Source organism: Lissotriton vulgaris, chromosome 11 (genome assembly GCF_964263255.1).
Source record: "Lissotriton vulgaris chromosome 11, aLisVul1.2, whole genome shotgun sequence".
NCBI lineage: Eukaryota > Metazoa > Chordata > Amphibia > Caudata > Salamandridae > Lissotriton > Lissotriton vulgaris.
The window spans coordinates 204,785,320-204,857,408 of NC_141699.1; positions in this window are offsets into that span (position 1 = coordinate 204,785,320).

Sequence of the window (72,089 nt, forward strand, 5' to 3'; positions counted from 1 at the left end):
ACTATTACAAAATAGAGGAACCTCCGGGAGAATACACTCCTTTCAAGGAGATCGAAATCCCACTAAATTACCAAGAGCACCTGCTCTGGTTTAATGGCGCCCTAAAACATAATAATCACATCACCAGGCTCGGTCTACTAGGTAGACCAGAAGCAACGGGGCCGGTCCTATGCAACTATGCAACACACCTAGACTACGAAACAAGGTCAAGCGAAGAACTCCTAGTTAAACTAAAAGAATTAACAAAGGCATATAGAGAATTAGTTCAATTGGCAAGGGATGATATAAAGAACCTCCAAAAATTGAAGGAAACAGATATAGCAGACCAACCATTTGAACTCGCCAGAGTCATAGAAAAATCCTATGAAGAGCTAGGAAGAGATAGTTTGGGTGGGAAACCGGTAAAACCCCAACTAACTGAAAAGCCTGAAAAAATATTTATTAAAAATAATTTAAGAACTCCAAAAAAGAGTTGGGATGGTAATAAACAATCCACTCCCAGGGAAAAACATTTCCAGTCCAGAGGAAGGTCTCCTCAGCGTAGAGAGATCTCCAGGCCGAGAAGACAAGTCTCCCCAAAGGGAGACCTCTGAAAAAAGATGCAACCTTTGAGATAGGGATAAAATAAGAAAACCAGACAGATATCAAGATGTTGATACACGTCCCTCTCGATCCTTCTCACTTAATCTTTCTCGATCTTCCTCATAGAAATCGGAAAGAAGAGGACGGTCAGAACACAGAGAAGAGCACGTCAAGTCCAAAGACAAGGAACCTGCTCATCAAAGTAAAAAATTTAAATTTCCTAGAAAGAAGGTAGCAAGTATTAAAATTAAACATGCAGAGAATTCTGAGGACACAACTGAAAAACGGAGAGTGGGCACAGACAATGCTAGACAGCGCAGCAGAAGTGACCATAGCTCGCAAGATCCTGATGAATCTTCTGGAGACAGTGGACGCGAATGAGCACATTCAGGAAACTGCAGACACACGAGTTAGGGTGCACCATAAATTATATGAAATAACATTACGTATAGAGGGAGATAGAACTAGGAAAAGAAAAGGTCTTTTTTGGGTAAAACTTTCTAAAGGCTATGACATCCTGTTAGCTGGGAAAGACTGGCCACCAGAGTTTGTCAGGGAGTGCCCTCATGGCGAAGAGATGATTATGCCTGCCTTCTCAAATCAAATTCTGATTCATAAAAAATACACATTGGCAAGAAAATGGGCAGTGGCCCAAGCTCCTGCCTTATATAAAAATCATGTAGGATGGGATGAGGATTGCACCTCTCAAATGAACAATCCTTTGTTTCCTGTCTCCAAGCCAGATGATTTATATTGTCTAGTTTTGGACTACAGACATTTAAACTCCTGTTGTAAAACATTTGCAGTACAAAACTCACATAGTGCAGCACTAATGAATAACATTGTGCGCAAAAAATATAAAACAACATTAGATATCTCTAATGGATTCTTCTGTCAAAACATTGCAACTGAAAGCAGGTATTTGACCGCTTTCTCAATAATGGGATCGCAAAAACAATTTTGCCGACTCCAAAGGGGATTCAAGAATAGCCCAGGATTATTCTCAGCAAGGGTAACAGAGTTACTACAAATATATGATGATGAAGCATTATCATATGTCGATGACATCTATCTCACAGATGATGACCTGGAGACTCACTTAAAAAGGGTGAACACCATAATACTTGGGTTCGCGTCAGAGGGTTACAAATTCAACTTTAAAAAGTCATGAATTGCAAATCTAACTGTCCTATTTTTAGGATATGAGTTATTAAGTGAAGGCAAAAACCTGGCAGACAATTTCTTAGAGAAATGTGCTGTACTCCAAGCACCAAAAACGCTGAAGAATTTACAATCAATACTAGGTTTCCTGAATTTCGTAAGAACATACATTCTAAATTATGCAGAGAGGGTTAAACCTCTCTATGAATTAATAAGACCAGATTTCAAACAAATCAATTGGACTCAGAAACACACAGATATTTTGAGATCATTGCAAACAGACATGTTAGCTAAAACAAAATTACAAACTCGCGAAAACATACCAGGAAGATGCGGATTCACATACCTGACCTCTAATGAGGGAAAAACGGTACCTATAGCTTACAAATCTCATTTGTACACTCAAGCTGAAATGAAATTTAGGGCCCGATGTAGGTGGCAAATACCGGTCGGAAACGGCCGAATTCGGCCGTTTCCGACTGGTATTTGGCATCTTGAAATGTAGGGGGCCAGATTTTACAGATTCTGTAAATTTACCGAATCGGTAAATTTACAGAATCTGTAAAATACCGAATCGGTATTTTTACCGATTTGGTAATTCCCAGATGTAGATGGGACTCTTCTGAGTCCCAAAGGCCCTACAAATTCGGTATTTTACCACCCAATCCAATTGGATGTTAAAATACCGAATTCAGGTGTGCATGCACATGTGTGCATGCACACCTAGCCATGTGACAGACAGACATGCCCTTAGGGCATGTCTGTGTGCCACATGGCGCACATGCCTATTTTTGGGGTGCCAGAGGGTGTCAAAGTGACACCCCCTGCACCCTTGTGAAATTCGGTATTTACCAATTCGGTAAATACCGAATCGGTAATGACCATTCATTTCTATGGGCTTCAAAGCCCATAGGAATGAATGGGCATTACTGATTCGGTATTTACCGAATCGGTAAATACCGAATTCTTCCGAATCGGTATTCCAGCACATCTGGAATACCTACATACCCACCCCTGAGATTTACCGATTTTTAATTTCCGAATCGGTAAAATTCGGTAATTAAAAATCGGTAAATCTATTCTACCTACATATAGCCCTTAGTTCTAAAGAAAAAATTCTGACAGCGGTTAAAACTGCTGTAGGAAAAAGAAAGAGCCCTAGCCCAAGGCAGAAGAATAGCTGTTTTTTCAGCAGAATTAACCCCTTGAGGCATTAACAAGTCCACGTAATCTGATTAAAGTGGCCTTAGATTAAAAATGGATAGAATGGGAAAATTCTTTGGCTACAGAAGACGTGAAATACTATTTTGACCCAAAACTGAAAAAACTAGATGATCTAGAATATGAACGAGAATATCCTCTGCTAGCTGAAATTCTGCCTCTAGAACAATACACCTGCGTAATCTATATGGACAGATTCGCACAACACTACGATGTAGAGAAGAAATCCTACAATGCAGCGTGCACGATTGTTAAAGGTCGCTGGCGCTCTGGTAAATTCAAACCAATGATTACCAAAACTGAATCACTCAGGAACTGTTCAGCTCAGCGAGCTGAAATAAGATCATTAAAGATGGCGTTTGAAAATGCTGATCGCGAATTCCCCACACTAATAGTGTGTGATTCGTATTTCTGCGTCAAGTCATACAACAGTGATATGCAGACATGGAGTACAAACGGTTACAAAGATGACACAGGTGCCACAATCAAGCATAAAACACTTTGGGAACAAGTAGTTCTTTTAAAGAAAGAACTACGAAAGACTCACGTGATACATGCACAGAGTCATCGACGTGATGGTGGTCACGTTGCAGGGAATTCATTGGCTAACACAGCAACAGCGGAAGCGGTTCAACCGGCTTCCGTAGCCACTGAAAAGCGTTCAGAAAAACAAATAGGTGGAGAAACCATGCTTGCAGTAAAAGCTTCATTAAAAGGCGATTATGCAGCATTACCTCTCAACTATCCACTCAGTAATATATACATAATTTGAGGAAATATAAATATTGGTCAAGTTGTGTTCCCTAGCGTGTACCCCACCGTCTCCATGTACGAGTTAAAGTGCATGTAACTTCCCTCCTGTACCAGCTATGAAGACGCAAATACATTTGCGTCCAACGTCAACATGTCTTCTTTCAGACCCACCCTGAATGGGTTGGATAGCCCGAGTGGAAACTGTCCTGTGCGGTTGCTCCCCTCGCCCTCTGCCTCCCCCAGACGCTGAACTCACTGCTGGCTGCATTTGCTCCTGCCTACCTGCCTGCCTGCTGATCAAGCGCACTCAGCGCTCGGTATCGTTTCTTTGCGCAGAATTATTTAATTAATTGTATTTTCCAGTGTTGTGCTCGGCGCTCAGTAGTTTTTGCCTATTTGTACTTTGTAGAGGTCCTGCTGCGCACTACTGCTGGCTTCAGCGTGGAGACGATTGTGCATTTGCAGTATTTACCGACATTGAAGCAGTGTTTACCCTCGGCAGCTCCTCGTGGCTCCTCCCAGATCCCGCCTCCCAGCTGCCCCTCCCACGCTCCACCCCCTCCACCATCCACCTTTTATGACCTATGCCCCCACGCGCAGCGTCCACGCGCTACGGCCTCGCCGAAGGTGCGCCAAAGGTAAGCCCGTCTACGCCCGTCCGCGCCTGGACCGCGCCCAGCGCCACACCCCCTGGCCCTCGCGCTGCCCAGCCCCCCCGCATTACCTACGATGCTTCCACCCTCCTAGCCCTTAACCCCGGTCGCGACCCCGACTGCATCCAAGCCGCTCCTGGACACACCCATGGACCTTTCTCCTGCTACTCTTGCAAATTCACCGGTACCGTCACCAACTCCGCCACGATTACACCTCAGATTCCCGACCCCAATCACCTACAATGCATCCTTCTCAACACCCGCTCGATCCACAGGCACGCCATTGACCTTTGGAACCTACTAGACACCATCTCTCCAGACGTCGCCTTCCTAACAGAAACATGGATGAACGCCTCTTCCGCCCCAGACATCACCATCGCCATCCCTGAAGACTATAAGATCACACGCAAGGACCGTACCGGCCACACAGGAGGAGGAATCGCTATCGTCCATAAAAAATCCATCCGCATCTCAACCAGCTCTGACGCCAACCTCGCTAACTCCGAACACCTTCACTTCCAGATCCACATCGACCCCAAGACCACACTCAGAGGCACCCTCCTCTACAGACCACCAGGACCCCGCGCAAAATTCAGTGAAGACATCACGGACTTCATCACTCCACACGCGCTCCCCTCCAAAGACTACATCCTTCTGGGAGACCTCAACTTTCACCTTGAAAAGATCAACGACCGCAACACCACCACCCTCTTGGACAACCTCGCCAACCTCGGACTTAAACAACTGGTCACTTCCCCCACCCACATCGCAGGTCACACACTCGACCCCATCTTCACCTCCAGCAATCATGTCTCCTTCAGCCACACTACGGATCTCCTCTGGACCGACCACAGCTGCGTTCACTTCACCTACAACAAGCCAATACCCATCAACCACCTCCAACCAACTCTGCAAAGAAACTGGAACAAAATCACCACCGACCAGATCTCCGCATCGCTCCTTCTAAACACCCCAGCCCACTCTTCCAACCCAGACCAAGCCGCCGCCAACTTCACCCTATTGTTATCCAACACCGCCGACACCTTAGCACCACTGAAAAAACGTCAAAACAAACCTGGCAGCAAGAAGGCCTCATGGTTCAACGATGATCTCAAGAAGTCCAAGAAACTCTGCCGCTCCCTTGAAAAGGCCTGGAAAAAAGACCCAACCACCAGCACCAAGGACGCCTTCAAAAGCGCAACCCGCACTCACCACCAACTGATCCGAAAAGCCAAGAAAACAGCATTCAAGGATCGACTTGACAACAACGCCCACAACAGCAAGGAACTTTTCAACATCGTCAAGGAATTTTCCAATCCCTCGGCCAACTCCAACGACATCACCCCCTCTCAAACCCTCTGCGACTCCCTAGCCTCTTTTTTCCACAACAAGATTGCAGACATCCACAACAGCTTTGACAACCAACCCGGAAACCAACCCACCCTACCATCTGCTGACCATCTTCCCCCCGTGAACACCCTTAACGCCTGGAACCCAATCTCCACTGAGGACACCATCCGCCTGATGAATTCCATCCACTCAGGATCCCCCACAGACCCATGCCCTCACCACATCTTCAACAAAGCAGACTCCGTCATAGCACCGCACCTCCGAGACGTCATCAACTGCTCCTTCAACTACGCCACCTTCCCAGAAGACTGGAAACACGCCGAACTCACCGCCCTTCTGAAAAAACCAACAGCGGACCCCACCGAACTCAAAAATTACCGCCCCATCTCGCTTCTTCCATTCCCGGCCAAAGTCATCGAGAAAGCCGTAAACAACCAGCTCGCCGCCTTCCTCGAAGCCAACAAATCCCTCGACCCCTCACAATCTGGCTTCCGAGCAAAACACAGCACTGAGACCGCCCTCATCGCAGCAACAGACGACATTCGAACTCTACTGGACAATGGAGACACAGTCGCCCTCATCCTCCTCGACCTCTCTGCAGCATTCGATACAGTCTGCCACAACACCCTTCTACAACGCCTCAATAACATCGGAATCCAAGCAAAAGCACTTGAATGGATCACCTCGTTCCTCACCGGAAGAACCCAGAGTGTCCGCCTTCCTCCATTCAAGTCCGAGGCCTCTGAAGTCATCTGCGGCGTACCTCAAGGATCCTCACTCAGTCCCACCCTCTTCAACGTATACATGAGCCCCCTCGCGACCATCGCACGCCAACACAACCTCAACATCATCTCTTACGCGGACGACACTCAACTGATCCTTTCTCTCACCAATGACCCCAGCACCGCCAAAACTAACCTACACAGAGGAATGAAAGAAGTTGCCGAATGGATGAAACAAAGCCGTCTGAAACTGAACTCAGACAAAACAGAAGTCCTCATCTTAGGTACATCCCCCTCTACATGGGACGACTCCTGGTGGCCGGAAGCCCTCGGAAAAGCACCCATCCCGACAGATCACGCACGGAACCTTGGCGTCATCCTGGATTCTTCACTCTCAATGAACAGACAAGTCAGCGCCGTATCCTCTTCCTGCTTCAACATTCTTCGCATGCTCAGAAAAACATTTCGCTGGATCCCCTCCGAAACAAGGAAAACAGTCACCCACGCTCTGGTCACGAGCCGACTGGACTACGGAAACACCCTCTACGCGGGTACTACCGCAAAACTCCAGAAGAAACTCCAACGAATCCAAAACGCCTCAGCCAGGCTTATATTAGACATCCCACGCAACGAACACATCTCTGGTCACCTTAAAGACCTCCACTGGCTACCCGTCAATAAGAGGATCACCTTCCGACTGCTTACCCACGCACACAAATCACTCTACGACATCGGACCAGATTGCCTCAACTCACGATTGTCCTTCTACACCCCCTCCCGCCAACTACGTTCTTCCAGCCAAGCCCTCGCCACTGTACCTCGCATCAACAAGACCACCATGGGAGGCAGATCCTTTTCATACCTGGCTGCTAAAACATGGAACTCACTCCCCGCTTACCTTCGCCTCACCCAGAACCACCTAGCGTTCAGAAAGCAGCTTAAAACGTGGATATTTGACAAGTAATCCTCCTCCCCTTCCTAAGCGCCTTGAAACCCTCTGGGTATGTAGTGCGCTATACAAATTTTATGACTTGACTTGACTTGTTCCTAAGTATACTATGCCAACGTCTTTTTGTAGTGTATTCTACATGTTTTTAGCTCTGGCAAAGTAGGCCCAGAATATCTGCCATCGAGCCTTTTTCTCCCTCCTGACTCCGGGAGCCTCAGACCAGGCTGCCCAGGCTGCCCCCGTACACGTGAACTCTGCCTTACTTCTAGCGCGGCCCAGCGCGTTCAGCTCAGCCTGCTGCCTGCCAAGATTGACTATAACCTTCGAGTTATCTGTTCCGCCCCTCGAAAATACATTCCTGCCTGCTAGCTTCAGTAAACATCCCCCTCAGCTACAGGGCCAAAGGGCCGACCTGTCTCCGTGCAAGTAATTCATAGCTTCTGTTGTCATGCTCCCATGGAAGGCCCATGCCCCCACATATTCTCATGCAGACACTCAGGCGCTTATACACGCACTCACAGTCAGTATAGAATAGCTTCTGCCCCAGAGACCTTTCTGCCCAGATAGCTCAGTTCCTAAACACCAGATATCAGATATGATAGAAGCACAAGTTGATCTGACATGCCAGACTTCTGTCTCTTTCCGTCAGAGCAAATGTCAAGCCCCCTGCACCCTCCAGTTTCACGTCCATCACACGTCATGCAGCTGCGCGCGCATCCAAGCTTCCGATTTCTGCTGACATTGCAACATTTCTGCTTAGTGCCACCCCTTTTGTGACACCTATCTGTGACGTCTCCAGCTCACGCCTAGTCTACGCCTTCTGATTACGTACTAGTAACACGTGGCTACTGTTATCTTGTCTTCTCTCAGCTGTTACGCCTACTGTACTGTTTTCCATGACATGAATTAAGTATATAAGCTATGTACTGTCAATAAAATGTAGCGCGCGCTCTCTCTATCCCTTCTTCCACCCCTGTGGTGGGAAGAATATGATATGCTGGTCTAGACCATTCCTTTTTAAGGAATAAAACCCCTAAGAACTCTAACACCACGGACTCTGTTTTCTTTCTTTCTGATTGAGTTATTATTGATTAAGTACTTACCTGCATAGAAATTACGACGGTAAATTATATATTTACATCAAATTGATGCAAACTCCGTTCCGTTTGCTCGAACCCTTGGAGTGGGGGATAGAGTAATTCCAAACACGAACCGGAGAATCTTCTTTGCTACAAGAAGCACATATGGGGTTGGCTCTGAGGCACCAAGAGATCCTGAAATCTCTGATGGAACTACAATCAGAGTACTGGTGGCCGGAAATGAGCATAGATCAGACCCTCCAGCCTTTCGCGATTTCGCGATGGCCGTGATATTTACAATTATTGCCGCGATAATTGTAACCAAATCAAACATTACCCTTTTATAGGCTGTTTGCGCACATGTCACTACTGCCGCCGTCCAGCCGCCGAATACCTGCTGTGCCCCACTTGACAAGATCCATTCCTTTAGCCTGTGTGGCTTTGATGTGTAAATGCAGCTACTGGCACCTCGCTCCGGGAACAGGACTTTCTCTCATCATGACGCCTGAGGCCAATAACAAACTCTGAGCCTGCTAGCGAGGCCGCACCCCTTCCTACCTTCTGGCAGGCGAGTACTGCAAGGGCAAAGGTCACGGCTTACATCATTTCCCAAGCGCTAAAGTTTATCTCCCCGTCACCAAACCCTGTGTTTGAGGCTCGTGTGCAGCGTTTGTTTACCTGCTGCATCCACCTTTCCCCTAGAAAGCTCAAGGCCAGTGCTCTGGGAGGGTGGGTACAAGGAATGCGACTCTTTGCCCCCAAGTGCTCACTTTACCTGTGTAACTGAGTATTAGAACTAATAAACAGTGGAGCGGCCCGAGGCACTGCCACAGTAAGGAATTGCGACACTGAAGAAAGATGCGAGGACATTTCTTGCACCTCTGATGTGTGGAAACAATGGCCTCTGCCCTGTCCTACATTTCAGCTTGAAAGGCTTCAGAGAAACTGAATCTGTGATCTTTCGAGTACGGGGCAGTCAAAAATAAAGCAGGAACATTACCGTATTACTGCTGCTCTTGTCCACGACCAAAGTGAAAACCAAATATAAGTACTGGTGAAAAAGTTCAAATAGACTCGTCACTGCAGATGGCAGTGACTAGATGGATGACGTGGGGCCTGGTTGGATTGTTGCAGTCCACTCTCTTCCTCACTCAGGACGCAACCCCCCAAGAAAATGCTAGGATGGAAAGCCAATCATTCCCGGAGCAGGACATCGCTTAATTTGAATGGGGGGGCGAGGGGGGACCCCGAATCAAGGGGAAAACACACAGATCGGGAAGAGAGACAATTAGAAAGATGGCAACCCCCGTCACAAAAGGAGAAAGCAGGGACCTGCCAGAGTGAGATAATAGAGCAGGGAGTGTCTGGCAGTGGAGTACCAGGCAGGAGATGGATTTAAGACAGGCGCGCAACACCCATTGGGCTCACCGGGCTTCAGCCCCCCCACCCGTCGTTTGTGTCAGCCCAGGATGACACAGTTTCGCGGGCTGGCGATGTCTAATGCAGCCGCCCCCGAGTACTTAACAGGTCTTTCAATCAGGTTACAAAGGCACTAGGCTGATGTCCTTCCTTTTCTGGTACTTTGCTGCAGTTTCAAGATATTCTTAGAGTGTCTAATTGCTCAAATGGGGGTATTTCTGATATTTATTTGTTTCCCTAGACTTCATTGCTTGATTTCGTTCAGGAGAAACTGTCACTCATAATCGTTGAATGTCACTCATATTTACACTTAATTTGTAAAAATGTCACACATAGCAACCTGAAGCCTTGGCAGTTATGTACCCTCCAGCAGTGCTTCAGAACTGCTGGGGATATTTTAAGGCCCTTTTAGACCATTGGGTTTCAGATAGGAGGATAGTTTTTTTTATGGATTTCCTTGCCTTTGTCCACTCACAAAGTGTCACTTAAATTGTCACACTTAATTCAATGCATTACTTTCTAGTAAAGCGCTCTAGCAGCAAAGCAAGACTTCCTGTATGGGTCATATTTGTATTATCAATATATTTTCAATGTAAAAAAGGGTGATAGAAATGACTGTTTTTAAAAATGTACGTGTCCAGGAGGCAGCAGTACCCCAGCAGGGGTGCATACATGGGTGCTAGAACACCCCAGGGAGAAATAGGCCCCCTCTCACGAGGTGCAGATTGGAGCTGTGCTTCTGTAGAACCGCGGACACTTTAAACATGCCAGTTTCACAGTGGAATTCCCTGTTAAATCAGTTTACATTGATTTAAGGCTGAAAAGGAATACTTACGAGTAAAATAAAGTGCGCAATAATGCCGCTAAATTTCCATTTTTGTGCCGCTAAATTTCCATTTTTGTGCCGCTAAATATGCAAATCTATGCTGCAATATCCTGGGGGGTCTGATAGATATTTACAAATTTGCAAAAAATTGTGAGGACTGCAACAGATATCGCAGTTGTGAACAGGACCAGCCTGTAGCCCAGATACCACTATTAGATAGCATCAGGCTATCTATAGCGCAGAAATCCAGTCGGAGAAATGCGTCCCATAATTAATAAAGACTTAATTCACTTAAAAATGTGGCCCCCAGCACTCGGTTAAATGCCAGAACTGTTATAAAAGATTTGCGAGTCTTTATCGGCACATACGCAATTGGCATGCTACATTCTGATCAGGATCCTGCGTTTAGCTCTCGAGCTTACAAAGAGGCCATGAACAGCATGGGCATCGCATTGCGGTACTCTTCTCCCTTCCATCCTGAGGGAAATGCGGTTGTAGAAAGAAAAAAACGGGACATAAAGCAATCTATAACGGCGAGGGTATTAGGTTCGGGTGATGGGTGGGTCAAACATTTAACAAGTGTCCAACGTAGTCTTAATAATCTGCCAAGAAACTCTCTAAAAGGTCTCACTCCATACGAACTATTCTTTGTAACTAGAATGCTCATTCAGGACCTTGATTGTCACACTTCAGTGGTAGAAGAGAAATCCTTTGATATCAAAGATCGTTTCGCTGTTTTACAGGAGTTAAATGAAACAAGAAAAAACCTGAGTAACATAAAGTCGAAACAACAGCCGACAACCACTGTAGAAAAACCACCTGTCCCAGCAAGACCTGTCTGGATTCCAAAGATTGGGGATCTTGTCAGAGAAAAGATCGCGGTAAAGAAGGAATTTGGGCCTTCTTACAGAAAAGCAGTACCTGTCTTAGCTATCAGCGGAACAAGATCAGTTGTACTACCTCCCCTTGCTGGTAAAAAGGAGATCAGAGTTGTATCCATCGACCTGGTAAAAACCACATTCATGTGGCCAATAATGAGTAGTAGGCCAAGTGGACTCCCAAGAAATAGCAGAATACAGAAATTTGTTACAATCCAAGAGGCTCATACTGAGAGACTAATTGCATTTGATAAACCTGCAGTGAATAACAAAGGACTATGCAATAATGCCATGGAACTAGTGCCTCTTGAAACTCAAATTGCAACAGTTCATCAAGAAACACCAGTCTACAATGATATAGCCTCTGAATATGCTAATGAAAGAATGAAAAATGAAAAGCAAATGAAAATCCGGAAAAAATTCCAACAATTGACAGAACTGCATCTGGCTACTTCATCAATTTCGACGACTTCTCTGAAGATCCAAGCGAGCATGAAGAAAAGCCTCCAACAAAAACTTTCAAAGACAAAGTAATTGAACTTTTTCACCAACTAAAAGAAATATATCTGATTTCACCATGGATTGAATTTTGGATTGTGTTAGGTGTACTTACTCTTCTGCTTTGGCTCATCATGGTTCTCTGTTTGGAAACATTCATTGATGGAAAATATAGTACAATGGACACAGCAAGTCAGAACATCAACTTGGTCCTAAAGCCTCACACATCCTCCCACATCGAGAACAGAGAACTGTCATCTGTACACATCTCAGCCAATCTAATATACCCGGTGGGGTAGCATGGGACAGAACTGATTATGACATTTTTGGCCCGGTTGAGCTCTTGAAATATCCACATCAGTTCAAGGTTTCATTAAGTGACTTTGTGACACCAAGTACATTCTCAGATGATTGGGACTTTGAAAATATTAATAATATGATGTCAGATTTAGTTATGTCAGCAAAATTCACAGAACATGATAACTTACAGGGTTCATCGCATTATGAAGAGTTATACTGTTACAATCATTATGGTGATCACTATTTGCAAAAAACTGCTCAGCCTAGAAATGTTTTATCTTATAACCAGTGGGAACAATGTCCAACTCCACCAAAAGGCAGTTCGAAAACATTTTATGAGAAATTCCAGTACTTCTCAGGGTTTAATAACAGTAATCCAGAAACGTTTTATTTTAAAATGTTAATTAGGACAGGAATGAAAACAATGTTGACAAATACTAAACTGATTTATTCTGAAAAATGTTATGACAAAATATCTACATTTGGTTTCGAATTTTAGAAAAACACCATTGAAACAAAAACGATCTGGTGTTCCAAAGATTGGCGAGTACAAGGCCTAGAAGCATTATTTAGGGCCTGCATGATCCCAGAACAAATGATATTCTTGAATGACACAATTCAACAAACTACTTGTCTTGGCCTAGCTAAGACAAAAGACTTAAATACACCGTCTATTCCGAAACCCATAACTGATAGTGACAGTACTACAGATGTGGAGATAGACGTATCCCATATTTTACACCAAAACAGAACACATCCTGATTGGAAAAAGTGGTTGATCTGGACAACAGACATGAATAACTGGCAAGATAGATTCCTGAACAAAACACAGGGGTTCAAAATGACCAGACCAGACCCTAGATACTCCCAGAGACAACATCCAGGGACAGTTACAACATACAGTGTAGGGAAACTATGCCTTGAGTTGCTAGAGAAATCCACACTGGCTGAAATTAAGCAACACTTGACTTTACTTAAAGACAGTGCTGACTTGCGTGATTTCATATTGGGACCACGCAAACAGCGTCAAAAACGTTTCATAGCGGCCAGTATATACGTTGCATACAACGAAGCTTGGAAAGTAATACAAATTGAGACAGCAGAAAAAATACGAGAAATTGATCGTATAAATTTGAAAAAATCACTTTCTGTTGTGGACAATGGGTTAACGACTCTGTCCTCCAGAATATATTCACTGGACAGCATCGTATCATCTGCTTTTGATATCATAGAGCAGGACTTACTAATGTTACAACATGGCAGCGACGGCTCGTGGAGGGAGTTACGGTGGGGCAGGAGGGCGGGGAGGGGCAGGGTGGAGGTTGCTAAAAACCGGCATATGGATAATTGCAGGTAAGTAAACAATTTAATTAATAAAACGAATTTCGTAGTGCGCCTTGCATCGCAAAATGCAATGCAGTGCGAGCTACGAAATTCGTTTTATTAATTAAATTGTTTACGTACCTGCAATTATCCATATGCCGGTTTTTAGCAACCTCCACCCTGCCCCTCCCCCTCCCCACCCTCCTGCCCCACCGTAACTCCCTCCACGAGCCGTCGCTGCAACATGGTCAGTCTCAATTACGTTTTATTGTACAGCTTGATTGGACGGTGCAAAATCTGCGTTCAGGCTACGTACCATGGCGTTTAATCAACACAACGTCATTATTCGGTATATTTAACCTTACTGATAACAAATCAGTTTGGCACAAAAAGGAGCATTGAAAAACTTGAGAGATTACCATTGACAATGTCAGAGAGACCTGGATAATACACGGAACGATTACAATTCCGATAACAACTTTCCAGTTTAAATACTGCCAAGAGTATATACCAGCAGGCCACTATGAAAGAAAGGGTAAAGAATACATCACATCAACCTGGGATTTACCTTATACACACAGATGTTATAGTGAAGGGAAAAAGGAGGTATTTCTTAGTGGAAAAAATTGTAAAAAATCGCTAAGCGGTACACTTCTATGTCAAGGTATTAATTTGCATGGAGCCTGCGAAGGGTCTTCAAATAACCTTTCATGTCACCTGCATGGCACGCCTGCAAAACGGATAGAGCCATTTTTTAGACCACTTTCTAACGGCAGTTACGTTTTAATAAGTGACCACAGCTGTTTTGGCATGCTGCCAGGAAAAGCCTATCTGACAACTGTAACTTCCAGGGCCGTTCGCTGTATGCAAGTATTGTATCCACACAGCAATCCAGATATGGGAGCTGCGTTATGGCCTTCGTTGAAAATCTCTTCTATTCGAATTGATACTTTAAGCAGAATGAAGTCTATTCTTTTACAGGCAACTGTGCCTTTAACGTCATCAAAAGAAATGTATGATCTGCAAGTGGCAAGGACATCGGCAGAGATACATTCCCTTTTATCGACAAATTGCCCCATGCATTTTGTAGAAATACTAAGCCAAATGTAAAACATGTCTGATACCAGTGGCATCGCACATGTATTTAAGACAATTTTTTCGGGACTGTTAGCACCCTTTGAAACAGTTCTCGGCATCTTCCTGAATTTTGTCCATTCTGTCTTTGGCGGCCTATCCTTAATCTTGGGACTCATGGCAGGAATTTTATTTTTGCTCCTTCTGCACCGATATGGCAAGCCAATCCACAGACAAGACTCTAGCAATGATGGAAGAAACGATCCTAGCAATACGATACCGAAACCGTATCACTAAGAGATCTGAGTACAACCTGGTTTCTTTCATTCAGACCGATCTGGCAAGATTGCATCATACCTGTGCTTCGATGTCTGCTATGCGGAGAAGAATGCGTGTTGGACGTCTGTCTTACACTACAATCAGCAGTACCAATGGATATCGATACTTTGCTAGGTCCTGTAACGACTCATGCATCGCGTTGTCCCCAGCAGCTACCGATTCTGATGACGGCATTCGTTGAGACTTCACCACTACGAATAGGTGGCGGTGAGGTACGAGAGGAAAGCAGCACCAAACAGGTACAACCTTCTGTAAGCATTGCTGATCCAAACATCGATGATAGGAATCACACAGAGAACTGCACAGTTGCAGTATTTTCAAACTTGGTCGAACTTTCACCTGATGTTGTAGACCAATTTTTTGTGGGTCTGTCTGAAATATTGTTCTCTCCAGTCAACGAGAATAATTCTTAATAAAAACAATGAGCACACAGCGTTCCCTGAACTCTGAATTCGGCCTTCAATTTTGATAAACAAAGCTACAGAAAATATTGGGAACTATTTTTTCCCCTGAAAGCGAAATTATTTGTGTCCATTTTCCAAAATATTTACTTCTTTTGGCACATGGTACTCTGCTTAAAGTGGAACTATTCTTAGAGAACGGAGCTTCTATTTTTAGGATACTAGAGACAATAATTTACCTCAGCCTCTAGCACATATACTGCATTTTTGTATAAATATGTGATGGAATGGTCTCGACCTTCTTTTCTGTATTCAGAGCCATTTCATGTGTATTTTCGCAATTCATTCAGCTGATATACATGCATTTATCTGAATGATGACACTGCTTGAAAAGCGTACAGTACCAACACTAATTTTCGTGTTTTTACCTTATACCATTTCAAATGCGAAATATGTATTTTGGGGTGGGTCGGCAAACACACATGCATTGTTAAATGTTTACTATTGCTTCGTTTTTTAGTAATGATGGACATCAATCCGTGGAGTGGGTGTCGTTTTTATACCTAGGACCCTAATTCGATATTCCCGATTATGCCCTTTTGAGGTTATAATCAATAATATCCTGATAAAGGCATAGAATCAGATCCATATTCAGTAATAGCCCATGCAGTCCAAAGCACAGCATGGCTACTCCCATCGACTCCTAGAAAGCACAACACCTTCTTTAAACAAACCATGCCTCCAGCAGCCCGGGAAAATCTCCCCTGCTTTTGTTTTGATTTGAACAAGAACTCCTGAAGTCCAGAAAGAACTGTTAGTTCTTAGTGACGTCTTATGTCCAACCTTACATCAAACCCGGCACCTTTCAGGTATAAAATACCAACAGTTACCTTAAGCAAACACACGGTGGTTTGGAGCAAAGCGGCCATCTACTTGCCCGAGAGCCCAGCTGATGCGAGAGCCCACGGAAGCCGCCCCTCCCTTTTGACGCACTGAGGGAGACGCTGACTTTTTCTCCAGCCGAGAAAATCCAGCTCCGGTGTTTCCAGCCTACCTTTGCGGGTTGCTGGGAGATCGAGTCCTGAGGAAAGAGATACCAGACCTCCCACATTCTATTACCAAGGTACGGAGCTGACTAAACCCTTAAGAGAATTCTTGATGCAGATTCTTGGCAAAACAATCTTAAACAACTTAACTTAAACTGCTACCTACTCATCCCTTCCCAAGTATTAGGCTTAGGTCAGGTACACCGGGGTAGGCTTAGTTAGAAGCCCCAGTTGAGTATGTTAGTCAATGTATTAATGTATATATATATATATATATATATATTATATATTTTAAAGTATCATATGGCTAAGAAACCATATCAATGCTTTTACAGTATTATTTCCTAATACTACTTTTACTGTACGCACTTTACTTTACTTTAAGTATTGCAATTGTGGCAATTCATTTCTCTTGCATGAGAAAGAAGACTGCTCAATAAATAACACCTTTTATTGAAAACGCCTGTCTCTCTATTTCTCTGCACTCAGATATGCATGATTGACTGAGCGAAATAGCTGTATATTGTTTTCACACAACTCTAGAGATACACTCTTATTCTGAGGGAGCAAAGTTGTCATGTTTATGCGGTTGTCGGAAACTGAATCCCTTCTTGTCTGAGCCAGGGAAGTTCATCCCTCCCTATTCATTCAAGAAAGTTTCCAGTGACCTCTGAGCTAGCTGGCGCAAACCTAAATTAAGTTTAGCATAGTCAGTAGAGACCTAGATGACCTCAGTCCTACGTCTACACTGCTGTTTATGTTATTCCAATGCCTTTTGGGAAAATAGGAACTACACTACAGGCTAGAATGCCCGCATTCGGGCTGGATGATCATTCTCCTCAATGCTAAACAACTGTCCAAGTGCTTTCCACTCCCCCACCTCCGTCAGATGAAGTCAATTAACACCAATTGCATGACCAGCACCACAAACCTCATAAAAGCAGCACACATTCAAGGAACAGGTTTGGCCCCAGAGAGTTCCTGTTTTATTCTCTGTGCATCACTACTGGAAAATTTACCAACTGAAGAGAAAGAAAGACATCACAGATGAGGAGACCACCAGGATTGTGGAGTTCATTGGAAGGAACCACAAACGGCTACACAGTCTCCCCCCTTACTGCACCGGTAGCACACAGAAGGCAGCTCTATGGCAGCATTTAGCCACTGCTGTCACAGCATTGGGGAAGGATGTGTGCAGAGTCTGTGACATCAAGAAGAACGGACAGGACGAAAAGAGGTGGGTAAAGGAGAAGTACACCAGGATTGAGTTGGCCAGAATTCTACGTGGCCCACATTTCGGAACCCAAATCCATCTCACCACACTTGAGGAGGATGTTCTCACTACAATCCACCCCCACATGCTCCATGGGCTGCTTGTGAGTGATGTCCGCAACATGGTACCAGGTAAATGTGATGACAAAAATAAGTATATAAATTGACTGTCTGTGTTGCACCCTCATTGTGATTAAGGAAGTTGTCCAAAGTTTATATAAATTATAGTCAGTCAGAGGCTCATGTGTTTCTCTCCGTATGTTGCATGCACAAATCCCAGAATCCTTTGTATTAGAAATGGCAAATACCATACCCACTATTGAAAACATGGGCTGAGTACTGCTGCCGTATATACCTAACACTGTTAACTAGCAATTGAAAAAGTGCCACTTCGACTTACCCTGACGGGGCCGGGTCAGTCAAGAATGTCAGGGGGGGGTGCAATACAGAGGAAAATCAACTGACAACAGAACAGGGAAAATAAAAAAAAAATCCTAAAAATAACACCTTGTGCTTGCCGCATCACCAAGCACAAGGTGAGAGAATCCTTGTTCCGTTGTCTACTTCTCACTCTGCCCTGCCATTACACCGCCAATGCCCCTCTACTCCTACCTGCACCGGCAGCAGCAGTACTTCACAATACTGTCAGCAAGCAGAAGATATGAGGAAATGTCTGACAAGTTACACATGTACATTTTCGATTTGGTTACTTTTCCCTCTGCTCACCTATTGACACATTCAGCCAGAGTAGAGACAACCACGGTAGAAGGGAGTCCCTGCATCATCTGAGAGGAAACAACATCATCCAGATCAAGGCACACCACCCTCACTAAGTGGTAGGTCAAACTGGTCAGGAGAGGTTCAAAATGCATACATTGTCAGCAGACAACAGAGGGACATGTAGGGCCAGAATCTCAAAGGTAACCAGAGATGAAAATCTAACTTTACAACTATTGGAATTCTTAAAGGACATTTACCTTAAGCAAATGACATTTGTGAATAGCGAAAGACAAAAAATAAGATATCTTGGCTCATCATACCTTTGTAATTTGGGAACATTACATGTATTCCATCAACAGTTCCAGAACTGTGAACTCAATCCTGGAATCAAGTGCCAAAACAAATCAAAGTGGAGTGTCCACAATATTGTAATTGTTTTTGTAGACAAAGTCTAGAAATCCAATATTAACAAATATAACAATGATGAACAATAAGTTATATTTAATTGTCAGGAGTATTGAGAATGCGTCCAATGTCCAACTTATATTGTTTTTTCAATACATGAAATTGTCCAGTCAATTCAGCTGGTTATATTTGTTAAGATCAGATAGCATGTTTTTTGGCCATAAACAAAACACACTAGTGGACTTTACGTTAGGAATTGTTGTGGTGTCAATTTGATAGATGGACATTGATTCTAGACAGTGGGGCCATTAAAAGTTGAATGTGGGATCACTCATGATATTTATTTAGTGCTACACACTTCTGCAACAGTAGTGCCCATACTGCGTGTGCTTATCCTTTGTGCCTAAAATCGAGTGCATCACATGTGGCAGCTGAAATGTAAAGTTGCAAACACACTTATCATTGTAGGTCGAATGATGTTGGACCAGATTCCAGTACCCCCTTTGACTTCTGCTACAAGGTTGGCTGTGACATCTGGTCAGGGACCACACACTGGACAGGTGCGGGCCATGGTAAGTAAACCCAAGAAAAATTTACCTGAATGCTCATGCTCATGAAATGTGCCTTTAATCTCCACTACATGTTGTCTGTGTTCTACATCAGTGTTGTCCTGCACCACAATATGCCTACATATGGTATTCAACCACATACCAGATAACACCATGGTGGCTAGTGAAAGGATGATACAAAATGTATGCCAAGTGAGTGCAGAATGGACATAAAATAGTATAGAGTGTCATATGAAGTGAACTAGACAATGTGCAATCAAAGGTGAAGATCCATGGCTTGTGCAGACAGTATTGTCAGCTGCATTTACTGTGCTAGAAGAGGATAATGAAGAAGTTGAGGAGGCTAAATAATGTAACGATGATAAAGACTATCTGTCCATCTTATCAGAGGATGATGATTCAGATGACATGGCCAGAAAATTTCCCACATCGGCCAACTTCGGCATGGCCTCACTCCCTCCTCCCAGCAAAGTGCCACAGCCTCCAAAAAAAAAAGATTGCCTGTCCTCAGCATAGAGCTAATCAGCCACAGCTCACACGCCCCTAACACAGATATCACTCCCTCACAGCCCTGACATCCAGTACAGATGTGGTGGTTCCCCTACAAACTCCTCCTTATACAGTGTATCCAAGGCATTCTCTCCACCTTATGTGGAAAGTGTCAACCCTGTTGTGGTGCAGGTATCCCCTGGGCACAATTCTCCTGTCCACAGGCTTCCACCTGCCACCCTACCCCCAGCTGTTGGACATGGCGGTCTCATCCATGGCCGACCCCTGCAGAGAGGGTCTGCAGCTGGCCATGGTGGCCAGTTGGAGCAGGACTTCTTCCACTACCGCTACCCTGTCAGACATGTCTGAGGCCCTTCAGGGCATGCACCAAATCCCTCAGGTTGTGGACAGACTGACCCATATTTTTGACAGGATGAATAGATCTTGGCATGACATATCCAAGAATATCAGAGACATGATATCTATCCAATGGGAAGAGAGTGCAAGACACCATGCCTTGTCCATGAAGATAATGCAGGGCATGCTGAAAGTGATACAAAGTCTCTCTTCACGGTCAATGCAAGAAGGGAGCCAGCACATCTGCCTGCAGCATATCACACCTACACACCTGTACCACAAAGAGCACAGGACCACAGCAAGGGTACACACCCACCACTGCCCCCTATCCAAGCACTACCCCCACTTTCATGTCCACCACCCCTGAACAGGAAATCCCTCACATACACATCCACTACCATACCCTGAACAGGCACTCCCCCCACCTACACATCCACCACCACCCCCTGAACAGGCACTACCACCACCTGCACAAACAACCCCTGTCCATGCACAAACACCAACTGTACAGACACCATAGGCCCCTGCACAGGAACTTCCCCCTGTACAGGCACATGCTCCACATCAACCTGCACCCCGGCGACAAATCAGACATAATCCCTCACAGCGATCCTCGCCTCCCAATTTGCTAAGTCGTAAGCATGATCCTCATTGATCACATCTAAAATATTTTGTCTAGTGTGAATATGTGCAAATAAAAAGAAAATCTCATCACAAGTCAAGACTATGTTGTGTATTATGTCCTGATAGGCAAATGTTTACTTATTGTGGAGGCCTAGAGATGTGAGGATGAATGTGTGTGCGTGACACATGTACAAGTGTAACCTCCTCATTGCAACAAGCTCTAATGTGAAGAGCAAATAACTCCCAAAATATATGTCGATATTTTGTACAAGACATTCAAAATGAAGTTAAACAAGATAGAGAAAGTATCATTCAAAATAACATTTTATGCTAAAAAAAGTGTGGAAATAAAAATACAACAACAGTCCGTTTGGAATGGAGAAAGAAAAACAAAGGATGTTCTTAATACAGCAGAATGGAACTTGGAGTGGGGTGGGGGCAACATAAATATAACACGTCAGTGAGCATCAAGGGAACCAGTCTACATACAAGGGGCAAAGTAAATATTGTTAAAAAAAATTGTGTGCCAACAGGTCAAGTGTCCTTCTGGTCATCCTCAATTTGCACAATGTCCAGATCCTCTGAGTCCGGAGCAGGCTCCTGGCTGGCCGGTACACTTCTACAAAAAGTCCAAGATATATACTTGCAATGGAATTTTCATCCACTAACAGGGTTGCACTGATTAAAATGTCAGTTCTTCTGCTGTTTAATTTTCTTTTTTCTGCAATTCCCTGTGTTTTAATGGCTTCTTCTTTGTTAAATTAGAGTATACGTTTACAGCCTTTCTTTGGGGCAAGAAGATCCCTCGAATTGCACTTAGCACTTTATATGAGGAGCTGAAAAATGGTGGATTAGCTCTCCCTAACTGTAGGGATTATTATTTTGCACAATATATGTCTCGGTTTAAGCCGGAACTACAATTGGACTTTTTTCTTAATTACTTTATAAACGTAATCTGCAAAGAAAACCAGATCCACTACCCACTAACGATTGTTAAATCTCCTAAACTAGTACGGTGTAAGTGTATGCTGTGGTTTTTCCATAAATGTCAGGCTTTTGATAGAAGATACTTTATCACCCCAATTACCTCTGAAACTCTGTAATCTGGTCTCATCTCACTAACTGGGATCAGATATTGGTCTGTAATTACACAAAAATGGTCCAAGGTTGGCTTTGGGAAAATCTCAGATTTCTTAAGGAATGATAGATGGCTAAATATAGCTGAAATGTCTCTTTTAATTCCAAATGATTTCCTTCTCTTTGGGTCACACAACATTTTTAGTAAGTTCCTGAGTAAGCTTGATTTGATCCAGATCATTGAACGGAAATGTTTAATATATGATCTATTAGATGATACTGCATTTAGGAAACCCGGGGAATGGAAAAAGTGTTTAGCCTCTATTAAGGGCCTGGATCTTGAGGTGAAGGCCATAACTAAATGGGTAAAACATGAGGAGATGGAAATCTCAGCAAGTATGTGGCAGCAGTTAATAATCTTAACTTTAGCACGTTAAGGGGGGCCAATTGGCAAAGGATGTTATTTTCTAGTAAATGGCTTCTTTATAGAAATCCACTTTTTCTATCTAAAGCTTATCCCAAACAATCTGGACAGTTTTTCAATTGTCTTAACGATCCTTTAGCCAAATGCCGCATTATCCAGAGGTTCTGGAAGGATATTTTTCACTACTTGGAAGCCGAATGCTTAATTACAATAGATTTGAACATTGGCAGGATAGTGTTTGGTCCAGACCTTCTTCTTTCAGACAAGGTGATCGGATTTTATACCACCTAAAAATGATTGGGTCTTGAAAATTAAGCAGGTTAAACAAAGCAAACAAGCCTATGCACTGCAAATTGGCGGGCTTAAGAAGTTTGAGAAGGTTTAGGCAACCTATTTTTATTAAGATCTCAAAATTTAGCCCATATCTAGGGAGGTTTTTTCAGCATGTTTGATTCCTATGTATTGTAATATCAGCACTTCAATTTACTATACAACACTTTATATTTTATTGTAACATAGCTACATAAATCAATATAGAACTAAATAGTATTCTGGTCATACTTGCAGATTTCTCTGTATATGCTTAAGGTATCTAAGGTCCAATCAATTGTTCAGTTCCTGTTAGTTATTGGCAGCGGATGCTGTTCCAAAATAATAGGAGTTTCATTTTTTGAATACTGGCTTAAATGTATATATTGTCCTTTTTTATTTTAGGACTTACTGTTTTCCGGCCTATTGGTGTTATTTAATAATGTTGCATCATTTGACAGATGTAATGACTTTTATGGATGTATGTATGGATATAAACGTTTTTGTTATATGGATTTCAACAGAAAAAATATAAAAAAATCAAATAATAAAAATGAATTACCAATTAACAAATATTTTAAAATAAATTAATTATCAAAACCATTCAATAAAAAAAGTGTTACTTAATTATAATTAAATTACTCCCAACACTATTCCCTTCTAAACCCATAACACACTCCACATAAAAATAACACAATTGATATAATTATTACTTAATAATTTATTAAAAAGTAATTACCAATTAATAAATAATTAACAATGAATTACAAATAAATACCAATAAATAAAAAATAATAATAAATGTAATAATAATACATTTCATCCCACCCAATTTCCCTATAAACACACACCCCATACATTTTTTACACAATTAACATAATTCTCAATTAGAAAACTAATAATTATGTATCGATTAATTAAAAATTAATTAATTAATAATACCAATGAATAAAAAATAATCATGAATTAAATATGATATTCTCCCTATAAACCCGCAACTGGCTCCATAAAATATTTACACAATTAATATAATTTTCAATTAATCTATTCGTAATACTTAATTACCAATTAATAATTAATTAAAAATGAATTAATTATAAATAACAATACATAAATAAATGAATTATAGTACATTACTTTCCACCCTATTCCCCTATAATCCCACAACCCGCTCTGTAAAAATATTTACACTATTAATATAATTATCTATTAATCAATTAATAATAATTAATTACCAATTAACAATTAGTTAAAAATAATTATTTATCAATACCAATAAATTAATAAAAAATATGAATTACTTAAATCATAATTAAATTACTTCCCACCCTATTCCCCTAGAAAACCCACAACCCGCTACAGAACTAAAACGCTAAATTTAATTTAAAATAATTAATAATAAAAAATATATGAATTAATTTACTATAATTAAATTACTTCCCACCCTATTCCCCTATAAACCCACATCCTGCAACAATACTAAAATGCTAAATTAACTTTAAAAAAATATATAACTTCTAAACATTTAATACATATATTTAAAAAGAAATAAAAAACATACAAAATGTTAAACACATACATATAAAATACGTACAAAAATACATAACACTAATATAAATGTCAATATTATTGACATCTATATTATTGCAAACGATATTACCTACTTCGATAATAATGAAAACAATATTACTTACTTAAGGTCGATGTTCTGGTCACCGATATTCTTGCTGTTGATATTCTGTCCCTCCGATATTTAAAACTTTATATTTTGACTGACAACCCTTTCCTACCTCAGTGCACCCTCCAGTACTCCAATGTCCAGATTATTGAAGTATAGCGGGCCCTTCTGTGTTTGCATTGATGTTTCATGCCCACAAGTAATTTTTGTATTAAAGAAGGGGTTTTATATTGCTTCTAGGCCCCTTCTGTAAACAGACTGCTCCCTCATTTGCATTGGGCCTGCCCCAACAAAAGAGGGAATCATTTGACCTTGTGTATTTGCCGCATTGCTGACCATGGTGCAAAGGTAAACAGGTTCTCTGGAGGCACATTGCTATAAAATTGTACAAAGGGTGCAAAATAAGGTTTCAGTAATTTTAACTATAAATATTTGGTAGAAATAAGTTAGAATGCTTTGGGAAATATTCTGACATGGTCTGTGGGCCCTGAAAAAGAATGAATGATTCTACGTGTTGTAAACTTAAATTCTGCCTTTTGTAACATTGGTTAAACCCGATATCTGTAATTACTCTTGAGTACCTGGTTATCAGGATCCCCACGTGGAATACATCTACATACAATGAAACTACCTCGCAACAATTTATAAAGTTAGAGGTTATCGTTAATCTATGGAACATCTCCAGCCCTTGTGGACTAGTGTTGGGTATTCATGCTGAATACAAAGCATGACACTTCATCTGAGGCTACCACACACAATCCACATAAAATACTGGTTGCATCTCAACAACATGCACCCAACAAGGAGTACAATTAGTAATAATCCTGGCTATGCATCTTGTCCACTTTCCATTTGTAGTGCAGGGTGTATTAACAACATATATTGATAATTTAGCCTTAAATCACAACAAATAAAACATGTGTTTTCCAGCCTGTAATACTGGGTGTGATAAAATGTTTACCTTAACTTCAAATACCCATACATTCGATTTTTCACACCTGCTATTATGTCCCAACTTCTTAGTTGATAGTTTGGTGTATTTTAATGTGAGTGCACATTTATCAACTAAAACAAGTTAAAAGGAGACAAACTCAGCAGTCAAAATCTCCAGAAATTATAATGATAATAAATTATCAGGATTAATAGATGAGTTGGTACATAATGGCTCATGATTTGAAAAATCTATTCATGCAAATATATTTAGTGTTTCTTGAACAAAGAAACAAAAGGAAATATAGATTATTTTTAAATGCATGGCCAATCTTGTAAAACTAATAAAAAAAGGCGCCAGCATGAAGCCTTTGGCGCATACGAATATTCTTGAAGCATATACAGTGGTGTGACAAAATGTGTTTGTAGACAGTGCCATTTAACTGCAGCCTCGTATTTCTGAGTGGCACAGGTCTGAAGCAGCAAACCTTGAAATGTATTATCTTAGGGTCTCCCCAGACAGCATTTCCTATGTAGCCTTGAGGCACTGTTTTTGAATGCAAGTTATTAAATTGATTTTTTTTGTTTCCATGTTCAATGAACATTAAAATTAAAGTTCTGCTTTGTTTCCCAGTAAGGTGGGGAGGGGAAATGAAAATGTATGCGTTCTAGCCATGTGTAATGATTAGGGGGATAATGTTCCCACAACAAAACATTTTAGCTTCTCTTGCAAAACGGCAATGGCAACCCATTACTGCAGCATTTACTTAAAGACAGCTTATAGCACACAAATTAGCATTGAACTTTCACAGGTGTTTACCTTCAGTAATGCTGCTATCGGTAAGGCCCCATAGTAGTATGGTGCTTTAAATTCATTTTTAATCGTCATGCATCCTTAAATACTGATCATTGTTCCATGAGATTATCTAATTTTATTTTAATAATCGTAGAGCTTCTACAATCTGTGTTTAGATTATTGTTTCATTCAGGTAATAATGATAATATTTTCCGAGGAATTAGACTATATTACTAGTGCAATATTTCCTTTAATTTTAAGTAGATAAAATGGCAATTTTTTTTAGGCTGGCGGAAGAGTTCTGCTTGTAACCTATGCTTGCATATTCCACGCATGGTCAACTGAGAGACTTTAATTCGTTCAAGTTTTAAAACCGGTAGGATAGGGCTAAGTAAACATTCTTATTTTGTATTTACAAACTCGTTCAGTGTACACCATAAGACAACTGAGTTTGTGGTTGTGATCAGCTACGGCCTGTGGAGGGAGTTTCGGTGGGGCGGAGAGGCGGGGAGGAGCAGGGTGGGGGTGCCAAAAACTGGATAATTGAAGGTAAGTAAACAATTTAAATAATAAAACAAATTTTGTAGTGCGCCCTGCATCGCAAAATGCGATGCAGGGTGTGCTACGAAATATTTTAAGTGTAACATATATTGCAATGTGTAGACCATGCTATTTTCTACTTTGTATGATCTTTTAATTTGACTTTTGTGTATATAGTCTTTATTGGCTGCCAGTGGTGGCTCGCCGAGGGAGTGCTGCGGGGCAGTGGGGTGGGGCGGGGGAGGGGGAGTCCGGGGGGGTGGGCCCTGGCACATGGGGGGTACCTATGGTACCCCCCTGCGCTTCACTGTACGACGTGACAGGCACCGCATGGTGCCTGTCACGTTGTGCATTGAAGTGCACAATGTGCATTTTTAGCATTGCTTTCAGCACCGCCCACCGCAATGTTAAAAATGTGGAATGCACCCGCCAGTGTGGTGGGTGCATCCTAATGGCCCCCACGGGACCGCTGCCCTTATGGCAGGCGGTCCCGTTTTACATCGGGATGGCGGGCCCCTAGATGTCAAGAGAGAGCGGAGTCAACTCAGATATTGAAGTCTAGGTTAGTTGACGTTGGTCAGGAAAGTATTTGTTAAGGAGATGGAGTTTCAGGTCCTTTTTGGAACAGGAGAAGGAGGGGTTGCATCTGAGAACTCTAGGGAGAGCGTTCCACATCCTGGGAGCATTGCCAGAAAATTATCAGTATTGGGCGGTTTTCTTTTTCAGTTTCGGAGGGATAAGAAGGAGTTGGAGCTTCTCAGCGTCATGGATTGACCTGCTCTTACCAGATTGTTGTTCATGTAGTTGGGGTCCGGAGAATGAAAGATTTTGTGAGTGATGCAAGCCAGCCTGTAAATACACCTCCCTTCCATGGGAAGCCAGTTGAGGGAGTTGAGAGCTGGAGTGATGTGTTCAAATCTTTTTACTCCAGATTTGAGTAAAGTGGCCACGTTCAGAGTGGCTAGAGGGGCTAGGTGAGCTTTTGGCGTTCTCTTGGTCGATTTTAGAGAGAACTAGGGATTTAACTACTGTCTTGAGGTCATCATGGGGAAGATAAGGTTTCAATTTCTTGAGGTGATTTGGAGAGAAAATAGCACTTTCTGCAGAGTTTTTAATGTGGGCCTCCATTGATAAGTTCTTGTCAAGGGTGATGCCTAGAGACTTAACTGAGTTGGATAGGACGAGGGGGCAGTTTAGGGCAACCAGATTCTTGAGCCACTCTTGGATTCATTGATGGTTTCTTTTTGGATAGAATAGGATTAGTTCCGCTTTATCTGGGTTGAGCTTTAAGTGGTTAGTGTTGAACTAAGTTTGAATCTCGGTTAGAATGAACTGAGGTGTCGGATGTCGCTGGGAGACATGATTTTGAAATAGATTTGGGTGTCCTCAGCGTAAAGGTGGTAATTCACTCCAGCTCTTTTCGAGATGATTGTGAGGGGCTCCATAAAGAGATTGAAGAGGGACGGGGAGAGGATTGAGCCTTGCGGGACCCCAGGTGTGATTTTTATTGGCTTAGAGAGACTGTAGTTGATTTTAATTTGTTGCAAGCGTTGTTGAAGGAAGTAGGTGAACCATTTTAGTACTGTGCCATTAATGCCGGAGCGCTTTGACAATGTCTCCAGAAGAGCTGGAAGATTTACTGTGTCGAATGCCGCAGATAGGTCAATAAGGATGAGTAGGCAGGCATCACCTTCATCTAAAGCCTTGTGAATATCGTCAGAGATGTTGAGCATATCTGTTTCAGTGCTACAGCCTTTCCTGAATACTGATTGAAAGGTGTCAAGGAGGTTGAACTCCTCAATTTGTTAGTTGAGTTGGTGGAGAATGCATTTGTCCAATATTTTGCAAGGAATGGGAGGTTGGATATAGGTCTGAGGTTGTTAAAATCATTATGGTCGGCCCCTGGTTTCTTGAGAATGTGTTTGATTTGAAGGGAGTCTGGGACACAGCCTGAGGTGAGAGAGGCGTTGATGATTTTTGTCCAGAAAGGGGACATAGTGTGTTTGAGTTCTTTTGTAATTGTGGATGGGAGGGGGTCCATAGTGTGGGAGGAAGGTTTAAGGTTAGAAATTATACTGAAGACCTCGTTTTCAGACATTAGCTCAAAGACCAACCAATGCATATTGTTTTTTAGCTGGAGGCAGACCTGATTGTTCTTGGTAAGAACTCTTTCTGATTGGCCAAGGGTGGTTAAAGGGGGGCAGGTTAAGAGGGAAGGAGAGTTAGCGGTTTGGATGAAGGATTGATCAATTTTTGAGACTTTATTAGTGAAGAAGGTGGAAATTTCTTCATATCGCTCTTTGGTGGCTTTGATTTCTTGAGAGGGAGTACAGTTTGTTTGGCTTTTGACAATGTTGAAGAGCTCTTTCGGTCTGTTTTTCTCCAGATCTAGTTGGCTGCGGAAGAAAGACACCTTTTCCCTGAAATTGCGTTTTTGTATGCATGCCGAACAGATCTAAGTTGCGCTAGGTGCAAGGTCGAGGGTTTTAGTCTCCAAGACCTTTCTGTTTGTCTGATTGACGCCTTTCGTTATTCAGATCCACGTTGAACCAGGGTTTAGATTTGGTTTGCCTCATCTGTTTGAGTTTGCGTGGAGCTACTTGGTCTAAAACCTCTTAATTTTTTAGTTGAAGTGTCCTGACCCAGGTCACCCCCCACGCCGCACGGCTCGCCAGCTGTAGCCCGTCTCTGCCGCGGCGCCACAGGTTCGTCCCTGGCCTCGTTACCCCCCGCTGCTGCTCGTTTCTTTCTCTCCCCGCTGTTGCCCTCATTTTGTGAATTTCGTGAATGTGATTGTACTTATGTTGTGTCTGTGAATAGATTCTGTGCCCTTACGTTAGTACTGTAACCCTGGTGTGATCCCCCCGCTCCCCGCTTCCCGCCGCTGCTCCCTCGCGGCCCGCCCCCTTTTCTTCTGTAACCTCATTGACCGCCCGCTCCCGCCTCCCAGCTGCTCCTCCCTCCCATTTCGCCTCATATGGAGCCCGCGCGTATGCGCAGCGGTCACGCGCAGCTGTCACGCACAGAGGGTGCGCCCATTGTGCGCCGAAGGCGCGCCAAAGGCAAGCCCGTCTGCGCCAGGACTGCACCCAGCACCAGGACCCATGGTCCTCGACAATGCCAGCGCACCCGCCGAACTTACGACGCTGCCACCCTCCACGCACTCAACGCCGGCCGAAACCCCGCCTGCTACCGAGCCACCCTGAAAAGCACCCACGGACCCTTCACCTGCCAAGCCTGCAAATTCACCTGCCTCCGAACCTGCACCGCACCCGCCAAGCCAAGCACCAACAACAACCATTTCAAGTGCATCCTGCTCAACACCTGCTCCGTCCACAGGCAACCCATCGAACTCTGGAACCTCCTCGACACAACATCACCAGACGTTGCCTTCCTCACAGAAACCTGGATGAACGCCTCCTCAGCCCCCGACATCGCCATAGCCATCCCATAGGGCTACAAGATCACCCGGAGGGACCGCATAAACCAAACCGGAGGAGGCATCGCCATCATCCACAGAAACACCGTCCGCATCACGACCAACTCCGACGACACCCTCACCGCCGCCGAGCACCTTTACTTTCAGATACACACCAACCCCAAGACCACCCTCAGAGGCACTCTCATCTACAGACCCCCGGGACCACGCACACAATTCAGCGAAGCCATCGCAGACTTCGTCAGTCCGCACGCCCTCACCTCCACAGACTACATCCTTCTAGGGGACCTCAACTTCCATCTGGAGAACAACAAGGACTGCAACACCACCGCCCCGTTGGACAATCTCGCCAACCTCGGACTCAAGCAACTGGTGAACACCCCCACCCACTACGCCGGGCACACGATTGACCCCGTCTTCTCCTCCAGCAAACACATCTCCTTCAGACACTCCACCGGACTACACTGGACAGACCACAGCTGCGTCCACTTCAACTTTAGGAGAACCACGACCTACCACCACCCGCAACAAGTTCCCCGCAGAAGCTGGAGCAAGATCACTGCCGACCAGCTCACCACCACCCTCAGCCAGAACCCACCCACCAACACGACGGACCCCAACGAAGCAGCCCGCAACCTCACAAATTGTCTCACGGACTGCGCCGACAAACTCTCACCACTGAAGAATCCTCCCAGCAGACCCAACAGCAGGAAAGCCTTGTGGTTTACCAACAACCTTAAAAACTCCAAGTACCCTCGAGAAAGCCTGGCACCACGACCAGACAGCAGAACACATGACAGCTCTCAAGAACGCCACCCGCAAACAGCACCAGCTGATCCGCACCACCAAGAAGACAGTATTCAAAGAACGACTGGACAACAACACCCACAACAGCAAGGAACTATTCAGCATCGTTAAAGAGCTCTCCAACCCCAGCACCAGCGCCAGCAACAACAACATCACACCCTCGCAAGACCTCTGCGACTCCCTCGCCTCGTTCTTCCACCTGCAAAATCGCCGACATACACAACAGCTTCGGCGCACTGTCCACGCACCCAACCACCGAACCAGCACCCCCACCACCACCCTCTGCACCTGGACCCCTGTCAGCACCGAAGACACCACCCGCCTGATGAACACCACCCACTCGGGCTCCCCTACCGACCCCTGCCCACACCACATCTTCAACAAAGCCAACTCCATCATCGCACCCCAACTCCGGAACATCATCAACAGCTCCTTCGCATCTGCCACCTTCCCGGAGAGCTGGAAACATGCCGAGCTGAGCACCCTCCTGAAGAAACCCACCTCAAACCCCACAGACCTTAAGAACTTCTGCCCCATCTCGCTCCTTCCCTTTCCAGCCAAAGTCATCGAGAAGACCGTCAACAGACAACTCTCCACCTTCCTCGAGACCAACGGCTCCCTCGACCCCTCACAGTCTGGCTTCCGAGCAAACCACAGCATCGAGACCGCTCTCATCGCAGCTACCGACGACATCAGGTCCCTGCTCAACAACGGGGAAACTGCGGCCCTCATCCTCCTAGATCTCTCAGCAGCCTTCGACACCATCTTCCACCGCACCCTAACACAGCGCCTCAGCAAAACCGGATTCCATGGAGCGGCACTGGAGTGGATCATCTTGTTCCTTGCCGGATGAACCCAGAGAGTCCGGCTCCCCCGTTCCGATCCGCGGCCACCGAAGTCATTTGTGGCATTCCTCAAGGATCCAGCGTCTACATGAGCCCCCTCACAGCCATCGCTCGCCAAAACAACCTCAACATCATCTCCTACGGCAATGACACCCATCTGATCCTCTCCCTCACCAACGTCCCCGCCACCGCCAAAGCCAACCTCCAGGAAGGAATGAAAGACGTCGCGGAATGGATGAAGATCAGCCGTCTGAAACTGAACTCAGACAAGACTGAAGTCCTCATTCTCGGACCATCTCCCTCTACCTGGGATGACTCCTGGTGGCCCCCTGCCCTGGGCACCGCACCCAAACCAACGGATCAAGCACGCAACCAGGGCTTCATCCTGGACTCCTCCCTCACGATGACCAAGCAAGTGAACGCCGTCTCGTCATCCTGCTTCAACACCCGCGCATGCTCCGAAAGATCATCCGGTGGATCCCCACCGAAACCAGGAAGACGGTCACCCAGGCCCTCGTCACCAGCCGTCTGGACTACGGGAACACCCTCTACGCTGGAACCACAGCCAAACTCCAGAAAAGACTCCAGCGCATTCAGAACGCCTCAGCACGACTCATCCTGGACATCCCTCACCACAGCCACATCTCTGCCCACCTGAAAGACCTGCACTGGCTCCCCGTCAACAAGAGGATCACGTTCAGACTCCTCACCCACTCACACAAGGCTCTCCACGACAAGGGCCTGAAGTACCTCAACAGCCCTCTCACATTCTACACACCCAACCGCCAGCTCCGATCCACCAGCCCCGCCCTCGCCTCTGTCCCAAGATTTCGGAAATCCACCGTCAGAGGAAGATCCTTCTCCTACCTGGCAGCCAAGACATGGAACTCCCTCCCCACTCACCTACGGCTGGCCCAGGACCATCTCTTCTTCAAGAAACAACTTAAGACCTGGCTGTTCGAGCAGTAGCGGCCCCCCCTCAGCACCTTGAGACACTTGCACGTGAGTAGCACGCTATACAAATTTCGCTGATTTGATTTGATTTGATTTGTAGCGAGGTCATCGGCCGTCCATGATGAGGGTTGGAGTTGAAGATGGGCATGAATCCTGGATTCAAGTTTGGGTGAAGGGACTTCTTTGATGTTTCTGGTCCAGTGTTTAGGTTTGTTATCCCAAATAGGTTGACGGCTGACAGGTCAATCAATCAATCAATCAAATACACTTATAAAGCGCGCTACATACCCGTAGGGTCTCAAGGCGCTGGGGGGGGGGTGCCGCTACTGCTCGAACAGCCAGGTCTTCAGCTTCTTCCTGAAGGAGAGGTGGTCTTGGGTCAGGCGCAGGTCGGACGGGAGGGAGTTCCAGGTCTTGGCGGCCAGGTAGGAGAAGGACCTTCCTCCTGTAGTCGCTCTTCGGATGCGGGGGACGGCGGCGAGGGCGTGGTTGGCTGATCGGAGGTGGCGTTTGGGAGCGTAGAAGTTGACTCGGCTGTTGAGGTAGCTCGGGCCTTGGTCGTGTAGGGCTTTGTGTGCGTGGGTGAGGAGGCGGAAGGTGATTCTTTTGTTGACGGGGAGCCAGTGAAGGTCTCTCAGATGTCCGGAGATGTGGCTGGAACGTGGGATGTCGAGGATGAGTCTGGCTGAGGCGTTTTGGATCCGCTGGAGTCTCTTCTGGAGCTTGACGGTGGTCCCGGCGTAGAGGGCGTTGCCGTAGTCCAGTCGGCTGGTGACGAGGGCCTGGGTGACGGTCTTCCTGGTCTCTGTGGGGATCCACCAGAAGATCTTCCGTAGCATGCGTAGGATGTTGAAGCACGCCGAGGAGACGCTGTTGACTTGCCTGGTCATGGAGAGGGAGGAGTCCAGGGTGAAGCCCAGGTTTCGTGCATGGTCTGTCGGTTTGGGTGCGGTGCCCAGGGCGGGAGGCCACCAGGAGTCGTCCCAGGCGGAGGGTGAGGAGCCCAGGATGAGGACCTCCGTCTTGTCCGAGTTCAGTTTCAGGCGGCTGGTCGTCATCCACTCGGCTACCTCTTTCATCCCTTCGTGCAGGTTGGCTCTGGCGGCGGCGGGGTCGTTGGTCAGGGAGAGGATCAGCTGGGTGTCGTCGGCGTAGGAGATTATGCTGAGGTGGTGTTTGCGTACGATGGCCGCGAGGGGGCTCATGTAGACGTTGAAGAGGGTGGGGCTCAGGGATGATCCTTGGGGGACGCCGCAGATGACTTTGGAGGCTTCTGACTTGTACGGTGGTAGGCGGACTCTCTGTGTTCTTCCGTCCAGGAAGGAGATGATCCATTCCAGCGCCTTGTCCTGGATTCCGATGTTGCTGAGGCGCCGTACTAGGGTGCGGTGGCAGACCGTGTCGAATGCCGCGGAGAGGTCTAGGAGGATGAGGGCCGCTGTTTCTCCATTGTCCATCAGGGCTCGGATGTCATCGGTGGCGGCGATGAGGGCGGTCTCGGTGCTGTGTTTGGCTCGGAAGCCGGACTGTGAGGGGTCGAGGGATCCGTTCGTCTCGAGGAAGGCGGCCATCTGCTTGTTGACGGTCTTCTCGATGACTTTGGCTGGAAACGGGAGAAGCGAGATGGGGCGGTAATTCTTGAGGTCGGTGGGGTCCGCTGTTGGTTTCTTGAGTAGAGCGCTGAGTTCGGCGTGTTTCCAGCTTTCAGGGAAGATGGCGGTGTCGAAGGAGGTGTTGATGGTGTCTCGCAGGTGGGGTGCGATGACAGCGTCGGCCTTGTTGAAGACGTGGTGAGGGCAGGGGTCGGTCGGTGATCCGGAGTGGATGGAGTTCATCGTGCGGATGGTGTCTTCGGTGCTGATCGGGGTCCAGGCGTGGAGGGTGGTGGTGGGGGGGGGTGGCTGGTCGGTCGTGGTGTGCGTTGGTTGGTTGTTGAAACTGCTGTGTATGTCCGTGATCTTGTTGTGGAAGTATGAGGCGAGGGAGTTGCAGAGGTCTTGCGATGGGGTGATGTCGTTGTTTCCTGCGCTGGGGTTGGAAAGCTCTTTCACGATGTTGAAGAGTTCCTTGCAGTTGTGTGCGTTGTTGTCCAACCGGTCCTTGAATGCAGTTTTCTTGGCGGCGCGGATCAGCTGGTGGTGTTTCCGGGTGGCAAGTTTGTAGGAGGTTCTGTTGTCCGGTGTCGGTTCCCTTTTCCAGACTTTCTCGAGGGCTCGGCAGTTCTTCTTGGAGCTTTTGAGTTCGTCGGTGAACCATGGGGCCTTCTTGCTGCCGGGTCTGCTGGGCGGGGTCCTCAGCGGGGCGAGTTCGTCCGCGCAGTTGCTGATCCACTTCGTGAGGTTGTCGGCGGCCTGGCTGGGGTTCGCTGAGCTGGCAGGAGGGTGTTGGCTCAGGGAGGTGGCGAGCTGGTCTGCTGTGATCTTGTTCCAGCTTCTGCGGGCGGTCTGTTGCTGGTGTTGGTGGGTCGTCGTTCTCTTGAAGGAGAAGTGGACGCAGCTGTGGTCCGTCCATTGAAGCTCTGTGGCGTGGCTGAAGTCGATGTCTGTGCTGGATGAGGTGCGTCAATATTGAACAGAATGAGGTGGTGGTCGGACCAGTCAATGGGAGAAATGGCTCTCAGAGAGACCTGTTCATTGTTGGTAATGATCGTATCCAGTGTTGCTCCTTTGATGTGAGTTGGTTTATTGCAGAGTTGTTTGAGGTTGTATATTTCAAGTAGGTTGGATAGGTTCTGGACAGTGGAGTCTTCTGGGTCGTTCCAGTGGATATCGAGGTCACCCAGGAACAAGTCTTTTGTGTCTGTTATGAAAAACGTGTTATTAGGTCTGTTAGTACTTCGGGGAAAAGGGTACGCTCCCCAGGAAGATGGTAGATGGTGTGAAGTTTGATGGGTTAGGTGCCCTTGGCAGTGAGTTTGACACCCAAGTATTCAAACAATAGGTGTTCTGCAGGTTTAAGTTTGGTAATCTGTATACCAGCTTTGTGAATGATGGCTAGGCCGCCCCCAGTTTTGATCGGCATGTCTTGTCTGATGATGTTGTACCCTGGAGGGGTGAGAATGTCAAGAATGGGGGAGGAGTGGACATTGAGCCAGGATTCTGTGAGGAAAGCGATGTCAATTTCTTCAGCGGGTAGAGCTTCAGTAATGTCTGTGGTAAGCAGGAGTGTCTGATCTCAGCTTTTGCCTTTTGTTCATGCAGGAGATGAGAAGGACTGTGGATTGTAAAACAGAAACTGTATTGTAAACTCAAGAAGAAGGACACAGTGAAAGTAAGGTTCATGAGGAGTGTACCAAGAAGACTCAGAGGCAGAGCAAGAAATGAGAAGACTCTCCATCCCACATACATAAGTATTAATTCTCAGAGTCATGGTTTCCATTTGAAGTCAATAGCTTCTTTCTTCTAACTATTGATGAGGTAGTCTCACCTTGAGTTCTTCCATCTTCCTAATGACTCCGAGTACCTCTGTCCAGGTTACAACCCGAGCAATATAGACGTGTAGTACACTGCTGTTGAAGAACAAGTAGAGAAACACAATTGCAATATTTTGTATAGGTGTTTGTTTGCTAACTAAAGTGAATGGTCTGGTCTCTGAAGATCCAGAAAAAGGAGTGGAACCTGCAAGTAAGTCTGGCTGAAAAAGTGTGAAAGGGCTAGTCACCTTCAGGGAAACATTATCACCCATCATTTAGGTCCAAAGAATTGCATTCCATCTTAATCAAATTCCCAAATTACAGTTTAACAACATCCCTCTCTGTCTCCCACCACATGAATAATCAATCATCACTCACAATCACTCAATAATATATCACTCATTGGTGGAATGGTTACCTTTTCCAATACAAGCACAGTGGTAGGGACACAATTGTATCTCCTCTTTGATGCAAGCAACAGATTGGAATCTGTCAGTCTTGTAAATCAAATGATCTTCTGAGGCCGCCCTTCTAGGTGATGAAAAAAGAAATAGGAGTGGACTGCAAAGGTTCATTTTCATTAAGTAAGTTTGTAAAGATCAATCACCTCCAGGAAAAATGATCACCCATCATTCAGGCCTCAAGCTTTCTTAAATTTTATATATGAGATCCAACATAATTGGAACCCCATATCTGGGGGTCACTTAACATATAGACTCAACAATGAAGACAACCGTCTTTCTGATGTTACTGGTTCAGAACAATTAATGACCCACCATCAACAAGTATTTTTCCCAGTTTGGAAAGTATGCCCGAACCTGCAGGTGAGTAGATCAGGAGACACAATAAATCAATTCTCTAAGTTATAAGCATATTGGCTCAATTTGAGTAGCTCATTTAATAATGTAACCTCACAACCTACCTCTCACTGAGGTGGAGTCATTTGTTTGTTTACATTTCAGTCAAACACGCTGCTTGCAAACGCTGTCTGATTATCTTGTTAGTATAGGGCTTGCACAATTTAGACCTCCTACTACTGCTTGCAGGGGAAATGTATACTTCTATTACTCGTTTTATATAAATACTGTATAATACCATTTTATATTTGGTTAAATATCTCACATACCTCTAATCTAGGTGAGGTCTGGGTTCAATAGAATTATTGAGGCCAATATAGAAGCTAATAAGCTTTCTAGTTATGTGCTATAAGGGGGACTACACTTGTCTAACACCTCCCTTTACCATAAAAGGATATAAAACCACATATGTTACTACATGAGCTATAGTCAACAGACTGAATTTGGCATCCAAAACCAGAAAACAATTGCCCCTTAATTAGGCCACCGCAGGTCAGATTTTGTGATGTTCAAATGGAACTCGATCACTATTTACAGAATTTTACAAGGAAAAATCAAGGTGTTTCAGGTATATTACAAGGATACTTCTAACAGGACCCCTCCGGTCATAAAATCAGGAGCCCCACACAAAAGAAACTCGGTCATTGTTAACAGTGTTTTACGAGGACACATCAAAGTGTTTCGGGTGTACTGTAAATATGATGAACGGAGGACCCAGTTGCCCCACATAAGATATTTTGTGGGGATAACTTAACTAGAGGCACAATGATGCTCTCTATCACCTTGCCAATTTCACCATGTTATTGCACACTAACACAGAAAAGCGTGTATTCTGTCTGGCTGAACACCATTTCTTAAAAAAACTGCTGTACACGGTCACGTAATACTGTCAGTCACGTGTCAGTGCAGCTATTGGGCCCCTCCTGCCTAAACATGCCTGTAATAGCAGTCTGTATTTTTTTCTTCTTTTCTGGGGCCACTGACGCAGCCGACTTTGGAGAAGTAGGTGGTGGTAGATTCAGTGCATGTGGTGATAGTGCAGTCACTGTATGCAATGGTGTCTCCATCTGACCCTAAGTCTTGTGCTATTGTGAAGTCACTGAGGGGAGTGATTCTGCTGGCACACTACTTGGGACAGCGCTGTTTTGCATTAGGATGTCACCTTTTTCTTCCTCATCATCACCTCCCACCATGATTGGACTTGTAGCTGATGTTCCTTAGCTCGCCTCACTTTCACCATCACAGCCACTTTTAACAATTTTTTAAGGTGCTTCTACCACCGGGTGACCAAATCTTAGGACACCCCCCCGCCGCACGGCCACCAGCTGTCACGTGTGCCCCCGCCTGCCTCTGCTCTCAGCCTCGCTGAGCCTTCCTGCCGCCTGGCCACGCCCCCCGCCGGCGCTCGTCACTCTCCCGCATTTCCCTGCTGCTCTGCTTGATTGTAACTGTATTGTACTGTAAATTGTATAGTTAATTGCTTTTATTTAGCTTTCACTCGTGTTTTGTACTGTTTTACCCCCCTGTGCTGTTTCCCCTGCAGTGCTCCCACCCGCCCCGCTTCCCGCCGCCGGGAGTGTGGACACGCCCCCTTTCCTTCTGTACCCTCCCCGCTCCCGCCTCCCAGCTGCTCCTCCCTCCCTGCACTTCGCCAAAAATGGCGACCGTGCGCTCGCGCAGCGGGCGCGCCGATTGTGCGCCGAAGGCGCACCAAAGGTAAGCCCGTCTGCGCCCGTCTGTGCCTGGACCGCGCCCAGTGCCAGGACCCCTGGCTCCCGCCGGACCTACGACGCCGCTGACCTCTACGCACTCAATGCCGGCCGAATCCCAGGCTGCTATCGAGCAACCCCGAGACGCACCCACCGACCCTTCAGCTGCCACTCCTGCAAGTTCACCTGCATCCGGACCTGCACCACACCTGCACCGACCAAGCCGAGCACCAGCAGCAACCACCTCAAGTGCATCCTGCTCAACATCCGCTCCATCCACAGACACGCCGTCGAGCTCTGGAACCTGCTCGACACCACAGCCCCAGACGTCGCCTTCCTCACGGAAACCTGGATGAACGCCTCCTCAGCGTCCGACATCGCCATCGCCATCCCGGATGGCTACAAGATCACCCGGAGGGACCGCGTCAACCAGACAGGGGGAGGCATTGCCATCATCCACAGGAGCACCAACCGCATCACGACCAACACTGACGACACCCTCTCTCCCGCCGAACACCTGCACTTCCAGATTCACATCAACCCCAAGACCACCCTCAGAGGCACCCTCATGTACAGACCCCCGGTACCACGTACACAATTCAGCGAAGACATCGCCGACTTCATCGCCCCGCACGCCCTCCTCTCCACTGACTACATTCTCCTCGGGGACCTCAACTTCCACCTGGAGAACAACAACAACCGCAACACCACCACCTTGCTGGACAACCTCGCCAACCTCGGTCTCAAGCAGCTGGGGACCACCCCCACCCACTGCGCCGGTCACACACTCGACCCCGTGTTCTCATCCAGCAAGGACATCACCTTCAGCCACGCCACCAGACTCCACTGGACGGACCACAGCTGTGTCCACTTCAGCTTCAGAAAGACCACGACCCACCACCACCAGCAACAAGTTTCACGCAGAAGCTGGAACAAGATCCCAGCCGACCAACTTGCGACTTCCCTGAGCATGAACCCTCCCACCAGCGCAACCCACCCAAGCCAGGCGTCCACCAACCTCGCGAAGTGGATCAGCAACTGCGCAGACGACCTCGCCCCTCTGAAGTCCCCGCCTAGCAGACCCGGCAGCAAGAAAGCCCCATGGTTCACCGACGAACTCAAGAGCTCCAAGAAGAACTGCCGAGCCCTCGAGAAAGCCTGGCGCAGAGACCCAACACCGAACAACATGACTGCCCTCAAGCTCGCCACCCGAAAACACCACCAACTGATACAAGCCACCAAGAAAACTGCATTCAAGGAACGACTGGACAACAACGCCCACAACAGCAAGGAACTCTTCAACATCGTTAAAGAGCTCTCCAACCCCAACGCCGGAAACAGCGACATCACCCCTTCACAAGACCTCTGCAACTCCCTCGCCTCCTACTTCCACAACAAGATCGTGGACATACACAACAGCTTTAGCACTCAACCAACGCACGCCACGACTGAACCACCGCCCCCCACCATCACCCTCCGCGCCTGGACCCCGATCAGCACCGAAGACACCATCCGTACGATGAACTCCATCCACTCCGGATCTCCGACCGACCCCTGCCCTCACCACGTCTTCAACAAGGCCGACGCTGTCATCGCACCCCACCTGGGGGACATCATCAACACCTCCTTTGACACCGCTACCTTCCCGGAGAGCTGGAAGCACGCCGAACTCAGCGCTCTACTAAAGAAGCCATCAGCCGACCCCACCGACCTCAAGAACTACCGCCCTATCTCGCTGCTCCCGTTTCCCACAAAAGTCATCGAGAAGACCGTCAACAAGCAGCTGTCCGCCTTCCTCGAGACGAATGGATCCGTCGACCTCTCGCAGTCTGGCTTCCGGGCCAACCACAGCACCGAGACCGCCATGATCGCAGCCACCGATGACATCCGAGCCCTGCACGACAATGGAGAAACAGCGGCCCTCATCCTTCTAGACCTCTCCGCGGCCTTCGACACTGTCTGCCACCGTACCCTAGTACAGCGCCTCAGCGACGTCGGAATCCAGGAGAAGGCACTGGAATGGATCATCTCGTTCCTCGCCGGAAGGACACAGAGAGTCCGCCTCCCCCGCTCAGATCAGAAACCACCGAAGTCATCTGCGGCGTTCCTCAAGGCTCCTCACTCATCCCAACCCTCTTCAACGCCTACATGAGCCCCCTGGCAGCCATCGCACGCCAACACAACCTCAACATCATCTCCTACGCCGACGACACCCAGCTGATCCTCTCCCTCACCAACGACCCCGCCACCGCCAGAGCCAACCTTCACGAAGGGATGACTGACGTAGCCAAGTGGATGATGAACAGCCGCCTGAAACTGAACTCGGACAAGACGGAAGTCCTCATCTTGGGATCTTCACCCTCCGCCTGGGACGACTCCTGGTGGCCCCCCACCCTGGGCAGCGCACCCAAACCAACAGACCATGTACGCAACCTGAACTTCATCCTGGACTCCTCCCTCTCCATGACCAGACAAGTCAACGCCGTCTCCTCGTCGTGCTTCAACATCCTGCGCATGCTACGTAAGATCTTCCGGTGGATCCCCACTGAGACCAGGAAGACGGTCACCCAGGCCCTCGTCACTAGCCGTCTGGACAACGGCAACTCCCTATACGCCGGAACCACCGCCAAACTCCAGAAGAGACTCCAGCGTATTCAGAACGCCTCAGCAAGACTCATCCTGGACATCCCCCGCCGCAGTCACATCACCGGACACCTGAGAGATCTGCACTGGCTCCCGGTCAACAAGAGAATCACCTTCCGTCTCCTCACCCACGCACACAAAGCCCTACACAACCAAGGCCCAGGATACCTCAACAGCCGCCTCAACTTCTACGCTCCCACACTCCAGCTTCGATCGACCAGCCACGCCCTCGCCGCCGTCCCCCGCATCCGAAGAGCCACCACAGGAGGAAGGTCCTTCTCCTACCTGGCTGCCAAGACTTGGAACTCCCTCCCGACCCACCTCCGCCTGACCCAGGACCACCTTGCCTTCAGGAAGCAGCTCAAGACCTTGCTGTTTGAGCAGTAGCGGACCCCCCCCTCCACTAGCGCCTTGAGACCTGCCTGGTGAGTAGTGCGCTATATAAATGCTTTGATTGATTGATTGATTGATTGATTGATTGATTGACCAGACGCAAAAACCACAGGTGATGGACAGAATGCAGAACAATGTCATACATTCACCCCAGTACGGAGATCTGGGCCTAAATCCATCGTTTTTTTGCACTCCACACCACCCCAGTTCAGACATGGCCATATGCAAATCAGCCTTGACCCTGTGCCTCCTGGGAACAGTCAGCCTGAACTGCCAAGCCATGTCTTTCCTGGACCGGAATCAAGCATCCTAGGACCGTTTTATGGCTATCAGCCGTCTTCAGCCAGGATAGCTTGACTCCAGTGGTGTGGAGAGCATGGGACTCACGATTGAGCATACCCATCCCACTAAGGGTGGCAAATGCAAAAACCACGGTTGATCGACAGAATGCAGAACAATGTCATACATTCACCCCAGTACAGAGATCTGGGCCTAAATCCATCCTTTTTTTGCACTCCACACCACCCCAGTTCAGACATGGCCATATGCAAATCAGCCTTGACCCTGTGACTCCTGAGAACAGTCCAGCCCGAACTGCCAAGCCATGTCTTTCCTGGACCGGAATCAAGCATCCTAGGAGCGGATTCTGGCTATCAACGGTCTACAGCCAGGATAGCTTGACTCCAGTGGTGTGTAGAGCATGGGGCTCACATCTGAGCATACCCATCCCACTCGGTGTGACAAATGCAAAAGCCACAGTTGATGGACAGAATTCAGAACAATGTCATACATTCACCCCAGTACAGAGATCTGGGCCTAAATCCATCGTTTTTTTGCAACTCTACCACCGGACAGCATGATGTTTTTTTCACATGGGTCATTTGGCCTCCAGTACCATATTGTGACACAGTCTTATCTCAATGAAAAACTCTCATGTGGCAAATGGTGAATATTGCACTGTTCTCCTTCTTTTTGCTAACTGTAAAAAAGTCCCAAACTGGGGAGCAGGACTTTTTTACTGGGTCATTGCCAAAACCCGAAGAAGAACTGGAGGTAGGTGGGCATGTCGTTGTTTTCCTGTCGGTTTAGTGCTGGTCTCAACTGGAGCTTTGCAAATATCAGAGCTGGTGGTGCTACATCCATCAGAACAGGTTGTATAGCAATGTCTGACTCTGTTTTGTTACCTTCTACAATGACCAGCTCATTCTCGTCATCCTCCTCACCCCCTCCCATAATTTTAAGGCTTTAAAGAAATATTCTCTTCCCCTGCCTTTCCTGGCTTCTCCTGGGCTCTGGTGAGTCCATGATGTGTCCCTATCATTATCATCATAAGAAATGGTGCTTTAGGAAGATGGTGGAGTAGTACCCTACCTTTTCCTTGCTAAAATCTGGGAGCCAATAATTCTAAAAGAGTAGGTTCTTGCTTCAACATCAGGAAGATGTACTGTTACTGGCTGTGACTGCTGTCCACTTTTCTCTGTTTCCTGAAATGATTCGGTTCTACTTTGCCAAAGGAACAAATCCAATTCAACGTCATTACTCATTGGCATTGCCATGATTGCAGTGGCTGCCTCACTGACAGACATGGTTTTCAGCTTAGGTTGGGGTGGTGCTGTTGATGTGGGAGTGCTGCTTCCAGCTTGCTCCCTGGAAGCCGGTGTGTTAGCACTCAGTGTTGTGCGGAAAAGGTTTCAGCCAAAACGCCACTGGTGGAAAGCTGCTCCTTCTCACTGACCACTTGCTTGGCAGCAACTTTCTTTGTGGCCATCTTAGAGCACTCAGTTGGCGGTGGTACTAAGCTGCACAAGTGGAAGAGATTGGAGCACTGACATGTGACGTCACCGTACAGGCCTTCTGTTTGACAGTACTGCAAGTGATGTCTTCTTCTCTTACCTACCTAAAAGCAAAAAGCAAGAAAAACATTTAGTGAAACGTGGCATTGTTGCAGTTTTAGTACAGACAAAGACAATATTAGTGTGGTTTGTTACTTAGGTGATATAACCACTTTAAAGTCAAACCACACCACCATACCATAAATTGTAATTCCACCATCAGGATAACATGAAATATACAAATAAAGCTCTTTCCTTTATGTCGATATATTCTAAAGGACACAGCTGTGGCAATCAGGGAACTCCATTGGTAAATGGAATAATAATCTTTATAAAAATTAGGTTAGTGTGCTCCTATGGCAGACAGGGGGAAATGGAATTATACCTAAACAACTGAATGCTGTTGCACTGCTGTGCTACTATGGTGGATGGGATGGATGGATTGACCGAAGCAAAATGAAAAAAAAAATGGAACCACAAAATAATATATATATACATATTTAAAAAAAGTAAAATACAGTTTTAAAAACTAAAAGTTAAAAACAAAAATAAAAAATAGAAAAATAAAAAATATAAAATTTAAAAAACAATCAATAATTACCAATGTTTATATGGGAGGATGAGAAAAAACCTATTGTGAGGCAAAGTGGTGCTAAATAAAACAAATACAAAAAATGCACGTAATATATAAGCAATGTTCATCAAAATCATATTCTTAATATACATACTACAATGAACCTCAAGCATATTAATAAACTGCTATCACATTTGTCCATGCAAGCCTATGGCAAAAGCACACTGGCTAGATGTGCAAAATGGCTGCCAGCCAGTACCACTTGGGCAAACAACAGCAGCAATCAAGGAGGCATGGGGAATGAAGAACAATTGCAACCATATGGCAAAGGCAAACTAGCTGGATGTACAAAATGGCTGCCAAGCACATGGCCAAACATCAACAGCAAGCAAGGAGACATGGGGAACAAAGAGAACATATTCAGACCTATGGACACAGGCTTCAGAAAATGGCCCCCAGCCGTATGGGATGGAGAACAGAGACAAATCAATTGTGCCAAACATGAAGAAAGGGGAGAAGCCTGCTGTATAAGGTTAGGTAGTTGGAGTCTATTGGGCACTTCCTTCCTGTTGAAGAAGAACATACACTTGGAAACCTCTTTACCTGCTTCTCGAGCACAAAAGCTACAAAGTTGTGCATTTGTGATTGCAATCGGCACTACATTGCTCAGTCGTAGCCAGGCGCCATGCGAGCGAGTGAGAAGTTTCAGGCTCTCTCGCTCGTGGCCTAAGAATTTTCTGGCCCTTACAAGTGAGTGCCAAAACAAATCTCAAACGTATGAAAAAAAATCTGCTTTGTGCCAGGAAAGTGGAATTCAGGAACTCCGCACACCTCAGCGGAGCGCAGAATGTCCCAATTTCACAAACTTCATGAGCAGATGACTAGATCTGAGATACATTGAGGTAAACAGTATTTGTATCAGGAAATCTGTATTTCTGTACTACTTGATTGAATAGTAGTTATAGTAATATGTTGATACTCTATTATTTGTGATAGCTATCTCCCTTTGGGGAGAGGATGTCCTATCAGTAATTTAAGCTTCCATCTGAACTTCTTGTATCATAGCGAGAGGAGGCAGGTAACTATACAGGAATCCATGTGGTCTGGCCTTTTGTTGAGAATTGGCAACATAATGTGGTTTGATCAGATCAACATAGAAGAATCTCTTCTTTTTGCAGCCAGGAAAAGGTGGAAGAAGTACGGTTCTGATTCCTTCAACAGCTGAGACAGGTACATGCACTCTGTAGGATGGCCCACATTCTTTCATGTCCACAATTTTCTCCCTGACCAAATCCCCAATCCTAGGGATGCACCGGGCCTTCCTAGTATTTTGTTCACTTCACCAGGTGTCGGTGTGTTTCACTTAGAATTTGCTTTGTTCGTCCCAAAAACTGTTCAGTTCCTGTAAAAAAGATGTTCATTTAGATCAAATGGTGTTTCTGTAACCCCTGTGATGGGACCCACACATTTACCCCAAACAGAATTTCAGAGGGAGTTCAACCACCCAAGTATTTTCTAGGCAGATTGTTAAGGGCCCTATGGACTCCATATAGATGGACCCAACTGAGACCTGAGCCTACTACCGTAGATGTTAAAGACTGCTTTAAGTCCAGCTTTTTTATCTTCCCAACTGAATGTCCCTTGGGATGGTGTTTATCATCAGTACTCTCCAAATTTGAATATGGCAATACCTTCCTCATGGGAACCCGAAAAATCCACCTTGCCGCTCTTAGAGCTGTGCTCAACCTGGCAGCCAGGCTCATTAGGGATTGTAAAAAATGTGACTACATCACGCCGGCCCTTAAATCCCTAAATTGGCTGCCCAATGAAGGTAGATGCTTTTATAAGACTGACTGCGTCACATACAAAGCTCTCCACTCACAATTCTACCCAAACTCGCTCCTTCTCTGGAAATGCTATGAGCATCTAGAATTCCCTCCCGAGGGACCTGCGCTGCAAATGCTCCTACCTCAGCTTTAAAAAACAAGCACTGGAATCTATAATTTTTCTTCCGAACTGGAAAACTGTCTTCCCTGTATTGGTTACCTTTTGGCTAACCAGTTTGACCTTTCGCTCTCCCTTTTGTACTCTCTCTTCTGTGCATCTCAACCTTGCTCTCCCCTGCCCCGCTCTTATCCTAGCAGCTCTAGCTTATGTTCTGCTAGCTCTCTGAGGACTTTCTCCCCTGTCCCTAACCATTGTTTCCCACCCCTCCTTTGTTCCCCTACCCTCCTCCTCTTTTATTTGCATTCTCCCTGTTGCTACTCTTTTGTCTGCCTTGACTCTTCATCTCCATTTTATTTCCATATATGCTATAACTCGTGAATTAGCCAGAACCCTGGCTGTCCTTAGAAATGGAGAGATGTGCTCTCTCCTGACTGTCCTTCTCTTTGCTCTGAATTAGTGTTTTATTTACTGCTCTTGCTCTTGCAAAGCATCCTGATACCTCTGGGTGTGACCAGCGCTATATAAAACCTTTCAAATACAATAAATGGTACAGAGAGGAATACTGCAAGGTCACACCCAAACTTCCCAGAACATAGTGCACTAACTGTGTATGTCCTGAAAGACTTGCTGATCCCTTATAAAAGTTTGGCGCCAGCCGACAGCTGTGGGCATCCCCACAGGAATCGAGAGCAGGAATCCACTGCAACCAAGATGGACTTGTAAGCCCATCTGATGACAAGGGGCTGCAGTGATCCAGTTAAACACAAGCCAGTGGCTTGTTGGAAATGAGAAGAGATGTCTGTGGTAGACCTATCACAGGGGAACCCTTCATCTGTTAACTGATGTTGCATTTGAGGACAAAGTCCTTGGTCGGTTTGTAGAGACATGGCCACCAGTAGCGCTCCTGCTATAATTAAATTGTAGCAGCCACCCCCGTGTGTGAAGATGCAAGGCCTTTGTGTTCAGCTAGAACCAATCCTAACCTGTGATCTGAATTTTGTATTACTCTATCCCCCACTCCAAGAACATGAAAAAAATGGTATGTTTTACGTATCTAACTTGTAGGAGTAGTTGAGTGGAAAACCTTTCGGCAAGTGGTCGCCATTGCATGCAGCATTGACAGCCTTCATGGTGTTATTGTCTATTCCTATTCTCATACTTGAGCGAGTTATTGCAGCTGTTGCTTTTGTGGCTTTATCCACCATGGAATTCCCTTCAACTTTTTCGCCAACACACTGATGACTCTACGTATGGGTTACATGAGTCCATGGCAAGCAATCTTTCAGCTTTGCCACCTGTTCCCAAAACATCTTGCGCTTGATTGTGCACAACTTTGACTCTCTGCATTCATTCTGGCTCCAGTAGAGTAAATATTCATTGTAGTAATGCACACAGTAATACGAATCACACACTATGAGTGTGGGAAATCCAGGATGCATATTCTCCAGTGACAGTATTAGAGCCCTAAGTTCAGCCAACGGCGCAGTGCAATCACCAAGTGACTGCGTGTAGGCTTTTTAAGGATTGAAATGCACCACTTCACGGCAGGGCATGCTGAAGAATATTTGTGCTTTGTCCCTACGGCAGGAAGGCCTATCAGTATATATTATATAATCGTACTGATCTAGAGGCATTATTTCATTAGGAAGAGGATAATCTTGTTTGTACTGCAGAAAGGTTTGTGTTTACAGTGTAGAGTCAACTCTGTAGTCAACATCTGTTGGGGGAGTGAGTTAGCCTATTGTATCCAAAGTGGATGTAAATCTTTTGCATTTTGAACACTTGCTCCTGAGACTGCCTCTATTCTAATACCCCTGAGGCAATTGACAGAACTGTTTTTGAGAACCTAGCACGCTGAATGCAATCGAATACCAGCTTCCGGGACTCATATTTAGGCAGAAAAATCCATTCAAGATATTCAGTGTTGCTTTGTATTTTTTATGCACTATGGGCTTCATTTCGATGTTGGTCGGAATGCAATCTGACGACTTCTTGTTGGAATCGTTTCTCACTGACTCGGGTTCGATGTTTCCCAACACAGTTCGGTTGGACTCTCATTGACTTCAATGGGAGCCTATGTTCCAACTAAACAACGCAGGCTCCCATTGAAAAAAGGGGTGGTTGTGGAAAACCTTGCACCCTTTGGTGGGTACCCTATGGTGCTGCCACCCTGTGCATGGTTGTGAAGAGGGGTCCCATGGGTACTCCCTACTGGCCCCAACCGAAAGCCTCCGGGTGAAGGGGGGCCTGCCACGAGCCCCCAAATTCAGTTTCTGACAGCCACAGCCGTTTTGTGTCGGACAGACCGATTCGGAAGTAGTTCGAATCTGACATTGTAATACGTCGGTCAGAAACGCGGTCCATAGATCTGTATGATTCAGCTCCTACCGACTCGGAGTCTCAGAATGCCGGTCGTAACTGAGTCGGAAAGACTGAACAGTTACCTTCTATTGTAATCGGTTAGTCAGTCGGAAATGTTTCTGAGCTGATCGAAAACATGGGTTCCGACCCGGGTTAAGAAAATACAGATGCCGTTAGGATCCTTTCAAACCGACATCGTAATGAGGCCCAAAGTTGTCAATCAGTCCTGTGCATGTTTTGTACTGCGAATGTGCGAGCAGCTGTGTTTAGATGTCTGTAATCCAATGCTAGCCAATATGAGTGGACTCGTTTCATTACAGGAAACAAGGGATTATTCACTGATTAGGTGCAACTTTCTATTACACCCTGGTGTTCAAGTTGTTATAGAATTTTTCTAACTAGTTTTTTTTTTTAAACCTTTATTTGAGCAAGACACCATTCAGTGGTGTACATACAGATCGGGTACAAGATGAAAAGGCACAATGCTAGAGACAAATATTAAAGGATAACGTTCTTCACTCTGGGTACAACACATTGCAATCGGGGGTACTGGTCAACATATAAGGCAGGTAGCATTGCACAACAGCGTTACAGGTCATAACAGGGGGGAATAGTACAGCCGATAGGGTCCCAGTATAGCGTAGCACACAATGCATATCATCAGTAGAGAACGATAACCATCATCAGTCAGCAAGTATCTTTGGAAGGGACAAGGTATTTGTGACATAGTAGGCAGCAGTAGTCTATTACATCTTCAGATTTCAGCCAACAGTACTCATCACACATCCAGCACAGCAGTACAGATTATACAAAGCGCACATAAATAGTGCATGCCAATCAATCACGGCAATACAGATTCAGCAAAAAAGGACAGCCCTCACATCAGGCCACCATGACCCTCACTATCCGAGTCTGCATGCTGCGCAGCTCTGGCCAGCCAGTAAACCTGCAGCAGGCTCCAGAAGTCCTTAGGTCTGCACCGCACAGGCATCATGTCAGCATATACATTATATTGATCTTGGCAATACATCATATTGTCCAGCCAGTCCTTAAATTTCGGAGCCCTGCCTCTTCCCCACCTACAGGCTATCCTTCTTTTCGCTAGCAGTAAAGCCACATCTGCAAACCTGCGGTAAGGTACCAGCACTTCCTTCATGTATCCCAACAGCATCACCATGGGATCAAACGTCACAGCCTCCTCAGTCATGATTTGTAGTGCATCGTGAACCTGAACCCAATAGTCTCGTATCGCACTGCACTCCCATGACAAATGAAGAAAGCCAGCCCCCTCCGCCCGACAACGAGCACATCTATCATCCTCCGCCAGGCGGAATCTGAGTTTCCTAACTGGAGTGTAGTAAAACATCTGTACAAATTTATAATGTATTATCTTCAGCCGGCAGCTAGACGATATATTGGCAGTAACTCCACAACAATAGGCCCACTGCTCGTCAGGAATATTGATGCCAAGTTCAAGAGTCCACCGTTCACACGCATGACTAGCTGGCACCTCTCGTTGCGCCCTAATGGTGTTGTACAACTTCGAGACCAGATGTCGACCATCAGACACCAGTAAAGCATGTAGCGGCAAAGCTACCACAGGTTCACCCGGGAACTGAGGCAGCAAAGCACGGAGCCCCTGCCGAAGCCGCACGTAATAAAAAACATCTAAGGGAGAGGGATTTTCCTCACGGAAGAATTGATCTCTCACACGAAAATTACCTTCAAGAAACAGGTCCCCCATGTGAGTATCTTGTTACGTTTGCACATGTTTTAGAATCCCGTTTCCCGTAGCAGTGATAATGTAGGGTGATACACAAGCGGCAGCGCCGGTGAGTAAAGCAACGTTAGTCCCAAAGCCTTCGCAATACGATTCCATGCATCTATCGTGCACGTCACTGTGGTGGGCTGTGTATCCACATCACTGACTCTACCCAGTACCATACCATCAAGTGGGAGGGGATGAACAATCCATTCCTCAGCCGCTATCTGCGGCATAAACGGTGTGGGCCGCATCCAATGATAGGCATAGTGCGCCTGAGCACTCTGATAGTATACCTCGAAATCCGGGACATCAAACCCCCCTTTGTCATAAGGTAACATTAAAGTGGATCACTTTAACCGCGGTTGCTTGCCCCCCCAGAACAATCTAAGGAGTTCCGACCTAAGGCGTTTAAAAAAATATGCGCCGGGGTAATATGGGATATTTTGGAACAGATACAAGAAGCGTGGGAGTACCACCATTTTCACCACTGAGGCTCTACCCGCCATAGAAAGCGGCAAAGACATCCATCGCGTAACATTGTCAGCCAACTTGGTGATAGCAACTCCGTAATTGAGCCTAATCGTCTCTTCCCTATCAAGTGAGATCACAATACCTAAATAGCGAAGATCAGTGTCGCACCACTCTAGGGGGTAATCCAGCAGAAGCCTCTCAACAGCCGCAGTAGGCGGGAAGAATTGAGATTTTTTCCAGTTCATGTGTATGCCAGATATCCCACCAAAAACGAGAAGCTCCCGCAATATCGGGTTGAGATTCGCCTGCGGGTCCTTCACATATACGGTGATGTCGTCCGCATAAAGTGATACCCCTATTTGGCGTTGGAAGCAATTGAACGCACTGTGTTTATGCAATTGCCGGATTCGACAAGCCAGCGGCTCTATGGCGATAGCAAATAAGAGTGGGGAAAGAGGACAGCCCTGCCTAGTACCTCTTGTTATAGGCAATTCAGGGGAGAGAATTCCATTAACTATCACTCTGGCCACGGGTTGGGTGTACAATAATTTCACCCATGAAATAAATATTTTAGGAAAGCCCATTCTACACAGTATATCGATGAGGTAATTCCATTCCACCGAGTCGAATGCTTTCGTAGCATCCAGAAAAACTGCGGCAACCGGGAGTTCAGGAGCTATAGTCGGAAGTAAAAAGAAGAGAGTACGAAGATTATGGGAGGTCGCGCGTCCCGGCACGAAGCCGGATTGATCCGGCAGCACTATAGTGGGCATAAGTAAAGATAGCCGGGACGCTAGGACTTTTGCCAACATTTTTGTGTCGCAATTAAGCAGCGACAGGGGACGGTAGGAATCTGTGTCCAGGGGATCCTTGCCAGGTTTTAGTAGGGACGTAATCACCACCTCCCTCATGGATCCCGGCAGAATCCCTACCTCCAGGGACTCCTCAAAGACCTCTTTGAGCACCGGGGCCATAATATCAACATAACATTTGTAGAACTCGGCAGGGAGTCCGTCCAACCCCGTCGCCTTCCCATTATTCAGAGACATTATGGCGTCTCTGATTTCCTCCACTTCCAGGGGTCCACCAAGAAATACCCTATGGTCATCAGATAGCCAACACAATGCAAGATCGTCAAGAAAGCCCCCATACCTGACCTCCCCCATCTGTTGTGTGGTGTACAGTTGTTCATAGTGGTGCATGAAGGCTTTCTGAATCCCCGTCGCATCCTGACACCGGGTGCCGTCTTTTAGTACCAGTTCTAGGACCCCAGTGCAAAAACGTGGGTGTCTCGTGAGTGCAGCGAGTACCTTACCCGGTCTTTCACCCTCACAGTATTTCCTCGCAGTCCAATACTCTTCTCTATACTTCACTTCCCTAGCAGCCTCCTCCTCAAAGTCCGACAGTTTGCCCCTAAACTTATGACTGAGCTCCGGGTCCGAATCAGCAATCATCCTATTTTCTAAATCTTTTAAGTCGGCCTCCAATTTCGTAATGGTCTTGACAATATCTCTGAGTACCCCACAGCTTTTGGAGATTGTAACCCCCCAAATTGTCACCTTAAATGCCTCCCAAATCATTTCCACACTGTCCACTGAACCCTTATTCCTGGGAAAGAACGCCTCTATTTCCTCCCCAAGTTCTGCCTTGAAGATGGGATCCAACAGTACTGAGGGAAATAATCTCCAGGGGGGGGTCGCGGCTTATTGAGACCCGGCATCGACACAACAACCCTAACCGGGCAGTGATCTGAGTAGGTTCTGGGGAGATGTTCCACTCTGTGTATCCCCACGGCAAGCCCCGTGAAAGAAAAATATAATCCAACCGCGCCCAAGTGCGTGCATGTGTCGTGAAGTGCGTGCCCTCCCTGCCGTCAGGATGGGTAAACCTCCAACTATCCTCCAACCCTGCTTCCTCTAGGATGCCCCGCAATACATCCCTCGCTTGAGTGTTATTTTGATGGCTCCCGTCAGACCTATCCTCCACAGATCTCAGCGCTATGTTAAAATCACCGCCCCATATACATGTGTGGCGTCCACGGCAATGGCGTGGCCCCAGAGCTTAAGAAAGAAGTCCACATTAGGTGCATAACAGTTCACAAGCACAACAGTATCCAAACCAATTTTTCCCCACAATACCACATACCGCCCATCAGGATCCACTCTCACTCCCAGCTCCTGGAAATTAAGCGTTTTCTTAATCAACACAGCAGTCCCCCGAGAATAGGACGAGTATGATGAAAATTTCCGAACGGTGGCCCAATGACTAGCAAATTTAGGGTCATGCTTTGGGCGCAGATGCGTCTCCTGTAGGAAAGCGATCTGCACCTGATGTCTATCTAAGTATGCCAGCACATTCCTACACTTTCTGGCATCATTAAGAAGCCGCACATTCCAGGACATAATCGATATTTTATCCAGCGCACCATCAGCCATTATCCGCGTAAAAGACCATCAACACAGACACACCCATGTGCCAAAGTCGCCTCCCAGGCGAAGAACAGCGTAGTAGAAAAACATTATGCACTCGCATCCGCACCCAATTTACTCCACAAACACCCCTCTTACTCCCCCCCCTCAACTCGACAATCCCCTCCCAACACACACCAGCTACAAACTGCCGTAGAACACAAGGCCGGAATCAAGAACAATGCAATCACTGCAGGGTCCTTAGGGCAAGTACCCACATCAAACCAAACACTAGGCACCCAATAGCGCCCCACCACCCTCTGGCAACAGGGTCGGGTTTGAGCAGCAGGTACAAGACCATCCCACAGCATATCATAACAAGAGAGGCCTGTCATGGCACAAGTATGTTCAAACCCTCGGTCCAAAGAGGCAGTCACATCCATAGCAGTGCAGCAAACAGTAAACCAGCAAAAAACAGTCCCAAGGGACCATCGCACTTCAGTACAAGTGCATCCCCCCACCACCCACCTGAGCAACCCCAACTTACCAGGACCCCATGTCCCCCCCCACCCACCGCAAAACCCACCCAACTCAACATTTGCATCAGAAACACCAAGTTCAGTGGGGAATACCCTTCAGGGTGTAACCTAGAGGCGCATCTATCCACCCCCAACACCTCTCCTTTGGCCCTCACGTCACAAGTAAGCACTGCCCAGGTAGTGGGGGGGGTGCCTGGAGTACATTACCACCGTAGTCCAACGCTCTTCCAGTGTCCTTCGTCAGCATGCAAGAAAGCCACCTCACAGGTCTCGACAGTGGAATCAGACAGCAAAAATGAGAAGGCAAAAATGCGGGTATTGCGGTGTAGTCCCAGAAGTCCAAGTTACAAACGTAGACCAGTCAGCAGTCAGCATCACTCATCTTCATTGGCAGAGTGCAATCCTTCCTGCCCCTCATCTCCATGTCGTCGGTCCGCAGCACGTTCCCTCCTGAGTCGCTTAACAAAGTCCTCCGCCTGTTGCGGGTTCGTAAAGAGGTGCTGTTTCGCCTGATGCGTCACTCTCAACTTCGCAGGATACAATAGGGCATAGTCCACCTGCAGTTCCCTAAGCTTCTTCTTGACATCTAGGAACTTACGCCTTTGTTCCTGCACCACAGGCGTGAAGTCCGGATAGATGGAAAAGTTGACCCCGTCATAAGAGAGTGTACGGGCGGTGCGAGCCGCACGAAAGGCCGTGTCTCGATCCCGGTAGTTCAGGAGACGGGCGATGATCGGTTGCGGCGGGGTTCCAGTGGCAGGCCGTGGCCCAAGGGACCGGTGCGCCCTTTCCACAATAAATTGCTTAGAGAAGGCCTCCGAGCCAATCGCGCCAATCAGAATCTTTTCCACACAGGTCTCCATCCTACCCACATTGGTCGTCTCCGGTACACCTACCACGCGTATATTATTGTGCCGATTTCTGGCTTCCAACTCCTCATTCTTTGCAGCAATGACCCGGAGCACATTGTCCATACCCGCCAGTTGTGTTGTGTGGGTAGCCGCCGTATCATCATGGTCAGAAATACGCTGCTCTGCCGCTGTGATGCGCTCCTCATGAACGTCCATCTTTTGCACCACAGCATCCATCCGTGAAGACAGTTTATCCACCTTGTCCACTATAGTTGCAAACACCTGTCTCATTTCTTGCATCATTTGCTGAAAGTCAGGGGCAACATGTTGGGGGACAGCGTCAGTTACAGCAGGGGGGGAGCGGCGCAAACCCCTCTTGGCCGCCATCGAATCAAAGGACAGCTTCGGCTGTTTGTTGTCCGGTTTACCCATATTCCAATTGCCTGCGGCCGTTCACGGCAAGCACTGGGGTATTGAGGATGCACAAATCGGCCAGCAATCACAAGGCAGCACAGGCCAAAAGGAGCCCCCCCTTCCTCTACTCAGTACTCACTGTCCGTATGAGGCTCAAGGAGCGCCACAGCACGCAGGTACCACCACCCTCACAGACGGAGCATCCAGTCCACAGCGCAGTCCAGGGGCAACAGAAGGATGGGGGTCACAATCAACAGCAGGAGGCTCCCCCGCACGCACACCTCCAACATCAGAAGGAGACCACCAGCACTGTGGTTCAGCAGTCGAATAGCGAGCACGCCAATCCTCCTTCACAGCCCGCTCCACAGATGGCAGAAAGAGAAAGCGCAGGGTTATACACTGTACATCCTAAGCACCAGCACTTCATTCAGCAGGCCCATCAGGCGATATAGCGCCCCGCAGCATCACTGCAGCACCCCCAGTCGAGGCGAGAGAAAGCGAAAATATAGCAAAATGCACTTTCCTCCTTAGGCCAACCGTGTCCTCCGCTAGCGCCGGTAACTGAGGCCGAGAATGGCACCCTCCGTGGTGAGCATCCCCAGACTCGCGCAGTTCACAAGTATATGTGCTCCAAGTCACAGCGGTCCCGCACCAGGAGCACACGGAAATGCAGACCCGCACAGAGCGTCAAGGAAGGCAGGGCCGGCAGTCACAGGCCATACAGCAATCAGGGGGAGCGGTGAGAAACACTGCAAACAGGGGCAAGAGCAGGTAAGATACCCCGCCTCACCCGTCTACATAATGGCCGCCGCCTCTCACAGCCGCCGGCTCCGAGGGCAGCAACGCGGCTCCACAGGCATCGATCACTGCAGTGTGATACAGCGTGTCACCAAGTGCCCAGCGAGGGCTCTAGACAGCCGTCCCTCCGCTCCGGTGGTGATCGTTTCAGGGCAGCACTGGACCGGGAGGCCCCGCCGAGGGGTGCGCGCGAAGGCACTCTCACCGCGTGGTGCACCGCGGGCTAAAGTAGATCGGCAGTCCGGCCAGCAGCATCAGGCGGCTCCAGGGCACCGCACTGGGAGATCTTCAACCGACTGTAGCTTCGGCCAGGAATGTCAAAACCGGCCGAAAGTTGAACCGGAGGTGCATCAGGCCAGCCTCAATCAGGATTCATGGACAAAGGAAGAGCAGGCGATGATAAAGCAGGATCAATAACGGATTAGAGCTCCAGGCTGCAGGAGCCTCACATTAGTGCGGCCATGCTGCTAGTGCGCCCTCTAGCGCCCCCCTTCTAACTAGTTTTTAGCCTAATTTTTAATGGGGTATTGTCTTTGAGGTTGTGTGGTCCAGCTCAATGGTATTTCATGATATGGGGAACCAGGATCCCACCCCACATGGTTGCATTATAATGCAGGAGCTATGCTAACGCCTGCTCCTTGGCACATGAAAGTTTCATATATTCTGGCGAAGGCATGATCAATTACTGTTTCTCTGTTTGGGTAGTCCAATTCTGGTGGCCTATCCTTTTCAATCAAGAGAACATCATAGTTACATGGCAAGTCCTCCCAAAAGGGAATATTAACAGGTATTTGTATGTCCCCCTCGAGCTAAAGATGCATCTCCCATAGGTGATGCAGGACACTCACCCTCGTATCTGATGTTTCCAACAGGATATAGTCACACTCTGCTACTAACCAAAAATGATCATGACCTCTGCCACACTGTCCAACATGGTCAGAGACCACTACACGCTCAGAAGCAGTGTCCTCAATAGCCTTCACATGCCGGACCTTAAGACCAGTTACCTTCTTCTTCTTAAATTGAGGTTTGTCACTTTATGTTTATCATCTTGCTAATAATGTATTCAATTCAGATGAGAATTGGGAGTCCTTCTTCGGTTTTACGTACTCATCCAATCTGCTCCCTGACTGTCCACCTGTCACTGAACATTTATCGGATGACTCCTGAAAGAAACAAGATGAACATGTATCAGTATGTCTATACCTGTCAAGTGGTTGAATATTATCATGGTTGCTCAGGTTATTGCATTTGTTTCTCAGTGGCTTCCTGTGGAGGATACAAGCCTCATTATTTAGTTCTGTCCTTGTTTTTCTTATTATCCCACTTCATCTTTGTAGAAGACTCTGGTACTTGCTTATAGTTATCCTTTTCAGAATTACTCTTTAGTTACAGTTTACCAGGTCAGGCTCCCAAATTATCTCTACCCAGCATAGCATAGGTTTTCTCAATAACTTTAGGTAATTTGTGCTCCTGTTGTCACTGAGCCAAATCCCTTAGATGCTGGCATATAGCCAATGCTGTTGCTTCCTCTTTAATGCTTTGCAACACAATGGTGGACCTTCCCCCTACTCATTCTGGATCTATTTGAGCATGTCTGGCAAAACAGCTAATGAAGTGGTACCATTTATTCTGCAACAAAATCTGTACCTCAAGTGGTGCAGTCATCTATAGGGGTAGCCATCCCCATCAGCTAGCAAATTGGTAATATCTTATGTTTTTCCTGTGGTCCCATATGGGGAAACACCACTTCAAACTGACTTGTTTTTTTTTGCAATCTAGAACTGGATCTCCTCCCATCTAATGGGAGCTTTACCCGTGAGTACATTTAGAAATTGATGGTGGATGCCTGGCGTAGCCAACTTAGGGGCCTATTAGGATGGCGGGCGGACCTGAGTGCTCCCGCCATCCTAGCGGGAACAGGACCACCCGTCTGCCATGTGGTGGTCCGGCACCACTGATCATGATGCGACCACGGCGGTCGCATCTGGCATTTTACCCCCCAAGTGCACCCCCCAAAACAAGTCCCTGCCAGCCTATCCATGGTGGCATCACCATGGATAGGCCTTAAATTCCAAACATCATAATATGGATGGGAGTGCCTGCTAGGCACCGCCACCATATATGGCCCCAGCTCCGATCAGCCGGCAATCGTAACGTTCAAGGTTCAAGATTGAAAGGTTCAAGATTGAACAACTGATAGCCAAAACATAGGCTGACATTGTTTATTATCTTTGTGATAGCCACGTGGGTTCACTGACAAAATATTGAGATAAAAAATATCGACCTACAAAATTATCGAGAAATAAATATCGACCTCAGAAATATCAAGAGCCTATACTTAAAAAAGGTAAGTACAAAAATATCCCCCAAAATACTGTTTTTAATAATAAATATCGATTTTTAAATATATATGAATTAAAATACTAAAAATAACATATATTAAATGCAAGCATTCATTTAATATAAATGAAATATATTTAATGTACATTGTAACAAATATAACAAATAAACTTACATTAATAAAGTTAAACACACATACATATACATATGTATGTATATTTAACATATATATATAATTAAAAAAGTATTATAAAACTAATAATTGTAAAAATATTAAATAATATTATATTATAACAAATATATACATAATAAACCCTCATTAGGATGTCGGTCTGAAAACCTCCGACCTGCAAAATCCTAGGTATGAATTCTGACCGGCGTATTAGGATTACGGCGGTCAGAATTCAAAACCTGCGTCAGTCAGAGGCTGCAAATAATCTTCTAAGGACGGAGCTTCCGCTGTCTGGATTATTATGATGTCAGTTTCTGACAGGCTTTTCATGTTGGGCTTTTGGACATGAAAAGCCTGCCAGAGAGCAACTTTGGGGTCCTAGGCAAAGCCCACTTCTCCCTGCGGCCTACGGTGGAGGGCCAAGTGGGCACCTATTGCACCCCCCTGTAAATTCCTTCATTGTGTGGCAGGCACAGGGAGCTTGTGCTTTGGCCGGTTTCCAACCGCCACACTAGCTCCCATAGGACTGTACCATGGACGGTCGCATTATAATTGCGAACTCGAGGTCGTCGGACCGGAGATCGGTCTGTCTTTCCAAATAAGGTATGTTGGTCGGAGGAAACTCCACCTGACATCCGAATTAGGCCCAAAATATTCAAAAAGCAAGCCACTTTAATTAAAATTAAAAGTAAACAACATACATTTTTCACAGTTTAATAAAAATATTTTACAAATAAAAAACATGACTGATCTTAAATATTATTTAAAGTAAACAAAAACATAATAATATAAATAAAACAATATAAAATAAATGATTTAATATTAAAATTCATACATTTACTATTCCCACTCCAATAAGTGCAATAGTAGGGAAAGTATAGGATTTCGGAGGGGTAACATTTACTATTCGCACTCCAATCAGTGCAACAGTAGGAAAAGTGTTAGATTGCAGAGGAATAAAATGTACTATTCCCACTCCAATGAGTGCAAAAGTGGGGAAAGTGTTGGATTGCGGAAGGGTAAAATATCATATTCCCACTCCAGCCAGTGCAACAGTAGGGAAAGTGTTGAATTGCAGAGCGTCCAAATTTACTATTACCACTCCAATAGGTGCAACAGTAGGGAACATGTTGAGTAGAATATAATATTCCCGCTCCACTGAAACAATTACAAACATTATTAAAATTTAAATCCAAAAATAATTTTCATATAAAAATATCTTCATTTAAAAAATATTTATTTGACAAAAGAATTATTTATGAAATAATTTTTATTTTAGGTACCTCTCACCATATACCCCTACAAAGCTTACAAGCAATTCCTAACAAGTAATTTTAAAAGCTAATTATTTTCAATATTGACATCAATATCTAACAAAGGAAGTATCAATAAATAAAAAATAATAATTATTGAATTAAATGTTATTTACTTTCCATACTATGCCCCCACAAAATACACCCGAAATTTAATAAAAAAATTATTACATAATTAGCATAATAAATGTTATTTTTAATAATTGTTATTAATTAAAAATGTATTCTAGTTGAACAATGTTATTAAACAATTAACACAAGTAATTATAAATTAAATCATCATTATTAAATAGAAATAATATTATTAATTACTTAGAATTAATTTACTTAACACCCTGCACCCCTTTAAACCCCACAACCCTAATCTAAAGTAAAACAATATTTACAAAATTAACATAATTAATTAATCAATTAAATAATTAATATACATTAATATTTAACTAAAATTAAATTACTTCCCACCCTGTACCCTTAAAAAACCCACAGCCCACACATACATTCAGCTAATTCCACATGAAGTTGGAATTTGTCAAGGCGTGTGGTTGGTAGAAAGGAAAGGCCTTTGTTGAGGACATCTTCCTCTGTGGGGGACGAAGTGATGTTGGATAGATTGAAGATCAATGATTGTGCATTTTGGTTGTTACTGGTTATCCCATTCCGCTCGTTCCTGGTAAAGGTTCCTTGGTTTTGCTCTTTGTGTGGGTGCCTACTAGTCCCTAATCGTCTAACCAATGCACTTGTTGATTGTTCCATCTCCTTCCTCATGCAGGAAGGCCTCTTCCCAAAAAAGAAGGCCTCTGGTTGGGTTGGAAAAAGTCTTGTTGTCCGGGGGTTACAAAGGTGGCCATCCAAAGAAGGGTTTGTCGGGGGTGATTGAACACCGGTGGGCCATAGTTGAGGCCCGGGTGTTGGTAATTACCCCAGGGTTGTTGCTGCCATTTAGGTGCTCTACCCCAGCCTATTCGTTTGTATGTGCTGCCAGATGTGGAGCCGCTTGAGTATGGCTCCAGGTCGGGCCCCCACATGGAACTCATGAGGCACTTTCCGCATATTGTCTGAGTAAGATATTTTGCTGTTTCCACATTCCGTTCTTAAATTACAATCTGCACCTCGTTCATGCGCATCTTGATTACCACTTGGTACTGCATAAATTATCAGGTGTCTATTATAACTAATTACGCCACACCCCATCCTCACTGTGCCTTTGACCGCATAAGAGCGCGGACTCTCCGCTCCTGAAACAACTTTATTAGTATGTTTAAATATTTTTCGTATGCTTGTTTGTCTCAGGAAAGCGCCACTAGAGGAAATTCTCCTTTACTACATATCACACCTTAGCGTGCGTGTCACATATATGGTCTTTCAATAACACAATTTTTAGACCACTAACTTTGCACTATACATAGGTCCTGAAGAAAGCCATACCACTAAAAGAGCATGGCTGAAACATGTTGACCGACTGGGATATTGGAGTTACCTTAAGATCTCCTTAAATATGCGACTCTCGGTTTTATTAACTGCCAAGGGCCCACTCATTAAAATAGTCATTTTTTATCCCAGCTTTTTAACATTCACTCACTTCCTTTCACTGTACTCTCATGGCACAATACCAGCTCCGCTATATTCAGGAATCGTAGTACACCCAAGGTGCACTCGGTGCCTTGGGTGGGGCCCGGTGATGAAGCATGTCACCAACCAGATTGGTGAGTGAGGGCCTTATTATAAACATAATGTGTTTCTTTTCCAAATCAAACATACACTAGGACCACCCACTCCAGAGCTAGTTCTCTTTGATAAAAGATATATACCAGGGGAAGTGAACTGGCTCCAGTACCTTTCCTCCCTTTCCTTTTGATTCTTATCAAATATGCATGTTGTGCTTAGGCCTGCACAACGTGACAGGCACTGCGCGGTGCCTGCCACCTTTTGCATGCCAATGTAGGGGAGTACAATAGGTACCCCCCCAAGTGCAGCATCCCAGCTCCCTACCCCCCAGGGGGTCCGTAACAAACACCAACAGTGAATTTTCACATGCCTTTCCATGGCGGATTCTCCGCAATGGAAAGGCATCCAACCGCAGCCATAGTATTAATGATGGCGGTGCCTGTTAGGCACCGCCACAATATTGTGTCCCTGTTCTGCCCGGTTGGCAATCCAACTGGTGGAAAAGTACCAGACTGTCTTTACCGTCTGCCGTGGTGCCCTCCGCCATACTAATATGGCAGGGTGAACCAGGGACATTTGGCAGGCGGATCGCCACAGCTGGGTGGGTGGTGGCCACCACCGGTCCGGTGGTGGTTCTCCACCTGATATCCTAATAGGCCCCTTAGTCTTAACACACGCCATGTCGCCTAATGGACGAATAGCAAACAACAACATTTGCACAATGTGTGTCTAGGGATGGTACTAAATGTTCAAGGTGTTTTGATGGTGCACTTACAAAGTGAAATTGTAAGCGATGTTCTATCAGAGAAACTAATCCTGCACTGTCACACACAAAAATGTGTGCCAAAAGTCAGTGTGTCGTAAAGAAAGCAACTTAAGAAACGTTTACATATAAAATGGCAGTGTTTTTTCCAGGGCCTAACCTAGCCACGTGACATCACTTAGCCCAATCCTTTTCAACATCTACATGATGCAACTTGCAGACGTCATCAGAGCTCAGAAAATCAACATACTCAGCTACGCCAAGGACCCACACCTAATTGTGTCCCTCTTGGACAAAACATCAAAAACCAGGAACAACTGCAACTTGTTCATGACCGAAGTATCCACCTGGATGAAGTCCAACTACCAGATGAGAACGAAGTGATCATTTTCAGGAAGTATACCTAACTGTGGGACTCCACCTGATGGCCTATGAACCTAGGATCAACATCCAGCACACAAGCAGGAGACTCAGGATCATTATTGACAGCAAGCTAGACATGTTTGCCCAAGTCGATGTCATCACCTCGGCCTGCTTCTGCACCCTGAAGATTTTGAAAAAATATTCATATGGCTACCTAACTACACCAGGGAAACTGTAACCCATGCCCTCATCACCAGCAGACTAAACTATGGCAATACCCTCTACATAGGCATTGGTGACCAACTCACAAAGAAACTCCAGACTGTCCAAAATATAGCAGCCAACCTGGTTCTCAACATTCCAGAATGATGTCACATTACACCTCATCTAAGAGAACTACACTGGATCCCTACACATCAGCACATACAATCCAAGCTCCTTTCCCAGGCATACAAAGCACTACACACAGATTCAGCCATTTGCAGTTTCACCAACCCTCCAGGCTCAGCCAGACTCTTATTGACTCAGGTACCAGGCATTTGCAAATGTAGGTCAACATATCATACCTTCTCCCACATCAGAACTGCTGTTCAAGACCTGGTACTCTCACATCTAGATGGTGCCAAATTACTATTCCATTGTCGCCCAGACTCCACACTGGGACCTCTTTGGGATCCTACATTCGACAACACATCCCCTCCAAAGCTTAAAGACATATACTCACTTCACCCCTATCCCGATGGAACTGCATTGTCACCCCTTGCAGGCCCAACCCATCTTCAAAACTAGTTACATAATTTAGAAATCCATCACAGCCAGCGCCCCTTTATCTTGCAGACAAACTCACCATCTCGGCCAGGACACCATCAAACTGCGGACTAGGAAGTGTAAAAAGGCTAAAAACTTATGGAGCTAAGGCCAAATGTACGTAGGGAAAGGTTTGCGATTACCAAATAGCTAATTTTAGCAATTTGCTATTTGGTAATCGCAAACATAAATGTACAAAAGTGTGCTTTATACTTTATGTGATCCCAGTGGGTTGCAAATAGACCCACCTCATTTATATTCATGAGGTGGGTCTCATTTGGGACCCATTGGGATTCGCAAAAATTACAGTGATGGTGTCCTGCTGGGGTCAGCAGACCACCTTATCTGTGGTTGCTTTTTTAAAAATAGGAAAACAGGATGCATTTCAAAAGGAAATATAGAAGGTTTTCTTTTCATTTTTTAAGAGTAGGCACTGGTCCGTGGGAACACTGCCTGCTCTTAAAAAATGTTTTTATAAACATCCACAAAGGGAGCCTTTCCCATTTGGGAATGTTACCTCCTACTTGAAGTAGGTGGCAAAATGCAAATGTTTTACAAAAGATTCACACATACCCCTGCGATTCACTATTAGAAAGTGACACCCTAAACATGCCCCTTCCTAATACTGAATCACAAACCCAATTAGTAATTAGGTAATAGGTTACCTAATTGCAAATTGGGCCTTCGTCCGTTAAAAATTATTTTTTGCGTTCGCAAAAACGGCCTGATTCTGCGAATCTTACTGTTTTTGACCGCAAAAGAGCTTTGTACATCTGACCCTAGGCCTTTACCATCTCTGCAACTCGGATTTGGAAAAGCATTCCCATATCCATCAGGAATACCTAAACAGTGCTTCAATTTAGGGCAAAATTGAAGACGCACCTCTTTAGAGAACACTACATCACTGTGCATTAACAGTCACATACCACCTGCTTATCCTATCTCTCGTTGATTTTAGACTTGTTTTGACCCTGTACAGCGCTCCAATGCCTTTTAGCTGTGATCTTGTGATAGAAATACTGTATACATACATACATATATACATACATACATACATACATACATACATACATACATACGTACATACATACATACATACATATATACATACATACAAATATGTGGCAGTATGGAAAGGTGTGGTGTTCTGCCAAAAACTTGAAGTTGATATATGTCAATATAAATGAACAGGTCAAGTTTATTGGCATCAGGTTTGCGACAGCCAACTGGTGGCCAGTTAGGAAATGGAGATATTACCAAGGAAGTTGAAATACTGGTCTATGTAGAAACTATGACACTTTAGGAGCATTTTTGACTGAGATTGGACTTCTCCGAATTACAATCTACAGGAAGAGTGGCTGATTGATTGTACATGCATCTTTATAATTCTCCTGTGTAGTTGCATCACAGACTTGTTTTGCTGCCCAAGAGTGGAGCCTTCTAAGCATTTAATCTCCTGTATTTTTACTAACGTCCTAAATCAACAGCAAGGAACTGACCTTTTAAGTCAGTGAAATTCATTTGTATTCCATTTCTAAGTTTCTCATGGAGAGTATTTGCCCTGGAGACAGACAACCACAGCCCTTCGATAAAAGAAGAAACATGATTTTGCTTCAAACCATACATTCAATAATTCAGCTTTTTCTTAGTGGCTTTCCACTGTCTCATCCATGAGACATGCAATTCTCTAGTTCTCATTGTTTTATATGAAGCCAGAAATAGCATGAGGGAGGATGACCCTGGAAGGAGGGAGTTGGTACACAGGACTGTAACTACAAAAATGTGGGCAAGTTAATCATCATTGCCACGTGATCTGTGTCTGTTGTGTCTATCCTTACTCATTTAGAATGTATCAAGACCTAGCAAATATCCCCCATGAAAAATAAAAAGTAGACTAAAATATAGCGCCCGATTCACAAAGATAAACTGAGATGAAAATCTAACTTTACTACCTCGGGTATTCATGAAGGGCAATTAAGAGTTGTAAATTTAGACTTTTGTCTCAGTTAAACTTAAGCTTTGCTCTTAATTTTAACTGATATTAAAAGTCCTGGTCTCAGTTCAACATAAAACCAAAACTTATATTTAACTGAGTCAGATGTCTAACATTGCGACTCGTAAATGCCTTTCGTGAATACCGAAAGTCGCAAAGTTTGACTTTCATCTCACTTTACCTTTCAGAATTGGGCTCATAGTGTGGTGTAAATCATATGCATTAATGTAGAGCATTATCCTGGTGACTTAGTGGACTAATGCATCCACTGTAGAGGCCTGTGTTTGACCTCATGGTCACAGGTTTAAATCTCGGCAGGTCCACTCAGCCTTTCATCATTCTGAGGTCGATAAAATAAGAACCATTGACAATAAACATCTGTTATTCAGCACCTTGATACACTTGGGTGATACATGTGCTTTACAAATACATATTATGTTAACATATCATTATACAAAAACAGAAACTAATTTCTACACATTTGTTCGAGATAGGCTGCACAAGTGATCTAAAAGGATATGATGTTAGAGTGTATGAACATTTGATGAAATGCCTGATAACTACTGAACAAATTCTATTCACGGGAATTCCTCGGGCTACCACCCAGACTACTACCTATGCAACTGTTATCCAGACAACCTACTCTAAATACCCAGAGGTAATGGTGAATTGACTCTGTTGTATACGTTCTGCATGACTGATTTAACAAAATGGCTAAGGCCACGTAGGAATTTAGTTTTTGTGGAGTGGAGGTCACAGAAAAAGCCTCTGACTAATGTAAATGATTCATAACCTCTAAGTAAAGAAGAAGGGACTGGCAAATATCAAAACATATACACAACTCTACCAGTGTTGCTCATTGGATCTGGGCACAAGAAAGGAGGAGCAGTGTTTTTGTAAGTGTGGAACTGAGAGGGAATCTTTGGTCTACCGTCTGGCCCTAACTGTAATCCCACTTTAGGGCCGAATATGATGTCGGTCGGATAGCCTCCGACCGCTAGTCGGAAGCTTTCAGACTGTGGTCGGAGGCTTTCCGACCGACACAGTTGGTGCGCGGTCCTACCGTTCAATTATGATGTTGGTGGTCGGAACATAAACCGGCCTGTCATTCCACATTTCATCACATTGTCATTCCGACGTGGTTCCGACTGGCTCTCAGAGTCTTCCAGCCGGTCAGAACCACACCGTAATCCCCAATGGATGGCATTTCTGCAGTTGGTATTATAATGTCAGTTTTCCACAGCTTTTTTTCCCGACATGGAAAGGCTGTCGGAAAACTACTTTGTGGTCCCCTAGAAGGGCCCCCTTGTCTCTGCGGTCTACAGGTGGTCATCGGGGGGGTACCTAGGGTACCCCCTTTAAAACCCAGAACTGGGTGGCAGGCACCATGGCCGGTTAACAGCCGTAACACAAGCTCCCAAAGAGAAAAATGAGTAATCAGGCAGGTGGAACCATCCGGGGATGGTGTCGGTCGGAGGCAACTCTGACCAACATCGTTATAAGCCCCTTTATCTGAAAAGACATTAAGGTCTGAGTCTGATACTCCTGTGAGAGTATGGGTGTACCAGAATTATAATTGTCTCTGTGTGACACTCCTATAGTACCCACACGGCATAGAAATAGGAAAAGGCCAAAATAAGGACCTTTGGCCAATGTATAGAAATAACCTTCTCTCTTCAGGCCTTCATATCTGAATACTGTGGGCCGAACTGCAGCAGACAAGCATCATTCTTGTTAGAAAGAGATGCAACCAGGGCCGCTATAAGGTTTGACACTGCAGTGCTCATTGCGGTAGCCTATCAGAAACTGATCAGAAAAAGATCCAAGATTATCTGTTAAAATAGTCTCCGGAAGGTACAATGTCAGCAGCATAAACATAATTGCCTGTAACCAGGACATCAAAGAGTGATATAAATATGTTAACCTTGGTCTCCTCACCTCTGCTTGTATTCAAGTCTAAAGAGCTGCAGTGAGTGCCAGAAGTGATTTGTTACCACAAGGAGCACTCTTTTGGCTCAAGAGAGATTAAATAGCTGTGTTATAAGGTAGTATTTGATTTGTTATGGCAAACTGCAGAATATGCTGCTACTATGCATGGCTTGGTCAATGTAAATTGTCACCCTGTACATTGATTGTTACCAAAATGTCACTGCTGGAAACCAGAATAATCTTGAATATCAAGTAGATGACTATTTGCTCACTTAGGGGCTCATTATGAAGGGATCATCAGTACAATTAGGATGCGCTCGCCGGTACGGCGGGCACATCCTTACCTTTTAACATTTCAGATGGTGCTGCTGGCTGCAATATCAAAAGAACATGCACAGCATTTCCCTGCACCATATGGCAGGCACCATGCAGTGGCTGCCACTTGGTGCATGGAACTGCAGGGGGGTACCATTGGTACCCCAATGCACCGGTATACAACCTTTACAACAAATCTTTTACCACGCACTACCATTACAACGCAGTCATTACAACGCATTGCGCTGGGGGGCGCTCTAGGATAGGGAATAAGTTTAATTTACTATCCAACACCTTCCCTAGTGTCCACGGGGACTGTAGTTGGAATAGTAAATTAAACTATTCACTATCCAGCACCCCAAAGCGCTATGCGTTGTAATGGAATGCGTTGTAAAAACCGCGTTGTAATGGTATGCATGGTAAAAGTATGCGTTGTAACATCATATATCCAATATCTGCCACAAAAAGGCAGGCGGAAGGGCATATCATAATCACTACGGCGGTGCCTGCACGGCACTGTCGCAATATTGCCCTGGTTCCGGGTTCCAAAAGACAGGTGGAGAAGGACCGCCTTGTGGAACCATGGCAGGCGGACTTTCCGTCCATCGCGGAACCATTGTGATTCCCGCTGCCATCCTAATTTGGCAGTTGGAATTTTCAGTATGATGGCGGATGGACCGCCACCACCAGCCCGGCGGTGGCAGTCCTTCCGCCATCATAATTAGCCCTTAATTTATATCCCCTTCTAGTCCTGTGACCAGTAAGGTTTTGAGGACTATGAAAAGGATTAAGTACATTGCTTTCCCTTTTATTGACATGGTCAATGGTAAATATTTTAAACAATGCTCCGTTGCGGTCCAGGGCTTTTTGGTCTGTAAAAAAAATAGGAGGGGTTGGAGTAAAACACCAGACTCAATCATGCCAAATCCACATACCTATACAACATAAAAAAACAGCTGATATCTTATGACAAAACCCCAAAGAATGAGTTCTCTATTCCTAAATTATGAACCACTCCAGCACAGCAAGGTTTTCTGTACTCAAACCTAGATCTCGTATTAAACATCTGGGATCTCTCCCCCTCCACACACTTACAATATCCAATATCATCAGCAAAACAAGTATTTGCAATGCAATCAGTCTCACATTTATGAAAGTTAGAGCTGTTGGTGGGGTACATTATATTGTTTTTCATTTATGTTTTTTTTGTACTGGAGTGGATGTATATTGTTTGTAGTGGAATTATGTGGTTTGATTTGGAATTGTTAGTTGTGGAATTGTGTGGGATTTAATTGTGTGGTGTGTAGTGTATTTGTGTAGTGGATTTACGTGGTATGGTGAATTGATGGGGGTGAGAGTTGTATAAAATAGATATAAAGTAGAATTGTGAGGGTTAGGAATTTTGTGGATGAATTGGTGAATGAAGTCTGGATAGAGTACCAGAAATACGCGACGGCTTCTAGTCAGCGTCCGTGGATATTCATGTTGTCGGACCGCTGCTGACAAACTGGTTGTTATTAGCGAACAACGTGGCTCTGGTACTTCTAAACGAGCACACACGCTGGGGAAAGTCCGAGTCGATGTATATACACTTCAACCACCTCCACCTAGCGCCCCACTGTGAGGCTTAATTAGTTTGGCGCAAGCTTCTCTAGGATTGTCAAGTTACACCCCTAGTCCAAAGGAATTTGCGCTCACTATTTGGATTAAAAGGCAAAGCTAATCTACCTAAACCTGTCATCGCTATGGAAAGAAGTGGGTTTCTAAAACAAATTTGATGCATGCATGACCTGCACTCATCAATGAAAAATATAGTTAAAGTGGGAGCAGGTAGAGCACAGTCTTGGTCACAATTACTCTGAAGGCATGATTGGAAGCTAAGTAGGCCACAAGCTTATCAAGGACCTGCTTGTGGAGCTGGAGGTATATTTTTAGCAGGAGACATTAACTCCTTAAATGGAGGGTGTGAGACAATGTACATAACCAGGATTTTAAGTGTACATCGATTCGGTAAAGTAGTTGTAAATTTGTTACTGTGAAGCAAAGAACAACTACTTGTGCTTAAAGGTGCAAGTGGAGGAAGATAATATAGATCTAATGGTTTAGGGTGTACACAGAGTTTAAGGGCGGAGGTGTCAGGGATGGGCAGAAGATGAGAAGATGGGGTATTTCTGTGATTTTATACAGTAGTCTTAGCGATGAGGTAAATGAGCACCAGGGGGGTGGACCCATCTCATGATATTGTAACTCAACAACAGGGGTGGGCTAGTTTAACCCCTTCGCTGCGGCGGCTATTCCGCCACAGCGCTAAGGGGGTGGGGCGGCCGCGCGGCGGTTCCATGCTTGTGACGGAACCGCTCCGTCACGGCTCGCGGGTGAGCTGTGCTTGTGACGGAACGATTCCGTCACGATCCCGCCCACCCATTAATTCGTCAGCGCAGGTGCAGAATTCGCACCGCGCAGGCGCGGCGAGCGGGCCGTGACGGAACCGTTCCGTCACAAGCACAGCTCACCCGAGGCTTGTGACAGAACGGTTCCGTCACAAGCATGCAAGGGGTTAAGACAAAAGCAAAGGTTCAATGCCCAAATATTGTAGGTTTCAGGAACTGTTGCTATTGCTAGTGGGATTTGCTATAGTATGGGATAGCCACAATCCAGTGTGTTTCGGAGTTCCCTATTTGAATATCAGGAGGCTGGATTGTTATTAAGGGCCCATTCTCGCTTGATGTTTTAAAACACAGCACAATATCATCAGTGGGATGAGGCCCGGGCAATGGTTTTTAAGGCTCCAATAAAAGCCCTTGAGTACTAAGGCACTTGTAGACATGAAGAGGTAGAGCTAATCATGAGTGCTCACCCTGGGGTTTAAGGAGCGATCGATTCCATGAGCGACTTCCAGTGTCCCTCATCATATGCGAGAAGTGCTTCAAGATGGAATGGGGAACTACTGCCCCTGGGGAGTAGAGTCTTCTACCCGAGCAATGAGCATGGGTAATGGGGTAGCTGGGGAGAAGAGGTCCTGAGGGCGGTGGGGGGTGCTGAAGGCATGGGGTACACAGAGAGGGGAGACCGATCGATGGGAGAAGGGTGCCGTTACTTACCCGCACCCAAGGGAAGTTCACAGATCCTTCCTCTTCCTCTTCCCCCTCGTCCAATGCCGGACTGCGAGCCTGAAAGTGGCAATGGTGTTATTGGGCAGCTGCAGGAGCGCTGATTGCAACCAGAGGAGAGGCAGCAAGCACCATTTGTACTGCAGAGGCGGGGGACTAGGTAGTGAGTTTGAAGCAGCCGCTCTGTGTTTCTTTGTGCAGGCCGCAACCCACCTGCACTTTTAAGGAGGATAAGAGATACATATGCAGGAGGGGGCAGGTAGTGACTGCACCCACCTTTAATGGGATGTCTGGGGGGTCCATAAGATCCCCTCTATCCCCCTCCAGTGGGCTGACATCAGGGGGCACACTGACAGTTTCTTTGCCTCTGCACCCTCGTCCATAATACTGCATGGGCACAGAGGCAAAGGGGTTTCCTCATTTGCATGGGGCTGCACCCTCAGGCAACTGAGGAAACACCCTCTAGATATAGGGCTGGCGCTATATGTGCCCCAGTGCTATCTGCATTACAGAAATAGCCGCACACGCGTCTTCAGCCCTGTCTGTAATACCAAATGCCCCGGGGATGAGCAAAGTGGGCACACATACCCCTGGGGCACTTTGTATAATACGGCCCCTGATGGTCACGAGTTTGAACCCTGGCAAGCTATAGTTCGCCTTTCAGAGTTCAAACTGATTACCATACATTTGGGTAAACAGAAGGGATGTTTGAAGTTCGATCTAAAAACAAGTTGTTATTTTTAAAGTGGAAGTAGTTCCTGTATTGAAATAACAGTAATGTTTCCTGGTTTACTTCTGAAAAACTGCTCACTAATACCTACAGACTGCTATTATAATTATGGTAATTACATCTTTTATCAGCAGCGCACCAGCGTCTAAGCAACATAGTGCTGTATGGATTCTGGCAATTATCACAGAATCACTCGACACATTGGGATACTTGTGAATCTTCAGTAATTATAATGTTTGTTCCCCATCTTCATTCTAATAACATTATGAACGGTTGAAAGTAGCACCACTTTATTGATGAAATTTTGGAATCATAGGTACTCAAAGGGATGTATATGCTTTTAAATGTATTGTTGAAGTACCCTTTTGTTCTTCAGCGATTCACTCATGTTAAAACCAAAAGCAGGCACATTTGTGCTGGATTCTTTACTATTATTTTCTGCTCCTCTATTCCAGCTCATGCTATGGTATACTCTGCAGCTGATCCACCAAACAATATGAACTCAGGATGGCAGAACGCCCCTGCGGCTCGACCCTTGAAGTACATAAAAAATATTTAGAAAACACATTTTCAGGCCAAATATGTGTTCTTCGAACTTCAAATCAAAGTAAATAAAAATCCGTAAAAAAAGTAATTTGTAATAAATCGCCCACCTCCCGTTACTGTTGCTGAACAAAAGAAATATGAAGACTTGTCAATTTTTGTCAACAAGGACAGCGCTTCCTCAGCCTTTCTGAACTCTTTCCCTCCTACCTTCTGTAGTAAATCACCGAATAGCTGGCCTCACTTCAAGAAGCTGTCAC